Consider the following 72,089-nt stretch of genomic DNA (forward strand, 5'->3'; position numbering starts at 1 on the left):
AATCTTGTTAGAAGTTGGGATCTGGTCGTGGCTAAGGTACGTAAGAAGCTGTCCGCGTGGAAATTAAAGTGCCAGTCCTACGGTGGTCGGATAACTCTCCTGAAATCGGTACTAAGTTCATTGCCCCTATATTACTTTTCACTATTTCGAGCTCCTGTGCAAGTTATAAATGAGCTTGAGAAATTGCGACGGAACTTTTTCTGGGCCGGTACCGACGAAGTGGACAAAATGAGTTGTTGGCTTGGGAAAAGGTTATTGTTCCGGTTGAATACAGGGGCATTGGGTTGGGATCTCTTCGTGATGCGAACTTGAGTTTGTTGTCTAAGTGGTGGTGGCGATTTAAAACGACTAATGAATCGTTATGGCGTAAGGTGGTGTGGTCTATTCATAGTACGGGTCGGGGCTGGTCTAGTATTCCGGTAAAGATCTCTATGGCAGGTGTGTGGAAACAAATAGCAAGTATCCCAAACTTGCTTCCTTTTGAGCCGGGAAAAGTTTTTAAAGCCACTGTTCGTAGCGGGTCGACAATTTTTTTCTGGCTTGATTGGTGGTGCTCGGATGATGTGCTCCACAAAAAATTCCCACTGTTGTTTGCATTGTAAAAGAGTAAATCATGCCTTGTTTCGGATCGTGTGTATAATGACGTGTCGCATTTGGGGTTCAATGCCGAGTGGAGACGCTTGGATTTCTCAAGTGATGAGCAGAGGGAACTTGACTCTTTGATGGCACTGTTAAGTGGGATTTCTATTTCTTTGGGCAGTGATTTATGGAATTGGGCCGTGGGGAATTTACATGACTACTCGGTAAAGTCTGTAAAGAAATGTATTTTTTATGCGACAAATACTCTTCCGATAACATCTTTTGTATGGTGCAATTGGGTTCCTAAGAAGGTGGTCGTGGTTGCGTGGCGTGCTTTCCTTGATCGTCTCCCTACGGTAGATGCTTTAGCTCGAAGGAACATACATGTTGGCTCTCAGGTATGTAGTGTTTGTGGCACAACTATAGAGTCGGTGGATCATTTATTTGCGGGGTGCCCGACTTTTATGGAGGTATGGCAGTTGATTTTCTCTTGGTGTAATGTGCCGCATAGCTTTATATTCCATGCCCCTAATCTGCTCTCTCTGCCTTTGACTGCTAAGAGTGGTGTTCGTGTGAGAAAAGCGTTCTATGGGGTTATTCTGACGGCTTTTTGGAGTATTTGGAGAGCCCGGAATGACTACATTTTTAACCAAAAGGAAGTGTCGGTTAGACGGATCATGGAAGAGGTAAAGGTCATGAGTTTTATGTGGATTACTAAACGGGGGAAATGTCGGATATGTCGTGGGACTCTTGGGTAGATTTGATTCATTAAAGATGGGATAGTGTTCGGGTTTTTTTTTCGGATGTATGTTTGTTTTCTGTTTTTCGGATTGTATTTTTCGGACTGTTCCACGGGTTGTTTGTGGCTAGCTACTTGCTAGCATATTTAATAAAAGTTTGTTTTGTTGTTAAAAAAAAAAAATTATCTCTTAAGCCTGCCAACTATAAAGAGTTATCGTAACATCAAACACGTTCACTTGTAGATTTAAATTTGAAGGAATTGTGTAAAGAATTGAAAGAAAATTGATGTAGAAAGAAAAATGATTGTTTGTAATAAATTAGGAAAATGATATAGAAAAGCATGAGAATGTAAAAAACAATATCATGATACTTCAGATCGACTGCCATGATTGATATGGTAAAGTTGTTATCACGATAAAGTATATGAAAAGGGCAAAATCGCAATAAAGGAAACTATAATCATGATATGGTGTGGAGCAATTACCATATGTCAAGTTTTTTTTTATGAGGTTTAATTTAAACTTTGAGAACATTGATGATATGGTTCGATAGAGACAAGAGTGTCGAGAAGTTGAAACATCATAGGGCTTGTGAGAAATATACTTATACTATATATAATAAATAATAAAGTTCTAATCAAAATACTATATATAATCACTTATTTGTATGAATCAAGTAAATACATATGCTACAAACATACACGCAGGGGCGGATTCAGGCTGGTTCACCGGGTTCCCGGGAACCCAGTCGATTTGGAAAAAAACGTTTTTTTGTAGTGTAAACCTTGTATGATTTGGAAAAAAAAAAAACGTTTTTTTTTTTTTGTAGTGTAAACTTTGTATGATTTTGAAAAAGGAACCCAGTAAAAAAACTGGCTGGATCCGCCACTGCATACACGGCTTGCGAATACAAGCCAATGCTCGTTAATTACTAATTTTTGTAATTGTTTCTTACCTTTTCTTCTATTTGGATTAAGAATCTATAGGGCTAACTACTAATGTTGTTGGTTGAAGCTCTATCCGACAATCTAAACCTAAACTCAAACTTAAGTCATATAGACGTCATTCTTAAATAGACGTCACTCTTAAGGCTATGTGTTATGGTTTCACTTTTTTTAACTGTCGTATAATAAAGTGTCTGACATATACATGTAGGCATGAGCTCTCACTTACTTTTTTTTTTTCATCTTTGGTGTGTAATAGCTTTACAAGTTTTAACTACCCCTACTTCATTAAAATAAATATATAAATTATATAACTAAAAAGGTGTATAAAAATATGATTTGTGGATATCAAAAGGTGGGGCACTTGGGTAGAGTTCATTTCATTTAAGTAATGGAATTGGATTTGGAATTGAAATTGGAATTTGCGCTCGAATTGAAATTTGATTTAGAGTTTAGGTGTGTTTGTTTCATAGAATGAAATCGAGATGGAATTGGAATGTGAATTCACTCCGTTATGTTATTCAATTTCAATTCATTTTTTTTGTTGAAACCAACAAAATAAAATGTAGAATCAATTTTCTAATTCCATTAAGATTACATTCCATTATTATGTGAAACGAACACTATATAATTATTTTTTTGTGATTGGTCCCTCCAAATTAATTCACCTCCTTTTTTCTCCTTCACTTTCTCCTCCACACCGTTACCCGCCACACTAGATCAGTGTTTAAGGCCCTTCTCACGCCTCAGAGCTGCCACATCACCCAGGTGTGACTCCATAACAAGTAGACTAAGATGGGTTATGTGAAACGAACACTATATAATTATTTTATTATTATTATTATTATTATTATTATTATTATTATTATTATTATTATTATTATTATTATTATTTTTGTGATTGGTCCCTCCAAATTAATTCACCTCCTTTTTTCTCCTTCACTTTCTCCTCCACACCGTTACCCACCACACTAGATCAGTGTTTAAGGCCCTTCTCACGCCTTAGAGCTGCCACATCACCCGGTTGTGACTCCATAACAGGTAGACTAAGATGGGTTCGGTCCGAGGAGCTTAGACTCATTCATGGTCATCCCATTATGGTTTAGAGCTGCCACATCACCCGGTTGTGACTCCATAACAGGTAGACTAAGATGGGTTCGGTCCGAGGAGCTTAGACTCATTCATGGTCATCCCATTATGGTTTTGACCCACTTTGCTCAAAAGTAAATCCCCACCTTGAGGTTCTCCTTACCTAGCCACCCTCTCCCTCAAATGAAGATCTCTATAATTCTTGATATGCATACATTTATTACTAACGCATACATTTATTACTATGGTTTTTTATGGATTTGCATATGTTTGCACTTGATACGTCATGTGCCCGTATTGACTTGACCGTCAGACTGTCACCTACTCACCTTCAAACAGGTTTCTTCTGTTGACAGCCTGTAAAGAGGGAAAACAATGCTATACCACCACCGAGACGAATCTAACCGGACGAGTCACCCTCTTGCACAGCTGCTCAAGCGTCGGACCGGATCCAGATATATTTATAGCAACATTGGCCCCAATTTATTGTACATGTTCCTTAGTGAATTAGTGATCTCCGGTACATTACTTATAATTCTAATTTGAATGCACAATAGACATTTCAAATTCAAAGATTGTTTGCTATCAAGCTGGTTTATTCAGAACATTCATCTTCCAAAATAGGAAAGCTAAATTATGTTACAAATTTTCATCCAAAAGTGAACCTTTTGTGCAGCGTGTGATTTTATTGATATCCGCAAATAGATTTTGGTCTATGCATATTGCATGGACTAAATCAGGGTAGTTGAAGAGGTTGAATGTTCCATATGTCTCGAGCATACTCATGAATTGTTCGATCACTGCTGAACTTGTAAGACCCGGCTGAGTTCAAGATCGACATCCTGGTCCATCTCTGCAAGAAACAAAAGAATATAATTACATGACCCGTGATCCTGACACGTATATGTGTTTGTGCAATGGAAAACTAAAACAACTTTTTATCGTAATGTACACCACAACAATGTTTAAACAAGTTTTTATTGTAGAAGATTGTGAACCGACCTTTTGGTCTCTATACGCCTCATCGACCTTTTCTTGGCATTCTATATAACTCGGGAAGTCTTTCCCAACAAGGAAGTAGTCTCCACGACCAAAGCCTTCATTACCTTCTAAAGATCCTAGTAATTCATCATAGTCATAAGGCCCAAACACACCACTTCTAACATATTCCTTTACTTCTTCAAAACGAGCGTCGGGCACAAACTGAATACAAAAAATTAATAAACATTAACTCGATGAAGATGCCATTCGAGAACATTAAGATAAAAAGAAGGGGTAAATAGATAATTTTGGTTTACCTTTCCCTCGGCTCTTTCCTTCCGTAACCCGGTTATCTCATGGGCTTGAGCACCAAAAAGAAAAAAATTGTCTTCTCCAACTTCTTCCCTTATTTCCACATTAGCCCCATCTAATGTCCCAATTAAGATGCAACCGTTCATGGAAAATTTCATGTTGCTAGTTCCACTCGCTTCCATTCCGGCAGTACTGGAGAAAAGAAGTACATGTAGGAGAGTTTAAGAACTGAAACGCGCTACAAGTGGACCGAAATGTATTTAAATTATTACAATCTTAAAACCCTCTTTTCAAAAATATTAATATAGCTATTTAGTACATCAGTAATATATAAAAGTCAAGAAAAAGGGAAGAGTAAAATGCCATTTTCGTCCCTGAGGTTTGGCCAGTTTTGCGACTTTCGTCCAAAGGTTTGTTTTTACGCATCTGGATCCAAAAGGTATGAACTTTTGCCATTTTCATCTGGCTCGTTAACTCCATCCATTTTTCTCCGTTAAGTCAGGGGTATTTCCGTCTTTTTTGTTAACTTAAAGGGCAATTCAGTCTTTTTACAGAAAGTGAAAAAGACTGAATTTCCTTTTAAGTTAGCAAAAGAAGACGGAAATACCTCTGAAAATGGAGAAATATGGATAGAGTTAACAAGCCGGATGAAAAAGGCAAGAATTCAAACCTTTTGGATTCAGATGCGGAAAAACCAATCTTTGACGAAAGTCGCAAAATTGGCCAAACCTCAGGGGACAAAAATGGCATTTTACTCGAAAGGAAAATAAGATGTTGGTGGGTGGTGGGCCAACCTAACCTGACCCATCCAGTTTTAACACGTTATCGTGTCGACTTCTATACTGTTTTCCACAGAACAAGAGACATTTTATGAGGATTGCAATCACCTGATATGCTGTGAGAGCTCACTCGCGGGAATCAACAGTTCAGCAACACTGACATTGTAATCAGGAACAAACACGACCTATATAGTTAGGTAACAACATATCAGCACAAAAGGCAACGTGCATTATAACTAACTATAAGAGAAAAAAAAATTATTATGTTTAAATAGTACCTTCAGTAAGTCACCAATTTCAGAATCATTGTTTATTGTCGCACCAACATCTGTGATGAGTTTCACGATTCTTTTCGCTTGTGCATATGTGGCAAATGCTTTTCCACCAAATATACAAACTCGAGGGGTAAACTTGTCTTTCCTCTCTACAGCATTCATTTCTTTCATCTTCTTGTAGCGGTAAACAATTCCCAAGATATTTAACAGTTGTCTCTTGTATTCATGAATGCGTTTCACCTGGAGTATAATAGACCATTTCCCATAAATGTAATCGTACTCTACATTGAGAAAAGAAACTATGGGATATGTTTTTTTTTTTATAAAATGTAACGTTGGTTGTTATTTCATGCAGTTTGCCCTTGAAGCAAAATCAAGAAGAAATATACTCCAGGCCTTTGGGTCGTACTTGCATGATATTAATATTATATCAGAATATAACTTGTAACATACTGAACAAGAAAGGAGACAAAATGCAAATGGGAAATACCTGGATGTCAAACATCGCATCGGGACTGACAGAATAACCAGTTTTTTCTTTAATCAATGACACAACCTTAAGTTTGTTGATCCTTTTTGCAGCTCTCCACTCACTCTGGAGATCCTCATTATCTGCAAACTGTAAGAAACTCAATTAGATCAAAAGTTTTATCTCAGTGTTACTGTGTTACTACAGTGAAATTGCAATGAACAATGTTTTACATATAATTACCTTACGCAATTCTGCCAATTTTTCAGTGTTTAGTACCCAATCGTCTCCACCTGTCCACTTGGTTATGATTCTACTGAGGTCGGGATTGCAGTAATAAATCCATCTTCTTGGTGTCACCCCATTTGTCTTGTTTTGAAATTTGTCGGGCCAGAGCTGCCACCATGGATAGTTTAATATGTGTGATATTACCTTAAAGAAAAGAGTAAAATGCCATTTTCGTCGCTGAGGTTTGGTCAGTTTTGCAACTTTCGTCTAAAGGTTTGTTTTTCCACATGTGGATCCAAAAGGGTTCGAAATCTTGCCATTTTCATCCGGCTTGTTAACTCCATCCATTTTTCTCCGTTAAGTCAGGGGTATTTCCGTCTTTTTTGTTAACTTAAAAGGGCAATTCAGTCTTTTTCAAGGGTATTCAGTCTTTTTACATAAAGTGAAAAAAAACCGAATTGCCCTTTAAGTTAACAAAAAAGATGGAAATATCCCTGACTTAACGGAGAAAAATGGATGGAGTTAACAAGCCGGATGAAAATGGCAAGATTTCAAACCCTTTTGGATCCAGATGCGAAAAAACAAACCTTTGGACGAAAGTCGCAAAACTAGCCAAACCTCAGGGACGAAAATGGCATTTTACTCTATAGAAAAGAATATACTTGCCTTATAGAAGTCGTTGAAAACATCCTGCTTTACAATCTCACTGTGAATCGCAGCAACTCCATTGACAACATGGCCACCAACGACACATAAATTAGCCATACGGACCAATTTTGGCGTTACGGGAATAGGTGGCAGATCCACCTCTTTCTCCATATTTTCAACAAGTTCATCTTCTTCATCAGCAACGGAGCCGTTATCAGAAGCCTTTGACATTTCACTTGTATCGACGACAGACGTTTCTTTTGGTTTAATAAACAGATCAGCTATGGAGGATGGGAGCTCAACGTTTTCTAGAATTCTCATAGCGTTTAACTTTTTTTCCAACAATTCAGGATCTGATTTACCAAACTCTGCTACTATGCCATTGATCAACTGTAAGAATAGCATACCATTAAAATGAATAAATGTATTAGTATATAATTTCGAAATACTTCATTTTGATTTACCTCCTCATCAATCATTTCTATGATCTCCACGTGCCGCGGGAGAAGTTTTTGCATGAGTTCTAAACTCCATTTCTCTAAGGCTTCCGGTAAGACGGTATGGTTGGTGTAAGCCACCGTTCTGACAAATTTCCAAGAGAAAATCAGCATTAAAAGAACTTAAATATATAAAGTTTTTAGCACAAAAATGAAATAAGGTGGCATCTGGTCTGTAAATGGATTTTGAGAAACTTCCATTTTACTGGTATGTGTCATAACTAAATTTAAAACCTATACCTCTAAAGCGAACACTTTCCATCACTTCCGCTCCCAAACCCTCAACCAAACACTCTCTTAACTGTATATAAAGTGCCTTGTTTTCCATTATATATTTAAGGATGAAAAATGTATGAATCATTTAGTCAGTCAGGTTGAAACGCGTCAATTCTTTTTTAGTAAACAATACAATAGAGGTGGCAAGATAATTTATTGTAGTTATATTGTTTCTGTAATCATATTACACATTGATTATTTATTTTTCTAGAAGATTGTACATCTAACAAAATACCTTTGGGTAATATCCCAGGCTTCGTTCCAACTAACTCCCTTTAAATCAATCAATATCCTCATCAGTTCCGGGATGCAGAGTGTAGGATGGGTATCATTCATCTGCACTGCAACCTTTTCCGGAAACTCTTTCCACCGCACATTCTCCCCAGATCTCCTTTCAAAACATTTGATGATATCTTGGAGAGAAGCAGAGCATAATGTGTATTGTTGTTTTAGCCTCAGGGTCTTCCCTTCCAATGAATCATCCCCCGGATACAGTATATAGCATATCTGGTCACAGATCAAAATCTCATATTATTATATAATATATAGGTATACTTATATCATATCTACTAATCATCAGCAATACCAAAAAAAAGTAAGCATTTGAATAAACTGAGAATGAAGTTTTTGGCTAGCGGTGGTGATTTGAAACTTTTTATATAAAAATGGGTTAATTCAGGCTGTGCTTTATTGATAATGGGCCAAACAGGTAACGTATAAAAATTAGCTAGAAGTGAAACAGGGCAAATGGGTTGCACGTGTTACAAAAGGTCCAAGTTGCATAACATGCACCAAATGCTAGAACTCCCTAAATCAGTTTAACTAGAAGGAATTATAAAAGTTGTATTATTATTTTAGCGATACAGTTTTTGTAATCATATCTTTTTTAGTAAAATGCCATTTCGTCCCCCTTGAGGTTAGGCTAGTTTTGCGACTTTCATCCAAAGGTTTGTTTTTCCGCATCTGGATCCAAAAGGTTTGAAATATTGCCATTTTCATCCGGCTCATTAACTCCATCCATTTTTCTCCGTTAAGTCGGTAGTTTCGTCTTTTTTTTTGCTAACTTAAAGGGCTATTTGGTCTTTTTCACTATATGTACAAGCATTTAGCATAATGTACACGTACTCAAAATACCCTTAATAAAAAAGACGAAAATACCCCTGACTTACGGTAGAAAAATGGATGGAGTTAACGAGCCGGATGAAAATCGCAAGATTTCAAGCCTTTTGGACCAGATGTGGAAAAACAAATAGTTGGACGAAAGTCACAAAACTGGCCAAACCTCAGGGACAAAAATGGCATTTCCTCTATTTCTTAAATGAAAGTATGCAATTTAAGTTTTTAAAGAGGTGTTTGAAGAACTAAACATTTCAAAAAGAGCATATCTTCCTTCACAGAAACGAACATTGCTTAGCTCATCTAATATGAATGGAAAAGGGCGCAGAAAACAGCATAAATAAAATGTGGTAACATATTTTATCACTTAGTGTCTGAACCTTTTCCGCATTTGCTTGGCTTTCACGTGCTTTAGTGTGTTCTCCGGAATTAAAAGCAGACAAATCAAAATCAGCTGATGGAACTTTAGTCGACCATAAACGAAGATTAATCGTAGTTTTTGTTTTATATCCTGGTATTGGGACATCATGTGCAATCGCCACTATATCTTCACCCCCAATCCACCGTTTCTTTCCATCAGAGCCCGTGACAACTTTCCCATAGAATTTTACAGGATACGAGATGTCATTTCTCATAATCTCCCATGGATTTCCCATCTACAATAAAAAACCGAAGTTAATTTAAAGGTATAACAAGTCGTATTTTCAAAAATAATGACGGGCAAAACATTAAACATACCTCGAGCCAGTTTTCAGCAACCTCCTCCTGACCTTCTTTTGTTATTAATTGTTTGAATAATCCGTACTTGTATCTAAGCCCGTAACCCCAAGCTGGATAATTTAACGTTGCTAAAGAGTCCAGAAAACAGGATGCAAGCCTGCCTAGCCCCCCATTTCCTAGAGCAGCATCTGGCTCCTGTGAATGTTTGACCAAAAAGGTTTATAGCCTAGAAGATAACGGTGCTGCTATAAATGCAACTAAAAGGTACATACACTCAGAAATCAGAAAAACAAAAAACTGATGTAACATCTGCACACAAACATATATGTCCATAACGATGAGGTTAAAATACATATATATAACTAATTGCAGAAAGAAGTTCACCTGTGAAACTACATTCTCAAGTTTGTGGCCAAGCTTGCTCAAAGCTTCTCCGTAAGCACCACTTAGCTCTAAGTTACCAATTGCATTCAATAGTGCTCTTCCCTACATCAAATAGTAACACTAGGCTTTGAAAATATATCACAATTAAAAAACATACTGTAAATTGAATTAAATCGGTGTGCTAAGAGTCTATATATCCTTCCAATTTAAATGATAAAAGGAATAGAGCACTAGAGCTTTGAACAGTGATTGTTCCAAGAAAGCATCGAAGATTTAGGTTTGAATGATACTGAAATGTTTTTACACTGAGTCCTTTCTAATAGACGAAAGATTGATGTGAACAAAAATAACCGTTATCGAAATTTTTACGCTAACTAACATAACTATATGACAGTTGAACAATAGGTACTGGTATAGCTTCTTCAGCAACCAATGTAACAAACCTGTAAAAACTCCATAGATAAATAGTAAGCCTGCTTTACATTCATCTTTTCGTACATATTATAAGTTGCATTCCAATTGATAATGAGTGAATCACGAATGCTTTGTGCAGTGGCAAAGTATGCCTTTGGAAGATCAAACCCCTCTGGAGAAAAGGATGATGTAAATTCTGCATGGTAAGTAATTCTTGATGCCACAGCTTCAGCGTCAGACTTTGACTTATCAATACTGCCTGCATCTCCAAAGCAAACAAATAACCAGTTTGATAACGTTTCATACAAGTTCACTTTACTAAATCTATAGGTATATACATCATAAGTCCCAAATATCATATAAACATACTAGTATTACAGCGTGCCCATATATTTGATAAATTGATAAATCCAAATTGTTGAAACATAAGGGCAGCACCACTCACTTTTTGCAACTGCCTCAAGTGGAAGGAAATCAAAATACGCAGTTAAGCATACGAAAAGTAGTTCCTACGTCTAACGACGCACCCTTACATATTCCTAATCTTATGAATCCATTATCTCCATACATGTTGTTTCAAACCTTTAATTCTTACATCATATTCACAATCATTCATTATCCTAACTTCTAATACATCTTTCATGATAGCTCATCCAGCATAACGAGCCTAAAATTATGGCTAACTCCCACAATATTTAATATTATTAGATCAAGAAAACTACTCAAAAACTTGATTACAGTACATAATAACCTAAACTTGTTAGACTAGAACAAGGATTCCTAACTATTTATTATAATTGATTAATTAAATATTACAACCAACATGTCACAATCCAACTATAATACTTAACTAATTTTAACCTACTCGTCAAAATTAGTCCTCCCATATTTACCTACACACAAATAAGGCTCCAATAACTTCCAACAATTCAATAACATCTTCCGGTTCAATTTCACACATCAACAACAATCAAACACTCAACTTACACCAAACTCTTCAACTACTACTGTACCAAACCTAAAAGTAACCTCACATTTCAACAATCAAACACCTTAACATTCACCAAATCAATCACAATCAAATCAAAACACATTCATCATCCACACAAAAGTAGCATTAACAAAACTGTTGATCTCAATTCTCACAGACAATAATTGAGTAAATGTAGCACTAAAAACCGAACCGTACCTTGTTCAACGGTTACCGGATCCTTGAGCTTAGGTTTCGCCTCACGCCGTACATAAAACCGCCGCTTCCTGTAACCGGTTTTAGCAGGTGCGGTGAAGAACAGCTGATTCGACGCGTTGCTGGTGATATCGAGATCGATCAAGCGTGAAATTGAAGAATGATTGGATAATGTCGGTGGTGTTCCACCGCGAGTTGAAGCAGTGGCACTACAGTACGCCATTTTCACTGACGGTTGGTCTGTGTGGAGATCGGAAAGATGTAGTGTTGAGGTTATTGTTCTATATCTCCATTAATGGCTCAGAGATGATTAGTTTTGGTTTACTTTATCGGCGTTTACGTGCGTTGGAGAAGAGTGGAAGTAATCAAATCCCGAGACTCATGTGAGAGGCGCGAGTTTTGATGAGTCGTAGTCACATGTAGCTCGAGTGTTTTACACGCACAAGAACAGACTCCATGTGTCGTTACATTTTTTTTAACAGCAAACGGGATCCCAATTTTAGAGGGCTTGGTCTATTCGCACACGTCGGTTGTCTTTTTACACATTCAAAGCGCCTCGCTATGGCCAAAGCGCCCCGCTTTGGCCATAGCGAGACGCTTTGGATGTACATTTTTAAACAGATTGGTTGGGGTTGATTTGGGGTTGTTGTGGGTTAGTTTGGTAGGGATTTTTGGTTGAATTAGTTTGATAGAGATTTTTGGAGGAAAAAATTTTTATTTTAGTTTTATTACATATAATTCATAGTTGTTTTATAATTACGTCATTATTTTTATAGAATGTGTATAATATAAGTTCTTAACGTTGTTTATTTTGTTAAATTAAACGAACACGTTAAATAAAATGTACAGAAAGCCATAAGAATTAAACGTAAACAATCCAGAACCAACGTGATGTAAATAGAAGATTAACTGCAATATATATATATATATATATATATATATATATATATATATATATATATATATATATATATATACTAGTGGGGAACCCGCGCGTTGCGACGGGGTCGACAGTGGTGGCGACAATTTACAAAAAATAGTCTTTTAAGTCAAACGTTAAATATTCGGCTCACCATTTATTGTAGAGGTGGCAATTTTGACACTTTATAAATGCTTAACTATTTGTAACCCATTTTTTAAAAAAGTAACCAAAAGGGGCTCACGGAGTGTAGAACTCTACCCGACCTATTCAAGCCCATACTATAATATCCATGTTAACCCAACCTGTTTGACCCGCTATCAAACTGCCCCATCTGCCCATTTTCAACGTTTTAACAGTCGGTGAAATGGCATCTTAAGTGTCATAAAAATAATTTTTCTGTATGTGATTGCTTCTGGTAAGGGAAATTACCAATTTCTCCTTCAATTCTCCCTCTAATATTCACAAGCAAACACTTCAATCTCGCCACCTCAGGTTCCAACCCAGCCTGACTTTGAATCCTCTTCATTAACTGCTGATTCAACGCTCTCAATCTAACAACTTCGTCCTCTAACGAAGCCGCGCGCGCTTTCTTTTTCTCATGATACTTTCTAACTGCTTCACGGTTACCTAACGGGCGTTTCTTCCCTTTTTTTATCCGTCGACTCAGCTGTGTCATCCGTCGGCGTCTTGTCATCATCGCCGCTCATGGCGGGCACGATCTTCGTGTGCACGTGGTAACACGTGTGAGTGTGATCTCTGTGAAGGAACAAGGATGTAAAACTGAACTTGGCCACTTAAATGGGATTTACCAATTGCTAACAGAGAGAATCCATGATTCCATGGTGCAAAAACTATGAAGGGAAAAGATCAAAATTATTATGAATTCAATGAACTTAAAGACATGTTTGGTTAAATGTAAAATGGGCCAGGTCGGGCCAGTCACCAACGCTTCTTTGTGCATATTAGGTGATCTCTATCAAACAAAATGGTGCTTCTAATGGTTTAACACAGAAGTTAGTGAATGCAGTCTCCACTGAAAACTCGAAGAATGGGACGTATCGTGGTAGGTTTCGACACGAACATAAAATTTGAGAGTTTTAATATAGTGTAAATTCGTTTAGTTAATAAATATTGGATCATGAGTAAAGCTGTTCAAACCATCAAAATAGATAGGATCAACCCACACAACCTGAACAATTTGGTTCATCTTTTGCAAAACCACAGTAAGCGTTTTGGCTCAAATGTTTAAGCAAACATGGCTGAACCAGATCGTATCTCGGGTCATCAATGCCAGTTATTGATAAACTGTTAAAAGATATCAACACACAAGGTTTTCATGTGCCCTTATCATGAATCAAGAGATTTTCGCCAGCTAACTTTTGGTCAAATTTACCACCGATGAAGTTGCTGCCTTTCCTACTATATTATGTAATCCATCCTTGCTAACCTCTCATAGTGCAGCTTGGGTCCCAGTTATACGAAATGTTGTTGTAGAAAGTTGAACATGGCTGCCACACAAATAGAAAGTATTTAGCAATTTTCCAAATAAACTACAATAATTCCTTTAGTATAAAATTACAAGTAGTGAGATGTATGCAGGCATGGACACGCGCGATACACAAGCTTTGACCCGGGTGTGAATGAGACACCTCCGTAAGTGTATTTACATGGTTTGAACTCTGTAGCATGCTAGTGTAAAACTCTTCCAAATCTAGAGAGTGCTACTTAAGGTGGAGATACATACTTATTGAATTTATTAAAACGTTAAAAAAATCATCTTATGTTAGTGTTAACTTTTATAGAGGACATCACAATCAATTAAAAAAAACCTTAGATATTAGTTGCTGAAGACAATGATGATACATGGTATTCGATGAAGACGTTTTATCACTATCGAATCACCTAATACTTAAGCCCCTTCTAACAAGAAAAGAATAGATCTTTTTCATGAGTGTATTCAAATGACAAAGTAAAAATTCTTGCTTCTGTTCTTTCCGCCCTCTCAACTAAATTCATAACAACTCTCAATTAGACCTATATTTCCACAAAAAATAAGAAAGGGTATGATTTTGGCATCTGGGAAGTTGAAAAGATGTAAAGCACCCCATCGTCTAAATTTGAACTCTAAACCTCAATAAACCCTAAATTAATTGAATACCCACCATTGAACTCTATATAAATAGTCTATTTCAGAAAATAAAGAACAAACCCAGCTTACTTGTTGGCCTCAAATCCTCTTTTCACTAAAAGCGAGCTCCGTTGCCACAAAATTAATCATCTGCCATTTCAAGATCAGCACAATACTCTGCACTTTAATAGCATTACTTGTTCCCAACCCCTAAAACATAATGGAATTTAAGCAACAAACTTACTTCACAATTTACATCCACACTCAAAACGAATACCTGCAGCTTACACAATAAGAACTCTCTTCCCTTAATCTATGGTCAGAAGTGCCATTTCCGTTACCTGCAAAAATGTAGTCAACAGTGAAGCCAGTCTTGTGGTTGCAATTAAGGAGGAAATTCCAACCCAATTATAGGTAAACATGTCAATTTAGGTTTCGGTAAATGATCCAAAAATATACAGATTAAAAAATACAAACAAACAAAAAATAACAAACATAAATCATCAGAAGGAACAAATTGTTGCTTGGAGCGAGAGTATGCATACAAACTAAATGATCGATTAGGTTTAGATTGTCTTACCAGGTTGTAAGCCTCATCGATTTACTTAAGCTTCATGTCTCTGATTTCCATAAGAACATACAGAGGTCTGAGGATGATGGCGCCATTCAAGAAAACGAACCGGATGTGCCTTTTAATAGGGAGATTGAAGGAGAAACCTTCAATTGCATAAATTGATGATGGAATTGAAGAAGAATCGTCTACCACAAGAACCCCATGACTGACTGACTTGCGACAGAGCCCTAAAGCCACCGTTGATGATGGAATTGAAGAATAATCGTCTCAGGAGGTTTTCTTTATATGTGGGGTGGCTGGAAACGGACAGTGCTATTGAAGGGGAACAACTGAATTAAAGAATCTGATGATTGCATTGAAAGAGGAACGGTTGAGTTGAAGAAACTGATAATGATAATGGCATAGAAGGAGAAGGGAACGGGTGTAGAGAGATTGAGATTGAAGAATTGTGCATCTATTTTGTGTGAGAAGGAATAGGGTAAAAAATTTGGCATTTTAAGTTAACCTTTCATATGCCATCTTAAAAAGTTGAATATAAATTACTATTTTGTCCATAGAAGATGCTTTATATATATATATATATATATATATATATATCAGTTTGTACATACAATACACAACAAAAAGGTACAACTGAGTACATAATACATAATAAAACACTAAACAAACAAAGTAATGTACTAATCCTCGTGCGGTGGGGACGGTGGGAGGGGTAGTGGAGGCAACCCAGCGAGCTCTCGTAGATCGACGAGCGTCTGTACGATCCAGTCAATGCGTGCGCCCTGATGTCTGAGGCGCCGGTCGAAGTCCCGAGCCACCTCACGCGCTGCCGGAGGCAGGTCAGCGTAAACGTGCTGCGGGTACTGTGGCGGTTCAGGAGCTGGCTGAACAGGTGGTACCGGGATCTGCTCGACGTGCTCCTCCTGCGCCGGATCCTCGAATATAGGCTGAGGCTGAGCCTGAGCCTGAGCCTGAGGCTGAGCCTGAGCCTGATCCTCAGGCTGCTCGATGCCCAGAGCCTGTAGCTGAGCCTGCCGAGCGGCCTGCTGAACATCAGGAGGGGCTAACAATCCAGGCCTCACCTCAATAACAACCGGGATGACCTCCGGCAACACCTCCGGCTGCCAAATCAGCCCGTCAGCACCCCTGAACCTCAGACCGACATCAAAGGTACGGGTGATCTGCATAGCAGATACTGACGCGCGGCCCAACCTGGATGACGGGACCGGATCGGACAGCAGCGGATCATGCTCGGGCACGATCCCTAGCGAGCGTGCAATGGCGGTGATAAATGAGCCAGTGTGAAGAAACCCGCGGAGCTGCCAGTGGTATGCAGTAGAAAAGTAATCTGCCAGGCTGGCTGCTAGATCGCAGGGCTGGCGGCGTAGTAGGCAGTATAGAAAGAAAAGGTCACTGAGGTTGACCTTCTCCTTGCTAGAACCCCGCGGCACGATAGTCGACGCGATAACATGGTGCAGGTATCGGTACAAGGGGTCTCTAATGGTGGTGGCCTTTTGCCAGGATTTCCCAAAGGGGGCCCTGGAAATGGCTCTCCAGAAACTGATAAGCGTCTGCCTGTCCATCATCGTAACCGCCTGCGTATATAAATCAGTATCAAGCTCAGGCTCAGTGTACAAACCTGTATGGACAGCAAACTCCCGCACACTCATCTCAAACTCCTGACCGGCGAGACAGAATGTAACCTCGTGGACTGGAAAAGCAGGGTCCTCCACGTAATCCGCCGGAATGTACGTACGAATTCTTTCCACTCCTTGTCAGAGAATTTCTTCTTGCTATTCTTATTAATATTTTGTTGAATATGGAACCGACAAAGATACTTATGCGCTTTTGGAAAAACTTGTTCACACACGTTCATTAGCGCAAAATCCCTGTCTGTTAAAATCACGTGCGGTTCCATACATCCTGCCAGCATAGACTTGATCCTCTGCAACACCCATAGGTAGTTCTCTGACTTCTCAGCGGAAATTACCGCACAAGCAGCCGTAAACGATTTGTTTGTCGACGTCATGCCAACGACCTGAACAAATGGCAGGTTGTACATGTTCGTTTTGTATGTGGCGTCAACCAATAGCACATGCGGGAAGGCACACCACATAGTGAATGATTTTTCGTGAACAAAGAAGACGTCTTCAACTTCGTTCGATATCTCATTCGTGCGCATATAATAAGTGTAATTTTTTTCAATAAGAATGTTTTCAAGTTTTTGCATCGGAGACTTACCGACATTTTTTCGGCGTTGATCTTCTGAACAACGTTGTGTATATCTTTCGGAATAAGCTTTCTAGTCGGATTGTTTTTTGTCAGCGTTCGCCAGATACTTTGGTTGGGAATATCTTGCTCTGCCAACTCCTTAACCAGTTTTTTGTCCTCCGAAGAAAGCCTTCTCGCATACGCGTGACCCTCGAAGTTTTCAATAGGAGTGTGGTTATGCTTCGCCTTCGTCACCTCGATCCTCCAAACATTTCCGGATGATTCCGAAAACCCGATCATCTCGAACGGGCAGCCTATTTTCTTGCTACCCGTTTTCCTCTGTGTAGCTATACTCTTATGCTCCCCACCAAAAGTACATTGAAACCAAATCTTGTAATTCTCTCCTCTTTTACTCGACCTCTTAGTCACAATGAGGTAACCATTGTCTTTTGCCGTGTCTTGTACCCAACGCACCAACTCTTTACTTGACGAAAAGGTCTGCGTTGTATCAAACGAAAATGTAACCGGGTAACAACCTTCCTCGTCAACAGACACATCCTCCGGCTCACCATCGTCACCGAGGTTCGAATACACTTGATGTTCAAAGCTCTGTTCACAACCGTAACTCTGCTTTGGATAACACTCCTGCTGTACAAAGCTTTGCTCGCCACCGTAACCGAAATTCGAATAACCTTGTAAGCTCTGTTGACAACCGTAACTGTCGTTTGGATAACACTCCTGCTGTACAAAGCTATAGTCGCCACCGTAACCGAAAAAATAACCTTGTTGTGCGTAAGGGTCCTCCACAGGGGTATTCAAATCCAGCTGCACCGTGTTATCACGATAACGAATGCCAGATACAACCTCTGTCTCCCTCAAGTTGGACGACACCGGTTTCTCAAACGAGTCAGAAATAGCGGTCCCCTCGTAAGAATCAGGAACAACTGACTCGTCAGAATATTGACCGAAAAGATAGTTACTTAACCACGACATCGTTTTTTTCAAAAAATGTAACTAATAGAGCAAAGAAGATCGACAAAAAACAATCCGAATTATGAATGTCGAGTCTGGCAAGGGATTTAAAGGCAGCATTTGGGGTCGAAGCGCCGCGCTATGGCCAAAGAGCGGGGCTTAGGGTTCACGGGCGACTGAAACCTCGTATCACCTTTACGTCTGTCAGTCAGTCAGTCAGTCAGTCATTCGAAACCTCGTATCAACTTTTGTCGCCCTAAGCGCCCCGCTTTGGCCATAGCGCGGCGCTTAGGGTGTGAAAATTATTTTTGCCGTGTGTAATTAGCATGCCCCTTTTAGAGACCACGAAAACAACAGAAAACATGATACAACAAGCATTACATTACAAATATATCATCTCCCAGATAGATTCCTACTCCACTTGACCTATTATTCAACGTTTCTCTGTTTGCTTCTGTTTTGATCGGCACCAAAAGGCTGTTTCTTTTATGTGTGCTTAAATCATCATCATCATACTCACTAATTCCCACCAATAGCAAAGGTAAGATAGCCTTACCTCTACCCTGTAGGAATAGAGGGGCTACTTCTAGTGAGACCGCCGGCTCGATTGTTGTTTTGTATCAAGACTTGGACCTAAGACACATAACACTCAAACAATCAGGACAGAGACTGATTGGTGCATGTACCCCCGTGTCTTTCAACTATCAACGTCACCACATGATGCATGATTAACCATCCGCCGCTTTTAATGTTATTTTCACGAAATTAGTAAAATAACGTTAAAGTTAGTACCATTTCACTTTTGCCCTCCGAGCGCCCACACATATATACATTATATATGCACACCGCAAGCAAGGGCGAACCCAAGCCAGCCCAAGGTGAGTGGGCGCACCCCCGGGGAAAAAAAATTTAGTGCTAAGTTCCGTCGAAAATCTCGTCCGCACCCCTTGGAATTTTTCGTCCGCACCCCTTGGAATTTTTCGACCGCACCCTTGAAATTTTTCGTTCGCACCCCTTAGGTAAAAAGTATTATCAATTTATATTTTAATTTTTTTTAGTAAACTCTTATTTAAAAAAAATAAAAAATACTACCTAAACTGTATAACTTTTAATACTTAACTAACTAAACCCAAATATTCATACCTTTACCCACTTATAATTCCTAACTAGCTAGCCCACTAAGTCTTAGCCCATTAACCAAATCCAACAATATTTCAAACTATAATAAAATAATTAAAGTCCAAAACCTTTAGAAATTCTCTTCCGCTCTCTCTCTCTTTCTCTTGTGTCCCTGCACTGCCAACGAACAACATCACCAAGCGACAACAGTCCAGCAGCCTGCGACCACCGTAATCAGCCACCATACCTCCGTCGTTTGACACCAAATCTAACCGGAATCCGAACACGGGTAAGTTTCTTTGTTATTTTGATGATTTTGGTTGATATTATAGGAGAAAAAAAGGTAATAAAGTTGTTAAATAGGTTTGAAATTTTGTGTGTTTTGACGTTGTTTATGGTTGTTCAGATGATTTTTAGGGTGATTATGTTGTTTATATATTTTTAGGGTGATTATGTTGTTTATATATTTTTAGGGTGATTACAACTTGCGTTATGATTTCTAGGGCTTGAATGGTTGACAATTAAAATTAAAATTGAAACATTATGTTATGGAGCGATGAATTTATGTTATATAAAGAAAGAATTGCTTAAGAAATTAGTTTTAGATGATATTTTGGATAGATTTCAAAAAATGAAAACCCGTAGGGCGTCGACGTTTTAATTATGTTTGTAACAAGGTTTGACATGTTTTTGATTATTATATAAATTTAGTTTGATGTTCGTTTGTTTTACATGACCCGACCCGACCTGACCCGATACGAACCAATTTTTTTACTTATATACCCAGGGGCCTAAAATTTTTAAAAATGTTCCGCACCCCCATGGAAAAATTCTTGGGTCCGCCACTGACCGCAAGCGGGGCATTTTATGTGTGATTAGATGAATGGGCTTATTTCTGGAAAGATTAACGGAAATGCCATTGACCAGTGACTCGTATAAGAAAAAAATTAAAAAGAAAAACTTGTAATCCAGATTATAAAAAAAATAAAAAAAAACCTTGTCAGCAGCTAGATACAAACAGTGAAAAGGGGAGAAGGAAACGGAATTACAAACTAGAGCAATCAGAATTACATCAATTGGAGCACTCCAAGTTATGTAAGTTGAACCTGTTTTTCACCCACGGAAACCCCAAGGCCTTGATCTCATCCATCATCTTGACTACCTTGATTTTCTAGCTAGACGGTATACATGTCCCGAAACCACGAAGTGGTGTTTTCGCATCGAGTTCCTATCCATCTCATTGGTGGTGTTCCTTCGGAAGGTTTTCTCAAATTTGGGTGGTGCTCTCGATGTTGATTCCTTTCTGGATGGTGCTCCTAACCCCATATCAGTTTCCACCTTAACTCCATACCGAAGTTGCTCGTCATGTCAGGGCATTCTTTCCAGTCTAACCTCTATTAGATTGATTGATTTGAGGACTATACGTAAATGTATCAAGGTTATGCAGCTATGTAAAGCGGTAAATGCTTGTATATAGGGGATAAACACACGTATACCATAGGGTATCATATAGTAAAACCCTTTTTTAAGGATGTTCTTTTAAGAACTGTAACACCTCGTAAAATCACGTCTAATGATGTATTGACACGTGTAATAAACCCTAATAAAGTCCAACACTGAAATTAAGGGACTAATTTTTCGAAAAAATCGAAAACTTTGATTATGAAAGGACTGGAAGTGTTAGCATACTTATTATAAGTTTCTAAATAACCTCTTATGATGCTTATATTCACAAATGTGCCACTTGATGATTAAGTGTAGCCGTTTGCGTAATTAATTGAAAGTTTGCGCAATAAAGGGTTAAGAGCGTCAACATGTTAATTCTTACCTCTGAGTGACATTTTAACAAACCGAGAGCTTCATATTATTTAATTATACTCTCGAGAATTCCAAATAATGGCCGTCTAAGGTTTTTATGCCTATAAGTAAAGTTACGCGCAACTTTGCAAGTTAGAGGGACTAAAAGCGTCAATATGTTTAATTATACCTCTGAATGACCTTTTAGCGAACCCGAAGCATCGTGATGTTTAATAATACTTTCAAGAATGCCTAATATGGATTATATGAGGCTTCAATGCTATTAAATGATGAGATGCGCAAGTTTGCGCAATAGAGGGGCCTAAAGCGTCAAATTTTGAATCTACGCCTTTCGGTGACCATCTAAGCGAACGAGAGTGTAGTAATATTTAAGTATATGCTTGGGAAGGATAAATATGGGCCATGGAAGGCTTGGATAACATTAAATGGCATTTCGCGCTACTTTGCGCAATTTAAGGACTATTTGCGTCAAACTGCAAAAGTATGTCGATTCATATGGTAACGGACCTTCCGGAATATGTCCATGAGTTAAACATGCCCTACTTATCCTTTATATAGCTTAGATATAGGCTTGGAGGTGTTTGGTGTGCAAAAAATAAACTTTTACGCCATGCAGGGACTAAAAGTGTCAAAAAGTGCACAAGTTTGCATTTTCGCGCATATCTTGCATTCTGAATATACTCGGACACCCAAAAATTTATGTAAGCACTAAAATATTTTATTTTAGTGTATGGCTTGATAAAATTCCATTCGTCGCATAGTTTGGATCGTTTTTCGCGTCCGTTCGTGTTTCGTCGTAATTAGACGAACAACGTGACCGTACGGCCAAACGAACCCACATCCGGCATATTTTTGAGCATGTTTTATGTCCCCTATGTTTAAGCATCATTGTAGAGCCTTGAAGATGACTTAACGGGCTTTAAATGTGTCAGAAATTACATTTAACATATGCAGGGACTGAAACTGTAATTCAGCAAACTGTTTCTGATCTTAACAGCCTTCAAAAGTTGTTTTACTGTAACCATCTGATTCAGAGGTCAGAGGGACTAAATATGTCTTTTTATAAGATATACGGGTTTATAAAGGGCTGTTATATGCAGTTATATGCTCACAGGGACCAATTCTGTAAATTCTGGAAGTATGTTTGCTGCTGATTTTGTTGAAACCAGCTGCCATACTCACATAATAGACTCTAGGGGCTGCCCACTGAATTAAAACATGGTTTTACACTGTCATGATCTGATTATAACATACCTGAACTTGTCACAATCCTACGGAGACCCAAAAACTATATATAGGAAGTGGGTTTCATGGTTCAAGCACTCCATTTCCCAAATTCTGCTGTGTCTCTGAATTTAGAGGATCTGGAACTCTTTTGAGAACCTCCCTCAGTCGATTGGACCCTTGTAAGTGTCCTTAACCTTCCTTAATTCAGTTTTACTTAGTTTATTAGCCTAAAGTCAAACCGTCGTAATTAAGGTTTGACTTCGTAATTAATTAAAATTTATCCAGTCAAATATCAAATTGAAAGTACCTATGAGTTGGTAATTATGTGGGTAATAAACCCTTAAAAGGGAACTCTCTGATTCTCACTCTAACTAGGTCAATTGTCGGGTCAAACTTGATTAGAAAAAGTCAACAGAAAGCAATTTTTTTTAAATAAGTGCATAATTAACCATGTAGAAGCCAAGCGTACTGTTTTATCACTAATATAACTTGGTAATTAATGTAAGAACATGTTTAAACATGTTCAAACCAACAATTTTCAGTTTAGGCTCGGTTCGGAGCCGAAAGTCGCATAATTAGACTTTTGCTTTGACTTTCAGTTCTGACCCAATATAGCATGATTTAGAAATGTCTTAGAGCCTTATTAGGACCAGGTTACACGTTAGTATAACCCTCCGAGGTTATACAACTTGGTTCCATAGAAATCCTAGTTCATGCATGTTTCCGTTAAATGCCTAAATGTTGACCTTTATGCCCTTTTGACCCTAAAACGAGAATTTTGAAAATGTGAGAGGACAATAATCTTTATTACTGATTTATAAACTTGTCCCTAAAATTTGACATCAGTTTGAGGTCTAGATTAGGAGTTATGCTCAATAGCGTAGTTAGAAAGCTTTTTATTAATTTAAAGGCGTAATTAGCATAAAGCCTATCTAAACCCAATTTTTGAAACCAAACTTTTTACCTACTGATATAAAATAATATTTTGGGATTTTTGAAGATTTTTATTTATTTTTAGGCTGAGCATAACATAGGGTTCTAGCTATAATTCGGTAATTGTTGGTTTTGCCCTTTTGGGCTATAAAATGAGTTTTACAAATCCTTTTGATGCCAAATCTTTTTCCACAGATCTAATATGATAAATAAAATATTTTAAGCCTTCTGGAATAATAAAAATATCAGATTTCTATACAAAACCCGGAAATGGCTCCAAATTGCCTTTTTAAGTGTTTTTAACGCATAGTATGTATCAAAACTAGTTTAAATATATAAGGGTTGATGCCTACTGATATTTTCAGTAAAGTTCTATATTTTAACAGTAAGAAAAAGTTTAAACTCAGATTCTCTGTTTTGCCCTTTTTAAGCCTATGTGAAATTACCAAAATGCCCCTACGGTGCATAGTATGGTTATAATTAATAAAATTCACATATATGTGATACCCTACTGTTATGACTTATTAAATTAAGTATAAATACTTATTTAATCAGACCTGTAACTCAGATTGCCATTTAAACCCCTTATAACCTTTAAAATGACCAAAATACCCCTGCGGGGCATAAACTGGTCTTAAACTTGTTTTGGGCATAATGGAAGGTATCCTACTGATATCACAACATATTTAAGGCATATTAACTTAGGAAACCTGTTCATGACTCTTGTGGTTACCCGTTACGCCCCTTCCGCGTTCGGATCGGCTTGTGTAGCTAGTTTGCATAAATTAGCCGAGACCCTTATCATTTTTATATCAAAATCCAGAATGTGTTTAGTTTACCCATATTAAACAAGTATACAAGCTTGTCGGGTCTAAACCACATTCTAATCCGGTTCTCGCTTAATCACGCGTTTTGAACCGTATCCTTCTTTAAAACTAACCGGTCTAAGTATAGTCTTAATTAAAGACCCGTTAGAATCTAATAGGTTATTAAAAACCTTCGTTCCATATTTAGGAGCCCAGTAAAAGCTATCTGTACTTGCTTGGTGGTATACGGCTGGGATAAATTGTATAAAATTTGCCCAGGTAAATACTTTTAACTTATTTTCCCTTATACGGGCTTGGGGCACGGTATATAAAATACCGCTTGGTCGGGCATTTGACCTTAATCGATTGGTGGTTAAGTATTATCAAGATGACCCGTTTGAAAATTTGTTTTGTTTGTTTAACGCCTTTGGGGGTTTAATGACCATGTCCCGGATATCCTTCGCATCATTCATGAAATGGCCACGACCTTAGCACGCGGGTGTAGGCGTACACCTGTCAGTGTATTTACAATTATTAAGGTATAACCGCTGGTTTCCCACCGTGAGACTATACTATGTGGTGTGTCTATTAATCTTTAACCCGGCACGAATCGGGCGACTGAACGCATAACAAACATGTAAATCTTTTACAAGTTTATATTCAAATAATTATCCCAAGTTATAAAAAGGTTTTGTGCCGTTTGCACTTAAATAAATTTTCTAAAACATCTTCAAAATGAGTCAGTTAAATTGTATTTACCAGTGTAAACTGGCGTATTTTCCAAAAAGGCTAAGTGCAGGTACTAAACGGAATAGGTTGGCTACTCCTAGCATCAATAAAGAGTCTCGCAAGCTTAGATGCCTAAAGTCTGTTGAACAATGTTCCATTTTACTTTCGATCCGCCTGTGGATCTGTTTCAACTGTTGTGATACTTGATATTACAATTTTATTTGGTTGAAATAAATCTATCTTTGCTTCCGCTGTGCATTTAAATATTGTGTTGTTTGACTATGACGATATCAACTACGTCACGATACTCCCCACCGGGCCCACCGGTAATACGTGGAAATATTGGGGTGTGACAGGTTGGTATCAGAGCCAACACTGAGTGAATTAAACACTAGCCTTTTGTGTTTAATCTCAGTTACATGATTGCACATTTTTTATTCTTGAGTCTAGACAAAGAACTTAGGACTATTCCTGATTCGTTTTTGTCCTTTATTTGTTTCCTTTGTTTTTTTCTGATTAGCCCCTGCATGGGCGAGTCATTGCTGTTAGAAGTCCCGTTTAGGGCAACCCGGTACCTATTTAAATTTTAATGGGACGGTTAGATTTAAAATAACGTTCCAATTATAAGATCTACCATTATAATAAGATGGAAAAATCTAAAAAGGGACAAGACCTAGCTCATGTGTCGTTTTAAGACAGGGCCAAGATGGTAGTTCCGCAATTAGATTCAGATCCTTGGTTACATCTCAATTTAGGATTGTTCTGCGTTAAATATTAAAAGAATCTTAAAGGTAAAAACTAGCCTAAATGTCATTGCAGACATGGCCAAGATGGTAAAACCTAGCCTAAATGTCAATGCAGACATGGCCAAGATGGTAAAACCTAGCCTAAATGTCATTGCAGACATGGCCAAGACGGTAAAACCTATCCAAAAGATTCCAATCCCTGTTAACATCTGTAAGTATGTTAACATTTTTGGCAAACTGCGAATCGTTAAAGTCACACAGGCCATCTTTTAAAAAAAAGGGGGTTAATCTAAATTCCCTTATTTGAAATAATCATCCTTAAGGATGAAGTGCCTACGGGCTATAATTAACGTCCTCTGAGACTAAAGACAGTAGTAGCCTATAACTCCCTATCAAGAAAAGGTGATGAACTGTGACTCAAACCTTAATGCCTCGGTTCTATAAAATCTGGGCTTATAAATTAAACTTGTCTATGTGACTAGGCCTTTTGCGCCATTATTAACTTATAATTTAGGATTTATGATAAGGATCCTGAACAATTATATATTTATCAAATTAACTAAAATGGTTATTAAAAAAAACCATGGGTTATAAATTTTGGTGATTTTACATAAGCCTATTCTAAAGCTTCAAACCCTTGTTTACACCTGTAAACATGTTAACATTCCTGGCAGATGTGATTCAATCACATAATTCATCCTTATACTGGATTCTCCTGAAATCCTTTCTTATTTGGTGAATTAAGCATCCATTAAGGATGTAATACTTACGGGCCATATTCATTGTCATACAAGACAAAAGACAGTCGTAGCCTACAACTCCCTATCAAGAAAGGCAATGAACAACGTTCAAAGCCTAAATACCTGATTCTACAAAATCATGGTTTATAATTTAAAGCTGCCCTTGTGACTTGGCCTTTTGTGCCAAAGTTATATTTTTAAATAAATCTAGGATAATTATAAACCCTGAATAAAATAAGTATCATTCCTTTCCTGCCATATATATATTAAAAGAATCTTAAAAGGTATAATCTAGATTGAATGTCATTAAAGACCTGGCTAAGATGGTAAAATCTGTTTAAAAGATATTCAGATCCTTGTTAACATCTGAAAACGTGTTAACACTCCCGACAATAGTGATGCGATAAAATCACACTTTTCATCTTTATATTAAGAACTTCCAAACCCCTTATTTAGCCTAAATGATCAAGAAGAATCATGGCTAATAAAAGCCGAACATGATGAACACATCAAAACGTCCATTGGAATGTGTGCCTATGGGCAAAGATGCGTACATAGAAAAGATAGTATTATTTCATAACTTCTTGTCAAGACAATAAACTATGAAATTTTTCGATCCAAAGGAATCATTGATTATGTTTTAAAATTTCCCTAGTGACAAGGCATCTATGCCAATCAAAAGTCCTTTGGAATAAGCCCTGGTGCTATATAAAATGTCGGTACGACATTGACAATCGTGACTGATGTCCCCTGTCTAATAAATATGAAGGATTATATTCCATTTAAACGCCAAAGATGGTTTATTTAAAAACCTAGGCAAAACATAATCAAATAAATTAAATACTATCTATTGGCCCATATGGTTGGTTTACACCATGGCTATTTAATCATCAAGTTCGACAATTCAGCAAATTATTACTGCATGGTTTGTAACTTTCAAGCTTCACCATGGCTAATTCCTAGGAAGCCCACAATCATCCAGTTGATTAGAATAATGATGCAAGACTGAACTTAACGGGCATCGAGTTACAGGCTATGATAGGTACAGCCGTAAACAACGCCGTGGACCGTGTATTAAAGGATCATAAGCGAAAGTGCGATGATACCCCAAATAAAGGTTACAAAAAGGGTAAGACCGGTTCAAACTATAACCAGTCCAAGCCGAAAGAGGCGAAACCCAAATGTAAAACCTACGGGAAGAAGCACTTCGAAAATTATTTTGAACAGACCACGGGATGTGTCATCTGTAAAGAGATGGATCACAAGACCTATGAATGCAAGAACCTGAAGGACGCCACATGCTATGTCTGTGGCGAGAAGGGGCACATAAAGACCCGCTGCCCAAAGGAGGCAACTAAAGGGAAGGGCACTTTGGAGTCACAAGCTAGGCCTTGTGGGATTTGTAATAAGAAAGGGCACCAGACTTTGGAGTGCCAAGACATAAAGGACGTAACCTGCTATGGTTGCAATGAAATAGGGCACGTTAAAACAAATTGCCAAAATAAAACCAAGAAGCCTGGAGAGGCTAAGAAGACCAAAGCTGGAGGCTCTCAAATGGATGCTCAAGAGGCTATTCAGGATGACAATGTCACAACGGGTCTTTTCTTCATCAATAACGCTCATGCTAGAGTATTAATTGATTCAGGTTCAGATAAGTCTTTCGTAGACAATAGACCTTGTAAATTATTAAATCTGCCTGATAAAACTCTAAGCGTTAAGTATAAAGTAGATTTGGCTAACAGTACCTCGGAGACTGCTTCAGCAATAATAGATGGATGTTTTATATCCATTAGGAACCATTCTTTCCGTTGTCCTTGTTTCCATTGAAATTAAAGGAAACTCGATATAGTGATAAGAATGGAATGGTCGTCTTAAAAACCAAGCCCATATTATGGGTAATAAGAAGCAAGTAGTTATCAAGACTCCTTATGGTAAGCCTTGACAATCCAGGGAGACATAGGGTATGGATTGCCTATGTACCTGCTGAGATTGGTATTTAATACCAAAGCTCCGAGCAAGGAAACTCGAAAAAGATAAACAACAGTCGCAAAGCTAAGTTGCTACAAATGTTAATGGTGCATCAAATCTGAACCTCAATGTTAACGGAGTTAATCTCCAAAACTGTAATTAACACAGCCATTGGAAAGGCTATGAGAAAAGTCATGAAGAGGTTCAAGGAGCCTACTGCTGCTCACTTTAAAACACATGTCGCTTCTCATGAGAAGAGCTTTAGTCATACTTCAAATGCGAAGAATAAACCCAACAAAAGCATATATGGAAAGGAGCCCCATTCCTTTTTAGGATGTACTTAAAAAGTACTTCGTCTCTCGGAAGTCAAGAGACTTCAATGGTAAAAACGGGCCATCAATTGCAGGGAATTGTTGGAGGAAGTAGAATCCATTAGGTGTATCAGCAGTTATGCTGGAAAGGACATGGTATGGTATGCACCACAATCGTTCGATGGCAATACCCTTAATTAGTAAGGACATTAATGAAGTCTACAAGAAAGATCCTCTTAAATAGTATGGGATGGTCCAAGTTCTAAGGACCTTATTAGGAAGACCTATTATCCGCATCACAAGATGGAAAAAGATGGAATAAGAGTTTTCTGACTCTCACCATAAAAGTTCTAGACTGTCGACAGTATGTCAAATTTTAATTCACTGGCGGAAATAGTGCTCTATTCAGTTTACCCATAAATCTAAGCTTAATGCAATAACTATTGGTGGCAAGTAACGGCAATTAGAGGGCACATTAAGGTTTCAAAGCCTGCTTATTATAAACCCATTATGGATCTACCTCAGCTACTCACGTTATATAGATTAAGAAATAACCAGTCAAAGCTGAGACTTGTTGGTGCATTACGTCTATTGACTTCGTCTTGTATCATGTAATAGGATAGGATAGGTTAGAATAACCAGTGCACGAGGTTCGAGAAACGAGAAGTGGTTGAATAGCATGTTGGACCGCTTATATGGACATTGTCCATAAAAGCGATCCACACACAACATACCTGGATCGCTTTTGTGACATGTCGTATTAGCGGTTCCAGATTTCTATAAATAGGTGACTGGTTGATTCATTTGTAACGGCTCGGAACTTGTAACGAAGTGCTGCCAAATTGCTTCCAGGTTGTAAACATTATCAGATTCAATAAAGTGAAGCATTATATTTAGTTTGAGCGTCTAATTCACTGATTCCGCCTTTGAATTGGAAAACGACTCTTCTGATCGACTCATTTAGGGTCAACGACGATCCAACAAGTGGTATCAGAGCTCAGGAGGAAGAGTTCAGCTCAAATTTGATCCGTTTTCTGTCTTCTACACCTTCTTTTTCGATTTAGACGAGTTTTCACGGTTAAAATCGGACGAATTTTTCACAAGACGTGTATTATTGGACGATAACAAACCCTTGAAACTTTAAGACTAAAACTCGAACTAAAAATGGACAAAACAGCCTTCGAATGTAGGTTCGTGTTTTCGGACATAGTTTAGACCGCTTTTAGGTACTTTTGAAGTCTGGACCGCTCCAAAATTGGTTTAGGACCGCTTTTCTGAATATCTAGGATCGCTCATTTGAACATCTGTTAGTCTGGATCGCTCATAACTACTATTTGGACCGCTCCAAGAACACTTGAATCGCTTATATGAACCGCTCATAGGTCTTAATTTTGAACCGCTTATTTGATTTTGAGGTGGTTCGCTTTTGTGAACAAAGTAAGGATCGCTTATACAGACATTGTGACTCGCTTATGTGACAAATTCCGGATCGCTCATTTGTCAAATGTTCTGGATCACTTATTAGTTAAAAAGTTCAGTTCGCTTTTGTGACCATTCCTGGTCCGCTCATCTGACTTGGGCCGCTTATTTGTCCAATCAGTTTCGCTTATTTGTCAAGTTTGGTTTTGCTCGTTCGATCAATCTGTGTTCGTTCAAGTGTCAAGATTATTACACGACATCGAGTGTTTGTGTATTTCAAAAATTACTTGATATTGTTTTAACTGATTTAGTTTGTTTGGTTGCTACAAGTCATTGAATTTCAGGTAATTCACGAATCTAAGAACATGTCAAAAGAAGAGCATGATAGATGGTGGAAAAGAGACAAAGCAAGATGGGAGATTGGCAAGTTGTATGCTCCGTTTCAAGAAGCACAGAGAGCTGAGAGGTGGAGTGAAGAGTTGGAATGTTATTTGGATCCGTATGGTAATCCGGTGGTTGATCCAGCGAAAGTTGATTTTGATGCGGTAACTAATGCGTTTCCAAGTGAAGGCGTTTACAACACAAAAAGGCTCTCTGACAAAAATTATTTGATAGAATTCATGAAAGAATTGAAAGAGATTTTTGAGGCAAGCCTACCGAAGGTGGTAGAGTTGAAGAAGAAAAAAGAAGAAGATTTGAAGAAAATGATTGAAGAAGTCAAGGCTGTGGTAAAGATTGATGCTGAAAAGAAGATTGAAAAGATACAGAAGACAGAGGCAGCCGATGTGTCGTCGATCACTGAGGTAATAAAATTTTCTGACTCATTAAATGATGAAGTGATAAATGCTTTAAAAGAAAAATGTAAAGAAAGAATTGAATCGGAACAAAATTTGAAATCAAGAGTCGAGAAATTAACACAAAAATGTGAAAATCTTGAAATGAAAATAAAGTTTTGAAAGAAAAATGTGATACAAAATGTGTTGATTGCATTGAAAAAGAATCTAGATTTTTAGAATTACAAAAGCAATATGATTCTTTAAAACAATCAAGTCAGAGAGTACAAGAAGCTTATGATACTTTGAAGAGCCAAGTCAAAAGTTTTGATCAAAGATTGTCTGAAACTTTAACAACTAAAGAAATGTATGAAAGACAATTTAAACAAAAACAAATTGAATTAAACAAACGTGTTGATGAAATTGCGAATCTTAAACAAGTCTTGGCTGAAAAAGAAAAGATTGTTACAAAACTTCAAAGTTATCATGATTCTTCGTACATTCTCGAACGTATTTTCAATATCACACCTGATAACAAAGATACTAATGTTTGTAAAAAGGGTATTGGTTCAGAATATCATCAGGTACCACCACCATTGAGAGACAATTATACTTTTTATGATGAGGAAAAGGTGGCAAAGGGTTTGAACATAGCTGACCAATTACCTGAAAGTATCGATGTTACTTACACCAAATCTGATGATGCTGATGATTCAGAGGTGGTGAGTAAGGTGGTTGATAGTGTTTTGAAAGGAAAGTCTGAATCACAGGATGAAGATGAAGGAAATCTTTATGATGGATATCTGAAAGACCCGAAATCTGAGAGGAATTTGAATGATGATTCAAAAGGATTGGTCTATACCATGATTGGATCGGACAAATTATTCTTGGATGTGGTTTTCCCGATTCAGAATGTGATTTCAGAGAAAATCGACAAAGTTTTCAAGATGATCGAAATTGAGAAGTCTGAGATTTCGAAGTTTGCTGGTAAAGGTTTCAAAGGGTCTTATAACAAACCTGGTTCTAAGAAGAAAAACATGAAGTCTGGTTTGGGGTATAAGAAGACACAGAGTCGAAATAGAACTGAAAGGTCGAATGTTCAGACAAAAACGAATTTTGTTCAGGGAAAAAGTTTTACTGAAGAAGAAATCAAAATCGACACACAATCTAATACAGAGTTTGAGGCCATGAAAAAGAAACGACAACAACCAAAAGATGTGTCAAAGAAAGTTTGTTTTAAATGTGATCAAGTTGGACACGTTGCACGGAAATGTCAAATTCCAAAGTCTGTTGATGTTCAAAAACAGAAATCTGGTAATGAGAAACCAAGGTCAACCAGATTTGATTCGAGACAAACTTGGAGGTACACTACAAACAAGTTTGCATCAAATCAAATTTGGAAACCAAAATCGGACAGGTTCGATTCAAGACAGACCTGGAATTCTCACACATCCAGATCGACTACAACACAGATTTGGAGACCGATAGTTGTTGTGACAGAACCTCGAAAAATCTGGAAACCTAAAAATGTTGTTCAAAAGCAACAGGTTCAGAAAGAAACAAATTTTTATAAAAGAGGTGCTCCAGAAGGTCAAAAATGGTCGGTTAAGAAACGTGTCGATGAGATAAAAACTGAGAATGCTGAAAAGAAATCTGAAAAACAAACACAAATTTGGAAACCAAAAGCTGACACGAAAGGTTCAACTTCTGAGGTGAAAACGTCTGAGGAATCAGATGTGGTTGCTTATGATGCAAATTTTCCACCGCTTAAGGCTGAAAATTTTAAAATTCAGGTTGCTAGAATCAAGGTTACACCTAAGGCTCCTGAGGCCTGGGTGGATACCATGTTTGATTAAGCAGTTGGAATTGCCGGAGCTTCCTGGATCGCGAAGCATGAATCGGCATCTATCTTTATTGTTTGAATTTGTATGCCAAATTGTTTGAGTATTTGATAAAATTTGAATGTGCAGGTGCTATATGCTGATGACGATAGTGAGAGTGTTGCACAGGAAGAGATTGAAGATCCCTGGTTTTGGTCAGACAGGGAGTTTGTTTGTTGTTTTGTATGAATTTGTGTTGTGTTTGATGATTGGTTATGTTTGTTGGTTGTGTTGGTTTGGATTGATGTTTGGGATGTTTGATATTAGTTTACTTAGAATAAGTGGTGATGGACTATGCCGAAACCCTCACGGCGGAACAAACATGATTACTCACAAGTTGAAGAATGGTTTTCTAACGGTCAAAATCAATGGGTTGTAAATCATGGGGGTACGTTATATTTTCTGCGAAACAGAGCATGAGATGCAGAAAATGGATGGCGAGACAAAGCTATCAGTATCGGTTTGTCAAATTTCTTTAATGGTTTTGCATTTTAGGGGGAGAAAAATTGTTAGAAAATACAAAAACATTAGAAAATTTGAAAAATACAAAAGCATGATAAAATCAAAAATTTGAGTGTTGTGTAAAAAGAGGAAATGATAGTACATCAGTAGACAGTTACAGTATGCTAAAGATATGTAATGATTAAACAACATTAAACAGTCTCACTGATGATATGCCGATAGGTTTTTATACACTTAGTAAACTTTTTCGGGATATAAATCTAAATTTAAACTTGCTTATTTTGTGGGGAACACTACTTGGATATATAGGTAACCCCTGAAATCTCGTTTGAAAGGTCTCGTATTCTGATATACTAGGTGGTTATACTCTATGATGTCTGGGGTATTATTCCGGGACTTCTGCTGAACGGTGGTTCTGACCTAGTCCCTGGCTAATACTTTCACCAAAATGCTTGAAATATAGCATAAAGCCCTCAGCTGATTAGACGATAAAATTGATAATCAGTTGTTGTAGCTGAAAAGATTTTCTAAAGGGAACACATTGCAAAGTCGAAGCTGATATCTCTCTGCTGAACGGAAGTTCTGACCTGAGATCCCTCAGTTCTCGCATACCCTAATTTATGTACAGACATCATTGTAGTATTTTTACCTGTAAGACTGTATATTGGGATTCTGGATACGGGAGTATATTCAAGAGGTGGGACACATGAATGAGTTTAAGTCTTAAAACATCTAAATCGTATCCTGAATCAGTTGAAATTTGTATGAAAATTTAAATGGATCAGTATATCGACAATCTAAGTGAATTGTTTAATTCTGAGTATGATTTAAAGCTTAACGGTACTTGTGACTTGTCATAAACTGATATGATCCTCTGACGCATACTCAAACAAAAATATTGTTTGTATACATTTCTTTACAGCTTTATATTTTCAGAAAACACAAAAAGATTTTGATTTCTGCGTTATTTTCGATAAACCGATGTCTGAGTTGCTGAGTTTCAAAATCTTAGTATGCTGATTGTGTTTCTGAAAACAAAACAAGTTCATTAATTTGAAACTTGAAATTTCTTGGAAAAACTTTAAAAAAACAGGTTGTGATATCTTCAAGGTCATTAAATTGAACTTGAATGATAATTTGTGAGATATTGGATTCTTTATATTGTCATATCTGTTAAGTTTGTTGACAGGGGGAGTGTATTAGAGAACATGATGAATTTGAAAATATTGTTACTTATGAATGTTTGAGAATTACAGGAAAGATTCAGATTACGATCCCGAAGAGCTGAGTCTAAGGGGGAGTCTGAAGATAAGTTGTAAGTGAAGAAGAGCTTTGTAGCTTGAAAAGCAAGGTGATGATCCCTAAAAGCATGGAAGCTTGACGAGAGGGGGAGCTTGCTGAAGGTGTAAAGATGATCAAAGTGAAAGATTAAAGGATTCTTATATGGTTGCAATCTGAACAAGTTGGCAAAGATGATAAAGACTGAAGAGGTGGCATAACAGAGAATGTTCACTGAAGACTTCGTCAATATCCGAGGGGGAGTCTGTTGGTGCATTACGTCTATTGACTTCGTCTTGTATCATGTAATAGGATAGGATAGGTTAGAATAACCAGTGCACGAGGTTCGAGAAACGAGAAGTGGTTGAATAGCATGTTGGACCGCTTATATGGACATTGTCCATAAAAGCGATCCACACACAACATACCTGGATCGCTTTTGTGACATGTCGTATTAGCGGTTCCAGATTTCTATAAATAGGTGACTGGTTGATTCATTTGTAACGGCTCGGAACTTGTAACGAAGTGCTGCCAAATTGCTTCCAGGTTGTAAACATTATCAGATTCAATAAAGTGAAGCATTATATTTAGTTTGAGCGTCTAATTCACTGATTCCGCCTTTGAATTGGAAAACGACTCTTCTGATCGACTCATTTAGGGTCAACGACGATCCAACAAGACTGCCCTAAAATTTGTCAAGGATTTTGCAGCTAAGTTTAAAAGAATTAAGAATGGAGGCGCTTAACCCTCCTGATGAATGATTAGAGGCAGTTCACAATTAATAATGACACCAGATAAATCCCTTATTGTAATTTTATTGATAAGAATCACGTTTGGTTTCAGATACCGCTAAGTCTCTCATAAGACAGTAAGTGTAGCAAACTTTTAGAAATTTCCCAGTAAGAACCCTAGATATTAAGTGTAAGGTAAAACTTACAGGTGAAATCATAAGAACCATTTCTTCTGTTCCCGTCAGAAACCTTCAGCCGTAAAATTTTTGAAGTATCTTCTCTATAGAGGAAGTGCGCCACCATATATAGTTGATATCTCTTTAATCTCTATCGATTCCGAATACCAAACAGTATGATAAAAGCGCCATATGAGGATTGATGTATCTTAATAAGTTCCATAGATTGCTTCCATGCCTGATCAGTATGGAGGTTTAATGCATGGGACCACAAAGATATCCCGATAGTCATATGGTACTAAAAGTCAACTAATGGTATTCAAAGAAGATATCCATAATGGAAATTGTCCAAGTAAATGTTCCTGATTAAGGAATTCGTGGACTTGTAACATAAATGTGTCATTTATTTGACACAAGCAATAATGGATAAACTGGAGCCTGAGATAGGAAAAATCTCTATACCCTCCTTGTATCTTGATTATCTTCTCCTAGAATTACCCTGTTCACCTCCTGAAAGGCAAGTCGAGTTAAGGTTTATATCCCATTTAGGGCTGTATTATTATGAAATCCCCAAGACGGCTAGTACCATCATTGGAAGAATCGAAACCTTGATCAAGTAAGTTTTGAAATAGAAAATTTATATAGCCTAACTCAATGCTCCGAGGATTCGGTATAGTTAATTAAGAAAGACGGTTCATTTTGCTTATGCATTGATTACTGCAACCCTAATTAGGGAACAATTAAGAATTTCCATTAGCTGCCCATGATCGTCGATTTGTTCGACTGACTGTGAGGATTAACTATCCATTAAGATTAGTTATAAGTAATGGTTGGAATAACCATTTCACCTTGAGATAAGCTTTTCTATAATAGTTGATGTATAAGTATCAAGGCTGCTCCTTTGGAGACACTGCATAGATGGAATGTTGAACATCTATTGTTAAATAGAAGATTGGTACGTCCAATCATCAGGATCTGAAAGTTGCCTTGGAAACAACAAATAGGATCATACAAATCCATGATCATCTGTAAGTTGCCAGTTTTGGTAGAAAATCAAGGATTTATGAAAGTAATAACCCTCCTAAGTTCTTATTAAGGAATAAGGTTCAACAAAAGATATCACCCTGGAAGGGTGTGCCAATTTGTTAATTATCAGGCTAGTTGAAGCTCTGAATATATATAAAATCATTCGAAGGAATCGAATGTATCAAGATCAAATAGCTTATAAAATAAAACCTACTTAAGGAGCTTGGCGGAGCTCGCAATGCATTACACACTAATGATTTAAGGATGTGTTTTGTCAGCAAATCGAGAAGCATTATCATATAATGATATGCAGATTTATGATATGATGAGAAACCTGTATTGAATAAGGATCAACAGGTTAAGAAGCTCCAAAAAGGATACATGAACCTAGGATAGAGGTCAAATTGGGAGCTTGGAGAGGCTCCAGATATGCTATAGAAATTAAGTCCATTATGTGACACAAAGTACTTCCAGCAATTTAGCAAATCTCGAGGTCGAGATTTCTTTTAAGGGGATGAGGATGTAACACCTCGTAAAATCACGTCCAATGATGTATTGACACGTGTAATAAACCCTAATAAAGTCTAACACTGAAATTAAGGGACCAATTTTTCAAAAAAATCAAAAACTTTGATTATGAAAGGACTGGAAGTGTTAGCATACTTATTATAAGTTTCTAAATAACCTCTTATGATGTTTATATTCACAAATGTGCCACTTGATGATTAAGTGTAGCCGTTTGCGTAATTAATTGAAAGTTTGCGCAATAAAGGGTTAAGAGCGTCGACATGTTAATTCTTACCTCTGAGTGACCTTTTAACAAACCGGGAGCTTCATAATATTTAATTATACTCTCAAGAATGCCAAATAATGGCCGTCTAAGGTTTTTATGCCAATAAGTAAAGTTACGCGCAACTTTGCAAGTTAGAGGGACTAAAAGCATCAATATGTTTAATTATACCTCCGAATGACCTTTTAGCGAACCCGAAGCATCGTGATGTTTAATAATACTTTCAAGAATGCCTAATATGGATTATATGAGGCTTCAATGCTATTAAATGATGAGATGCGCAAGTTTGCGCAATAGAGGGGCCTAAAGCGTCAACTTTTGAATCTACGCCTTTCGGTGACCATCTAAGCGAACGAGAGTGTAGTAATATTTAAGTATATGCTTGGGAAGGATAAATATGGGCCATGGAAGGCTTGGATAACATTAAATGGCATTTCGCGCTACTTTGCGCAATTTAAGGACTATTTGCGTCAAACTGCAAAAGTATGTCGATTCATATGGTAACGGACCTTCCAGAATATGTCTATGAGTTAAAAACATGCCCTAGTTATCCTTTATATAGCTTAGATATAGGCTTTGAGGTGTTTGGTGCGCAAAAAAAAATAAACTTTTACGTCATGCAGGGACTAAAAGTGTCAAAAAGTGCACAAGTTTGCATTTTCGCGCATATCTTGCATTCTGAATATACCCGGACACCCAAAAATTTATGTAAGCACTAAAATATTTTATTTTACTGTATGGCTTGATAAAATTCCATTCGTCGCATAGTTTGGATCGTTTTTCGCGTCCGTTCGTGTTTCGTCGTAATTAGACGAACAACGTGACCGTACGGCCAAACGAACCCACATCCGGCATATTTTTGAGCATGTTTCATGTCCCCTATGTTTAAGAATCATTGTAGAGCCTTGAAGATGGCTTAACGGGCTTTAAATGTGTCAGAAATTACATTTAACATATGCAGGGACTGAAATTGTAATTCAGCAAACTGTTTCTGATCTTAACAGCCTTCAAAAGTTGTTTTAAACCTATAACCATCTGATTCAGAGGTCAGAGGGACTAAATATGTCTTTTTATAAGATATAGGGGTTTATAAAGGGCTGTTATGCAGTTATATGCTCACAGGGACCAATTCTGTAAATTCTGGAAGTATGTTTGCTGCTGATTTTGTTGAAACCAGCTGCCATACTCACATAATAGACTCTAGGGGCTGCCCACTGATTTAAAACATGGTTTTACACCTGTCATGATCTGATTATAACATACCTACACTTGTTACAATCCTACGGAGACCCAAAAACTATATATAGGAAGTGGGTTTCATGGTTCAAGCACTCCATTTCCTAAATTCTGTTGTGTCTCTGAATTTAGAGGATCTGGAACTCTTTTGAGAACCTCCCTCGGTCCATTGGACCCTTGTAAGTGTCCTTAGCCTTCCTTAATTCAGTTTCACTTAGTTTATTAGCCTAAAGTCAAACCGTCGTAATTAAGGTTTGACTTCGTGATTAATTAAAATTTGTCCACTCAAATATTGAATTGAAAGTACCTATGAGTTGGTAATTATGTGGGTAATAAACCCTTAAAAAGGCACTCTCTGATTCTCACTCTAACTAGGTCAATTGTCGGGTCAAACTTGATTAGAAAAAGTCAACAGAAAGCAATTTTTTTAAATAAGTGCATAATTAACAATGTAGAAGCCAAGCGGCCTGTTTTATCACTAATATAACTTGGTAATTAATGTAAGAACATGTTTAAACATGTTCAACCCAACAATTTTAAGTTTAGGCTCAGTTCGGAACCGAAAGTCGCATAATTAGACTTTTGCTTTGACTTTCAGTTCTGACCCAATATAGCATGATTTAGAAATGTCTTAGAGCCTTATTAGGACCAGGTTACACGTTAGTATAACCCTCCGAGGTTATACAACTTGGTTCCATAGAAATCCTAGTTCATGCATGTTTCCGTTAAATGCCTAAATGTTGACCGTTATGCCCTTTTGACCCTAAAATGAGAATTTTGAAGATGTGAGAGGACAATAATCTTTATTACTGATTTATAAACTTGTCTCTAAAATTTGACATCAGTTTGAGGTCTAGATTAGGAGTTATGCTCAATAGCGTAATTAGAAAGCTTTTTATTAATTTAAAGGCGTAATTAGCATAAAGCCTATCTAAACCCAATTTTTGAAACCAAACTTTTTACCTACTGATATAAAATAATATTTTGGGATTTTTGAAGATTTTTATTTATTTTTAGGCTGAGCATAACATAGGGTTCTAGCTATAATTCGGTAATTGCTGGTTTTGCCCTTTTGGGCTATAAAATGAGTTTTACAAATCCTTTTGATGCCAAATCTTTTTCCACTGATCTAATATGATAAATAAAATATTTTGAGCCTTCTGGAATAATAAAAATACCAGATTTCTATGCAAAACCCGGAAATGGCTCCAAATCGCCTTTTTAAGCGTTTTTAACGCATAATATGTATCAAAACTAGTTTAAATATATAAGAGTTGATGCCTACTGATATTTTCAGTAAATTTCTATATTTTAACAGTAAGCAAAAGTTTAAACTCAGATTCTCTGTTTTGCCCTTTTTCAGCCTATGTGAAATTACCAAAATGCCCCTACGGTGCATAGTATGGTTATAATTAATAAAATTCACATATATATGATACCCTACTGTTATGACTTATTAAATTAAGTATAATTACTGATTTAATCAGACCTGTAACTCAGATTGCCATTTAAACCCCCTTATAACCTTTAAAATGACCGAAATACCCCTACGGGGCATAAATTGGTCTTAAACTCGTTTTGGGCATAATGGAAGGTATCCTGCTGATATCACAACATATTTAAGGCATATTAACTTAGGAAACCTGTCCATGACTCTTGTTGTTACCCATTACGCCCCTTCCGCGTTCGGATCGGCTTTTGTAGCTAGTTTGCATAAATTAGCCGAAACGGGTCAAAGCTTATCATTTTTATATCAAAGTCCAGAATGTGTTTAGTTTACCCATATTAAACAAGTATACAAGCTTGTCGGGTCTAAACCACATTCTAATTTGGTTCTCGCTTAATCAAGCGTTTCGAATCGTATCCTTCTTTAAAACTAACCGGTCTAAGCATAGTCTTAATTAAAGACCCGTTAGAAATCTAATAGGTTATTTAAAACCTTCGTTCCAGATTTAGGAGCCCAATAAAAGCTATCTGTACTTGCTTGGTGGTATACGGCTGGGATAAATTGTATAAAATTTGCTCAGGTAAATACTTTTAACTTATTTTCCCTTATACGGGCTTGGGGTACGGTATATAAAATACCGCTTGGTCGGGCATTTGACCTTAATCGATTGGTGGTTAAGTATTATCAAGATGACCCGTTTGAAAATTTGTTTTGTTTGTTTAACGCCTTTGGGGGTTTAATGACCATGTCCCGGATATCCTTGGCATCATTCATGAAATGGCCACGACCTTAGCACGCGGGTGTAGGCGTACACCCGTCAGTGTATTTACAATTATTAAGGTATAACCGCTGGTTTCCCACCGCGGGACTATACTATGTGGTGTGTCTATTAATCTTTAACCCGGCACGAACCGGGCAACTGGACGCATAACAAACATGTAAATCTTTTACAAGTTTATATTCAAATAATTATCCCAAGTTATAAAAAGGTTTTGTGCCGTTTGCACTTAAATCAATTTTCTAAAACATTTTCAAAATGAGTCAGTTAAATTGTATTTACCAGTGTAAACTGACGTATTTTCCAAAAAGGCTAAGTGCAGGTACTAAACGGAATAGGCTGGCTACTCCTAGTATCAATAAAGAGTCTCGCAAGCTTAGATGCCTAAAGTCTGTTGAACAATGTTCCATTTTACTTTCGATCCGCCTGTGGATCTGTTTCAATTGTTGTGATACTTGATATTACAATTTTATTTGGTTGAAATAAATCTATCTTTGCTTCTGTTGTGCATTTAAATATTGTGTTGTTTGACTATGACGATATCAACTACGTCACGATACTCCCCACCGAGCCCACTGGTAATACGTCGAAATATCGGGATGTGACAAGAACCTTCCCAGAATAGTAAACACGTAATATCAAAACTAGAATGTTTTAAGAATCTGACTTTTTTCTAACACTTTATAAGTTTCAATACCATCTTTACTTAAAGATAATAGAAGGGGTAATTATTAATTAAATGTTATGTATCATGTACGATGAGCAGCATTTGTAACTATGTTGTTAATATCAGTTATACCATTCAACCCCTCAAACCCTAACTTTTTTTGCTCGTTTGGTTTTCGTATCATACGCATGTGCAAAATATGGTATATAAACTTAACTTAACTTAGCCACTCTAGTTTTAACCTAGACTCTTCTAATGCTAGACTACTAGACATGCAAGTGTACCTATCGAAAGTAGTAAAACCTAATGAAGTCCGGATATCAAACCCACACTAGCAACACTTAACTAGACTATGACTCAACTAAATACTTAACTGGTTTATTTGTTTGCGAGGGGGTGATTAATTATTTAATCTACTGAAAACTAATGAGAACTAATGAAACTAAGACAAAGACTCAGGTGTCACACCCCGATATATCCACGTATTACCGGTAGGCCCGGTGGGGAGTATCGTGACGTAGTTGATATCATCATAGTCAAATAATCACAGTTCAATGCATAGCGGAAGTCTAAAGTAAAAATATTACAAACCGATTCGAAAGTAACATTAAGTATTACAAACGGATTGTAAAAGGATCCACAGGCGGATCATAAACAAAAGAAATATTATTCAACAGATTTAAGCATCAAATGCTTGCAAGACTCTTTATTTGATACTAGGAGTAGCCAGCCCATTACGCATAGTACCTGCACTTAACCTTTTTGGGAAAATACGTCAGTTTACACTGGTAAATACAATTAACCGACTCATTTTGGAAACATTTAAGAAAAATTGATTTAAATGCACAAGGCACAAATAATCTTTTATAACTTGGGACAATTATTTAACAATAATCTTGTATACAGATTTATATATTTGTCGTCCGTCAGGGCCGGTTATAAGAGCCGGACAAGATTAACTGACACACCACAAGTATAATGCCCACAAGGAAATTCCTTATTGTGGGATACCGTTTATACATATGCAACTATCAGGTGTATGCCTACACCCCGTGTTAAGCCGTGACCATTTCAATGAATGAGCCGAGGATATCCAGTACATGGTCATTAACCCCCCAAAGGCATTGCACCAAACAAAACAGATTAAAACGGGTTATGTAAATATATTTTACTGAGCCAAAATATAAATTGTATCCCAGCTGTATAGCAATCAACAAGTGGAAATATCTTTTACTGGGCTCCTAAATCTGGAACGAAGGTTTTAATAACCTACTAGATTCCTAACGGGTCTTACTTAAGTTTAAACTTAGACCGGTTAGTTTTAAAGAAAGGTTTACGGTTCAAAACGCAAGATTAAGCGAAGACCAGATTAGAATGTGATTAGACCCTACAAGTATGAAGACTTGTATAATATGGGTAAACTAAACACATTCTGGATTTTGAAGCAAAAATGATAGGGTTTGACCCGTTTCGGTCAATTTATGCAAACTAGTTACATAAACCGCACCGAACGCGAAAAATGCATAACGAGTAACCAAAAGAGTCATGTACATGTTTCACAAGTTAATATGCCTTAAATATGTTGTGATATCATTAGGATACCTTCCATTATGCCCAAAACGGATTTAAAATCAATTTAAGCCCCGTAGGGGTATTTTGGTCATTTTAAAGATTATAAAAGAGGTTAAATGACAATCTGAGGTTCTAGTCTAAAATGATCAGTAAAAATATTTATTTTTGCAAGTCATATCAGTAAGGTATTACATATATGTGAAATTTATCATTTATAACCAAACTATGCACCGTAGGGGCATTTTGGTCATTCCACATAAGCTTTAAAGGTCAAATTTGGAAATCTGAGTTCAAAACTTTTACTTACTATTAAAGTATAAAAATTTACTCATAATATCAGTAGGTAATAAGTCTTATGTGTCAAAAATAGTTTTAACCCATGTAAATGAGACTGGTATGGAAAGAAAGGAAATCTGAATTGTATTGATTGAATTGTGTATTTACAAATGAAGAGGATCCCTCTATTTATAGGGGAAGGAGGGACCAACAAGAAAATATTAATTACATGTAGGGACACCTATAGTTACATGTAGAGACCTCTAGTTAACAACTAGGTCCTTCAACTATTTACAACTAACACTCCTCCTCAAGTTGGAGCATAGATGTTACTCATGCCCAACTTGTTACATATGAAGTCTATTTGTGGCTTCCGGAGAGGTTTCGTGAAGATATCTGCTAGTTGGAATTCCGTCCTAACATGGATTGGGTGAATCGACGGAGGATCCTTTTGAGTACCGACTATCCGATCTCTGATTAGGTGACAATCAACCTCAATGTGTTTAGATCTCTCATGGAATACTTGATTTTTGGCTATAGGTATAGCTGACTGATTATCACAGTACAATCGCATCAAGTTTTCAGAGATAACCCCAAGTTCTCTAAGAAGACGACGAACCCATATCATCTCCGATGTAACATCTGCCATAGCTCTGTACTCTGATTCAGCACTTGATCTGGATACGGTGTGTTGTTTCTTACTCTTCCAGGACACAAGGTTTCCGCCAACGAAAACACAATACCCAGTGGTGGATCGACGGGAAATAGGACAGCCTGCCCAATCTGCATCTGAGAATCCAGATATACGTCCGTCTCCATCTTCTGTGAAAGCACCCACACGACAATGACCCTGATCAGAATATAAGATCCCCAGGCCTGGTGTGGTCTTGAGATATCTTAAGACACGGAGAGCAGCATCCCAGTGTCCTCTGTACGGAGTGGCCATGAACTGACTTAGGACACTGACGACAAAGGAAATATCTGGTCGTGTAACTGTCAAATAATTAAGCCTTCCAACTAATCGTCTATATCGTTCGGGATCCTTCATTAGATTTCCATCCTCTCTGGAAGAAGCTTCCTTGTAGGAAGCATAGGACTGTCAACCGGTTTGCATCCCAGTAAGCCACACTCAGTTAGCATATCAAGGACATACTTTCGTTGACAGAGAAGAATTCCTTGTGGGGAACGAGATACTTCTACGCCAAGGAAGTATCGTAGCCGACCTAAATCACTAATTTGAAAGTGAGACTGAAGGAACTGTTTGAGCTTGGTAATTCCATCTTCATCATCCCCTGTAACTATGATATCATCCACATAAACAACTAAGATGATCCTTCGACCCTGATGATGTCTGAAGAATACAGAGTGATCATATGTACTACGAACCATTCCAAATTCTTCCATGACACTAGAAAACCGACCAAACCATGCTCTGGGAGATTGTTTAAGACTATATAAAGAGCGACGCAGTTTGCATACTTTGGATGCCTCCTCCTTAACAATGAACCCTGGTGGCTGCTCCATATAAACCTCATCCTCAAGAACACCATTAAGGCGTTCTTGACATCAAGCTGGTGGAGCGGCCAATGATGAATGGTAGCAAGAGCAATACAAATACGCACGGAGGGCATTTTGGCAACCGGAGAGAAAGTCTCGTCATAATCAATTCCATAAGCTTGAGAGTAGCCTTTAGCTACCAAACGAGCTTTCAGACGGTGTAGAGAACCGTCAGGGTTAAGTTTAACCGTGAAGACCCAACGACAACCAACAACACGCTTTCCTGGCGGAAGCGTTACAAGATCCCATGTATGATTAGTCCTTAAAGCCCCAAGCTCTTCTTCCATAGGTTGACGCCATCCTGGGTGAGCGAGAGCTGTCATCACATTTTTGGGAATCGGATAGGAATCAAGTGAAGTGGTGAAGGCATGAGACTCCGTGGATAGGTGAGCATAAGCAACATAATCCTGGATGGGATAACGGGTGGTATGTCTAGGTTCTTTTCGAAAGGCAATAGGTATATCAGGATACGGTGCACCTGGAGGATCATAGGAAACGGTTTCTGGTAATGGTGAAACAGGTTCAGTGTTAGGTGGTGGAACTGTGGACGTACCAGATGTAGAGGCTGGTTGTGAATCAAGAGTCTCTGTTGTTGATTCCTTACCTCGCCTAGCATATGTGAAGAGTAATGGTGGAGGATCTGTCGGTAGCCCCGAATCTGCAGAGGTTGGAACTGTGGTGTCTAAGACCGGAGGGGTAGACGGAACGGAGGACAAAGGAACAACAGGGATGAAAGGAGATTCGGGAAGATCCGATTCTGGAAATGGATCTGACACAGGAGTAGAGGATGTAGGAAAGAAGGGACATTCCTCATGGAAAGTAACGTCGGAACTAGTAAAGTAACGACGAAGAGAAGGACTATAACACCGATAACCTTCTGGACACGTGAGTAACCCACAAAGATACAACGAATGGCTCTGGCATCAAGTTTAGGGGTCCCTGGACGATGATCATGAACATGTGCAACACATCCAAATATTTTGGGTGGAAGTGGAAACATAGTTCCTTTAGGAAAAAGGATAGAAAATGGGGTTTGACCATGAATGACGGGTGAGGGCATACGGTTAATAAGATAAGCGGCAGTAAGGACAGCGTCTCCCCAGAAACGATGGGAGGAACATGAGAATGAATCATGAGAGTGCGAGTGATGTCTAATAAGTGTCAGTTCTTGCGTTCAGCGACACCATTTTGTTGTGGTGTGTAAACGCAAGACGACTCGTGAATAATGCCATTAGATTTTAAGTAAGAAGAAAAGTCGGTCGACAAATATTCTTTTGCATTGTCTGTACGCAAGGTTTTAATTGAGGTTTGAAATTGAGTTTTAACGTAAGCATGGAATTCACGAAATATTGAATATATTTCAGCACGAGATTTCAATAGATAAACCCAAGTAGCACGCGAATAATCATTAATAAAGGTGATAAAATATTGAAAACCCAAAGTCGATTTTGTGGAACATGGGCCCCAGATATCAGAATGCAAAAGTTCAAACAACGTACTGACTCGATTAGACACTCTAGGGGGATAGGGACGCCTGGTATGTTTACCAAGTTGACATGACTCGCCATGAAAATCAAAGGAAGATGGAAAAATCCGGTCTCATTTGCCTCAGAACCGCTGCAGAAGGGTGGCCTAGCCGGTAGTGAGCCTCCCTGATACTGGAATCACATATGTTGGCTTTAGGGTGTGACGGTAAAGACATATGGTAGAGGCCTCCTGATTCAAAACCTATGCCAATCAGCCGGTTCGTCCTAGTTCCTGAAAAATGCAGTGAGTAGGATAAAAGGTTACGGAGCAGTTATTTTGTTTGGTAATTTGAGTTACCGAACAAAGGTTATCAGGGAATTTAGGAACCAACAAGACAAAAGAAAGGTTTAGGTCTTTCGAATTACTAACCGATCCAATGCCACGGACTGGGCATGAGGATCCATCAGCAAGACGAACTGGTGGGTGAGAACCAGTACGTAGGCTAGAAAGAAGATCCTGAATCCCAGTCATGTGATGAGTAGCTCCAGAATCAATAATCCAGGATAATTCAAGATAAGAAAGTATACCTGAATTAACCAAGCTGGCTTGTGGGCTAGGAGCAGGTGACTGTGAGGCCAACAGTTGTTGAAGTCTACTGAGATCCTCCTCGCTCAACGTGTAGGTAGTACCAATAGTTGGGTTAGAACACGCACCAGTAGGAGAAGACTCACCAGTAGAAGCTAGTCGAGCTTTTGGTTGAGATCCAGGAGCACGGTTTGGGCAATTATGCTTTGTATGCCCTGGCAGCTTGCAATAATGGCAGTTGTTCGAGCAGTTGTACCTTGCATGTCCTGGTTCATGACACAAGTGACAGACAAGATTACCACCATGTCCCCCAGTGCCTCGTCCAGTGCCTTTCTTCATATAAGAACTTTGCCCTGTACCCTTACTGACCAAGGCAGACATATCAGTTGGAGATGCGTCCGGACCATACATTTCGCGCAATAGGTGATATGTGGATGCCACAGATGAAATAGCGGTAGAGTTACTTAGCAATAATGGACGTGCACTTGCATACTTAGGTGATAAACCAGCAATAAACATCATGACGTCCATTTTGGTGTTACGCTCATCCTGAACCTTTAAATCAGCAGTAGGTGGGAAAAGAGCTCGTAACTCATCTTGAAGCTTTGAGAAACGAGTAAAGTAATCGGTAAAGGTGGAGTCACCTTGTTCCGCCCGGGTGAAGGCTTGAACAACAGAATAGGCATGGGATAAAGATTCCTTAGCTGAGAAGGATGAAGACAGGTGGTCTCACATTGCCTTTACTATAGGGAAGTTTTGAGCGATAGTGAGGATTTGTGGCTCCATGGAATTCTATAGAGCCATTTGTATCCCACTATAGTCGATACGCCATTCCCGAGGAGTTGGATCAGGGGGTGGTTTTGTTAGATGGTCCTCTTTGTCCACACTAGCAAGGCCTTTTTGGACAAAGAGGCTCCAGGAACTCCAGTTGCTCGAGTCTAGCTTAACAGGAATATGTAAAACGGAGGCATAGTTGATAATGCCTGGAGCAATTTGGTTTTCCACTGTATTCTTCTTATTTTCATTATCTCCCATTTTAAACGATATTCAAACAGAACTCGAAAAATAAAAGGCTGAACTGGAATACGAACACGCGAACCGAGGCAGAAAAACAAGGTTGCTCAGATCGGAAAATTAACCTGACGGGATGGACGGGGAGGGAATTCCGACCAGACTGGCAAAAAACGGTGGCCGGAGAGGCAGCGACAAGCCGTCACGCGCGGCGCGTGTGTTAGGGTGGCGGAAGAGGCGGTGGCGCGTGGAGCGGCGGATGGCGGCGCGGTTTGAGGGGTTTTGTAGATCGGGCGATGACGAGTTCAATGGTGGTGGCGGTGTATGTTAACTCGCCGGAAACAAGAACAGATCTAAAAAGTAGGTGATGGGTGTTTGAACAGATTTGGAACGGGTTTTTAGGACAGAACTGGTGGTGACCGGAAATGGTATGAAGGAGAAACTCCGTTTCTGATGTGGAAGGTCAGACTAAGCTGCAACCACAGAGCATACTACGAACTTTCTAAACTGAGAGCCGGAATTGGTCACCCGAATGAGGATATTCGTGAGCTAAGAAACCTTTAGCTCTGATACCATGTAAATGAGACTGGTATGGAAAGAAAGGAAATCTGAATTGTAGTGATTGAATTGTGTATTTACAAATGAAGAGGATCCCTCTATTTATAGGGGAAGGAGGGACCAACAAGAAAATATTAATTACATGTAGGGACACCTATAATTACATGTAGAGACCTCTAGTTAACAACTAGGCCTTCAACTATTTACAACTAACAACCCATACTATGCGTTTAAAACGCGTAAAAAGTCGGTATTTGACGGTATTCGGGTTGATTAAGTAAAACTGAGATTTTGATCAGCCTCTACTATTATAAATAAATTATTTACTGTATAAAATCAGTAGAAAACGGTTTGATGTGTAAAGGATGTGTAAAACTCATTTTATTAGCAAAAAGGGCATAACCGTCAATTACCGAATCAATGCAAGAACCCTATGTTATGATCAGTTTAAAATTTAATAAAAATGTCCAAAAATCCCTAAATATTATATTACATCAGTGGGTAAAAAGTTTGGTGTCAAATTTGGGTTTAAATAAGTTCTATGCCAAAAATGCCGTTTAATTAATAAAAAGGCTTCAATTTACGATATTGAGCATAACTCCTAATTTAGACCTCAAACTGATGTCAGATTTTTAGGACATGTTTATAAATCAGTAAATAAGGTTTTTGTCCTCTCACATTTTCAAAAATCTCGTTTTTATATCAAAAGGGCATAATGGTCAACAATTAAGCAATTAACGGAAACATGCAATGAACTAGGATTTCTATGGAACCAAGTTGTATAATCTCAGAGGGTTATACTAACCTATAACATGGTTCTAAAGGAACCCTAAGGCATATCTAAACTAAGCTAAATCGGGTCAGAACTGAAAGTCAAAGCAAAAGTCTTCTTTTGCGACTTTCGGTTCCGAACCGAGCCTAAACTCAGAATTGTCGGGCTGAACATGCTTAGACATGTTCTTACATTATTTACCAAGTTATTCTAGTGTTAAAACATGTTCCATAACCTCTGCATTGCTAGTTATGAATTTATTTGCTAAAATAGCTTCTGCTGACTTTTTAATATTAAGTTTGACCCGACAATTCACCAAGTTAGAGTGAGAATCAGTAGGTGACCTTTTAAGGGTTTATTATCTACATAATTACCAACTCATAGCCACTTTCAATTCGAATAATGGTTGGACCATTAGTGATTAATCACTAAGTCAAAGCTTAATCACGATGGCTTTGACTTTTGGTCATTAAACTAATAAAACTTGAACTTAAGAGGCTAAGAATGCTTACAAGGACTCTTAGCACGAATTAGGAGTTGAGGAAAACTTGCTTGCACTCCAGAAAGCTCTAGAGAATGAGTTGTGAATGAATTATGAGAATGTGCAAATGAACTAGCAAACAAAGGGCCCTTATATAGGATTTCTAGAGCTTCAAGATTGATCCACCTGCCCCTACAACTGATTTCTGATGATCCCAGGTGTCCCCTATGCATGAAAATCTGTTGGCTCAGTCCCTGGAATCGAAAACAAGCATGCAAAGGCGGTGTAACTTGGCTGGACATGCAGCTGTCCAGTATTTCTGCATCTGGCACGTCTACGCGGGCCGCGTAGGACTCAGAAAGAGTCTACGCGGGCCGCGACATTCCCATGTCACCGGAAAACATCTTTCAGACCTGGCAGTGTTGGTCCCTGGTCTTTATAAACTTTATTTAACTTTCATTTATTGCATTTAGGACCCCCATAGTTAACTTTTAAGGACCTTGGGTCATAAACTAACTCCGTTAAGCTTCCAGTTATTGCACGATCACCCGAAAAGTCTTGAATTTCAACGTTGACGCATTTGACCCTTATTTCTTGGAGTTAACACTTTGATTATTTATGTGCGCCGAAACTCCCGAATTAATATCCGATATTCTTGAGAGCATAATATATAATTATTACAATGTTTTTGGGATCATTAAAAGGTCACTCAGAGGTTACTTTCAACATATTGGCACTTTTAACCCCTATGCTTCATAAGATCCTTATTTTGAGCACAAACGACTTTATAAGTTCGATAAATTATTCGTTAAAGAATACGAACGTCGTGTGAGGTAAATCAGAGGCACAAGAATGGCATGTTGACACTTTGGATCCCTTTTACTTACATATTTACATTGTTTGACAATTTCAGTCCCTCCGGATCAATCTATTACACGTTTAAAGTCCATGACACATGTCTTCATTATATTGGTCGTGATTTTACGAGGTGTTACTGAAATAAATGAGGGTACTTTTGTTTCATTGTGGACTCAACCTCCCACGTGCATTCGGGACCTCTACGGGCATCCCATTTAACCTTCACAATCGGTACGTGCTTCCTTCAAAGCTTCTTAACCTGTCGATCCTCGATCGACAAAGGTTTTTCAACAAACTTTAAGCTCTCATCTGTATGCACATCCTTATGTGACATGGCTAGCGATTCATCGGCTAGACATTTCTTTAAGTTGCAAATGTGGAACACATTGTGAATTCCACTGAGTTCTCCAGGCAGGTTTAACTTGTAAGCCACTGTTCTGACACAATCAATGATCTCCAGGGTGATACCTTAAGTAGCACTTTGTCACCTACCTCGAATTTCAGAGGTTTACGCCTTTTAGCTGCGTAGCTTTTCTGCTTATCCCTGGAAGCTTTGAGACGATCACGTATCTGCACAATCTTATCTGTCGTATCTAGGACTATATCAGGTCCTATTAGTTGGACATCTCCAACTTCCGCCCAACAAACTGGCGTCCTGCACTTTCTTCCATACAAAGCTTCGAAAGGTGCAGCTTGAATACTCGAATGATAGCTATTATTGTATGAAAATTCGATCAACGGAAGATGATCATCCCAACTTCCTCCTAAATCAATAACACAAGCTCGTAGCATATCCTCGAGTGTTTGTATTGTACGTTCGTTTTGACCATCCGTCTGAGGATGATATGCAGTGCTGAAATTTAATTGAGTACCTAATGATTGCTGAAAGCTTTTCCAAAAGTGCGATGTGTATCTTGTATCCCTATCAGAGATAATAGACACTGGTACTCCGTGAAGAGATACAATCTCATCCACGTACAGCTGAGCTAACTTGTCAGAGCTGTGAGTTTCTTTTATAGGTAAGAAGTGGGCTGACTTAGTCAACCTGTCAACTATAACCCAAATAGTGTCATTCCCATGCTTTGTTCTTGGTAACTTTGTGATAAAATCCATAGTTACCATTTCCCACTTCCAGGTGGGAAGTTCAGTCTGTTGCAGCAAACCTGACGGCTTCTGGTGTTCGGCTTTAACTTGCGCGCACGTCAAACATTTGGCCACATAAGTGGCTATAGATTTCTTCAAACCTATCCACCAATAATTTGACTTTAAATCCTGATACATCTTATCACTACCAGGATGAACAGAATATTTGGAGCTATGGGCTTCTTGAAGAATAATATCCCTAAGTCCTCCATAGATTGGAACCCATATTCGTCCATTCAATTTTAGGATTCCATCCTTGCCATATGATAAATGTTCAGCAGTTACTCCCAACTTTTCATTTGGGTAGTTAGCTTCTAATACAGCTTCCTTCTGAGCGGCTAACAACCTTTCATTCAAGTTGTTCTTCAATTTAATACTCTTGGCATTGATTCTGATGGGCTTAACCCTTTCCTTTCTGCTCAAGGCATCAGCGACTACGTTTAACCTTGCCTGGATGATATCGGATTTCACAGTCATAATCATTCAGCGTCTCCATCCATCGGCGTTGCCTCATATTAAGATCTTTCTGGTTAAATAGATGCTGAAGGCTCTTATGATCAGAATATATCACACACTTGGTACCATATAAATAATGCCTCCAAAGTTTTAGTGCAAACACAACGGCACCCAATTCTAAATCGTGTGTGGTGTAATTCTTTTCGTGCACCTTTAATTGTTGGGAAGCATAGACAATAACTTTGCCCTGCTGCATAAGCACACATCCCATACCTGTGTGCGATGCGTCACAATAAACCACAAATTCTTCAATTCCCTCCGGTAATGTCAACACAGGTGCATTGCTTAATTTCTGTTTAAGAATATCAAAGGATTCTTGTTGCTTAGGACCCCAATCAAACTTGATATTCTTGCGAGTCAATGAAGTTAGGGGTGCAGCATTCCTTGAAAAATTTTTAATAAAACGCCTGTAATATCCTGCCAGACCCAAAAAGCTGCGAATCTCTGTGGGCGTCTTCAGCTCTTGCCAATTCATGATGGCTTCAATCTTAGCGGGATCCACCTGGATACCACGCTCGCTAACCACATGTCCAAGAAATTGGACCTCACGAAGCCAAAACTCACATTTTGAAAACTTGGCGTAGAGCTTTTCTTGCTGAAGAAGTTTAAGAATACATCGAAGGTGCTTTTCATGATCAGCCTGGTTCTTCGAGTAAATAAGTATGTCTTCAATGAAAACAATGACAAACTTGTCCAAATAGGATTTGCAAACGCGATTCATGAGGTCCATGAATGCTGCTGGTGCATTAGTGAGCCCGAAATGCATCACCAAGAACTCATAGTGACCATATCGAGTCCTGAATGCAGTCTTGTACACATTTTCATCTCTGACCTTCAGTTGATGGTAACCTGACCTTACATCAATCTTGGAGAAATAACTTGCTCCTTGAAGCTGATCAACAAATCATCGATCCTGGGTAACGGATACCTATTCTTGATTGTAACCTTGTTTAACTCACGATAATCAATGCATAGACGCATTGACCCATCCTTTTTCTTCACAAACAGATGGTGCTCCCCAAGGAGATGAGCTAGGTCGAATAAAACCCTTGGCCAATAAATCATCCAGTTGAGTTCTTAACTCTTTCATCTCAGTCGGTGCTAACCTGTAAGGTGCTCTTGCAACTAGTGCCGCTCCGGGAATAATATCAATTCTAAACTCCACTTGTCTATCTGGAGGTAAGCCATGTAGTTCTTCAGGGAATACGTCTGGATATTCAGAAATAATAGGGATGTATTCGATCTTGGGCTTTGGTTCATCAATAGTCACTTGTGCCATATAGATGACACAACCTTTCTTCAAACATCTTGATGTCTTAAGCATGGACACTTGCTTAAGCTGTGACAACTCGAGTGTTTGACTTTCACTTTCGCATTTATTGCGCGTTGACTTTGACTTTGACTGTTTAGCTGTTGGATTGTGGACTTGAATTATACGAGTTGTGTGTTAATAGAATATATTGTCGTTTTGCCTATATGTTACTATTTGTGGTGATAGAAAATAATATTAGAATTGTTATTATTATAATATTAACTTTAACCTAGCCCTCGAAGGATGACATGTAGTTCGAAGGATTCGAAGGACCACGAAGGATAACCTTCGACCCCGAAACATATCCTTCGAGCACGAAACATATCCTTCGATATGTTTCGGCCCAGTCCTTCCAATGGGCTTGGCCCATTTCTGTAATACGTATAAATACGTATCAACATGTACCGGCTGTCATTTTCTATCATATTCCCAACCCTAGAGCTCTCCAAACTGTGACGGCAAGCTAGTAACCACAGGAGACCCTTGCGACCAAACCCTCATTTCGGACGTGATTAATTACTTGTGAGTGCATAACCTAGCATACCGAGCAAACCAAGGTGAGTTCACACTCCTACTAAGGCATGGGATTCCCGGGTTGTGGGAATGGGTTAAAGGTTATTATTGAAAGGAACGTACATATGCTTTACTAGACTGTCACCTATCATGTCCTCGGATGTCAGGACGGTTACGTAGGTTGGGATAACACCTACGGGTTCACATGCCATTCTATCCTCGGTTACGAAGGATACGCACGTAAAACCTACGTGTACGCATTACTTACTTCTATCCTCAGGTTACGAAGGATACGTGCGTAAAACCTACGCACACTTTATACACACTTCTGTTCTCGGACGAAGAACAGGGATAATAATACGAACAGTCTAGTGGTCACTTAACATGGGAAGCCCCCACCAGCACAACTTACTATCGGCCCTGTAGAGCCACCTGTTATTTACTGTTACACATTTACTTACTGTGAACTCGCTCAACTAGTTTGTTGACCATTCTGTTACCTGCCTTGCAGATCGTTAGGTACTTGGAGCTTGCACTGGAGAAGCGGGTCGTTGTGGACAAGGATTCGTGGTTTCTATGCTGAACTATTATAACATTTGAATTATTTACTATTGTTGGATTATTACTATGCTTCCGCTACACTTTAAAACAATAACATGTTTTGAACACCTTTGGTATTGAACGGATGGTTTTCTTTTATCTTACTTAATACTATATGCATGTTCAATATGATTGGTGGCTTGGTCCTGGTCAGTCACGCTCCCAAGCGGTGATTACTCCGCAGGTGGATTTTGGGGGTGTGACAGATTGGTATCAGAGCCATTGGTTATAGAGAACTTGGTTTTAATATGGGAAAACGTTTTTATTAAAACCAGACTATAACCAGAACAGTGCTCTCAACGATCCACAACGACGCTTCGCTCCACGTGCAAGACTCAACTCCCTAGGTAATAAGGTTTATGTTTATTGCCTACATGCTAGAATTTGCATAGAACTTTGCTCGTAGTATGCTTACATTACTTGCTCACAACTTGACATTGCATGAGAATACTTATGTGCTTACACTCTTCTGTCATCGCACTATTCGCGAACCTTTCTCACTTATGTTGCCTTTGATGTGAAGATCAATGGCCGCACGAATTACCATGACTCAAGCCCAGCTAGAGGCTCTCGTTGCTGCGGCAGTTGCAGCCGCCCAAGCAGGTAGTACACCCTGCAATATAGACACTAGGATCTTTAGATCCTACATTAATTCTTGTACTTAACTTTGCCCTGTTCGTACACAATAGGTCAACCCGCTCAGCAACAACCTGGGTGCACATTCAAGAATTTTATGGACTGTCGTCCTAGCTCGTTCAGTGGCACGGAGGGGGCAGTTGGACTCCTCCACTGGTTTGAAAAGCTCGAGTCGGTTTTCGAAATGTGTGAATGCCCTGAGGCTCGCAGGGTGAAGTTCGCCACTGGCACACTTGAAGGGATTGCGCTCACTTGGTGGAACGCACAAGTGCAGATCTTAGGGTTGGCAGCTGCTAACGCCACACCCTGGAATGAATTCAAAGAACTGATCAAGAGGGAATACTGCACTAGAGAAGACATTCACAAGTTGGAGGACGAGTTGTATAACTTGAAAATGGTTGGTTCGGAAATCGAAGCTTACACCAAAAGATCGAATGAGTTGGCTGTGTTATGTCCAACTATGGTGGACCCTCCATACAAGCGAATTGAGTTGTATCTCAAGGGGCTCGCGTCAGAGATTCAGAGCCACGTTACCTCGGCTAACCTCAACAACATCCAGGAAATCCAGCGTCTCGCTCATCGCATCACAGATCAGGCAGTAGACCAGGGCAAACTGCCAAAGCGTATCAGTGCTACCGCTACTGCTACTACTACACTTGCTACTCCCAGCGAAAGTAAGAGAAAATGGGAGGGGGATTCTAGCAAGGGATCAGCATCGGTACAGTCACAGTCTCAGCAGCGAAAGACGGATAGTTACCAAAGTCCCAGTCAGCACTCATCGAGCAGCCACAGACAGGGAGGGTATCGAGGAAACCTTCCAAAGTGTAACAACTGCAACAGGCATCACAGCGGCCAGTGCAATAAGGGCCGTTGTCAAAGGTGTTTAAAGATGGGTCACGAGGCCAAAGATTGTAGAAGCGCTCGCCCTGCAAATCAGAATCAGCAGCCTCAGCAACCAGCTCCACAGAATCAGCAGAATCAGCAACAGGGCAACAGGGGGTGTTATAAGTGTGGGGCTGAAGGTCACTTCAAACGCGATTGCCCACAGTTGAACCAGAACCGCAACAACAACCATCAGGGCAACGGGAACCATAACAACAATAATGGGGGCAACAACAACAACAACAACGGCAATGAAGCTCGTGGTCGAGCATTTGTGTTGGGTCGAGGAGATGCAGTGAATGATCCCAATGTGGTTATGGGTAAGTTTCTTCTCGACGATATTTATGTTACTGTCTTATTTGATTCGGGTGCTGATACAAGTTATATGTCACTGAAAATGGGTAAATTATTAAAACGTACACCAACACCCCTAGACACCAAACACGTCGTAGAACTAGCCAATGGTAAAAGTGTAGAAGCCACACAGGTAGTCAAGGGTTGTAGCATTGTTCTAGCGGGTCAGACTTTCACGATTGATCTTATACCCATAGTCTTGGGTAGCTTCGACGTCGTCATCGGCATGGATTGGTTATCTCAACATCACGCAGAGATCTTATGCAAGGAAAAAGTTATTCGTATTCCTCGCTCCAGTCAAGAACCTCTCGAAGTTCAGGGCGACAAGAGTGGTGCTGTGGTTGGCATCATCTCTTACTTGAAGGCGCAGAAATGTTTACGAAAGGGGCATACTGCCATTCTGGCTCTCGTTACTGATGCATCAGCAAAGGAAAAGAAGCTGGAGGATATCCCAGTTGTACGTGACTTCCCTCAGGTGTTTCCTGAAGATTTACCAGGCTTACCGCCTCATCGTCAAGTCGAGTTTCAGATCGAATTGGCACCTGGAGCAGCGCCAATAGCCCGCGCACCATATCGTTTAGCTCCAACCGAACTGGAAGAACTGTCGAAGCAGCTGCAAGAGCTCTTGGAAAAGGGCTTTATTCGTCCAAGCTCTTCGCCTTGGGGAGCTCCAGTGTTATTTGTGAAGAAGAAAGACGGTACGTTCAGGATGTGCATCGACTACCGTGAACTCAACAAGGTGACGGTGAAGAACCGTTATCCTCTTCCACGCATAGATGACTTATTCGACCAGTTGCAAGGGTCGTGTTACTATTCCAAGATCGATTTAAGGTCAGGGTATCATCAACTGAGAGTCCGGGATGAGGACGTCTCCAAAACTGCTTTCAGAACTCGTTATGGTCACTACGAGTTTCTGGTCATGCCATTCGGGCTTACAAACGCACCTGCAGTCTTCATGGATCTTATGAACAGGGTGTGCAAACCGTATCTCGACAAGTTCGTCATCGTTTTCATCGACGACATTTTGATTTACTCCAAGAGTCAGGAGGAGCACGAGCAGCACTTACGCGTTATCTTGGAACTTCTTCGAAACGAGCAACTGTACGCAAAGTTTTCAAAATGCGACTTCTGGCTTCGTGAAGTCCACTTCTTAGGCCATGTGGTAAACAAGGATGGGATTCATGTCGATCCATCCAAGGTTGATTCGATCAGAAACTGGCCAGCACCGCGTACACCGACAGAAATACGCCAATTCTTGGGTTTGGCGGGTTACTACAGGCGATTTATTAAAGACTTCTCCAAGATCGCGCAACCACTCACTATGCTTACACAGAAAGGTGTCGTTTACAGATGGGGTAATATACAGGAGACCGCTTTTCAGTACTTAAAGGATAGGCTTTGCAGCGCGCCTATTCTCTCACTGCCCGAGGGCACGGATGACTTCGTGGTTTATTGTGACGCATCGATACAAGGGCTTGGTTGTGTATTGATGCAACGGGATAAAGTGATCGCATACGCCTCTCGGCAACTCAAGGTTCATGAACGGAACTACACGACGCACGATTTAGAGCTGGGAGCTGTTGTTTTCGCACTTAAGATATGGCGACACTACCTGTACGGTACCAGGTGCACGATTTACACCGATCACAGGAGTCTCGAGCATATTCTTAAGCAAAAGGATTTGAATATGCGTCAACGAAGATGGGTTGAACTTCTGAACGACTACGAATGCGCCATCAAGTATCATCCAGGCAAGGCCAATGTTGTGGCTGATGCCCTCAGTCGGAAAGACTCTCTACCTAAGCGCGTGCGAGCGCTACAGCTTACCATTCAGTCCAGTCTTCCTGCACAGATACGAGCAGCTCAGATAGAAGCACTAAAACCCGAAAACGTCAAGGCTGAAGCCTTGCGCGGTACAAGGCAACAAATGGAACAAAAGGAAGACGGCGCCTACTATGTAACGGGGCGTATTTGGGTCCCACTGTATGGCGGTTTACGCGAACTTGTGATGGATGAAGCGCACAAGTCTCGCTACTCGGTACATCCAGGGTCGGATAAGATGTACCACGATATCAGAACAACTTATTGGTGGCCAAACATGAAAGCTCTTATCGCAACTTACGTCGGCAAGTGTTTAACTTGTGCAAGGGTTAAAATCGAGTACCAGAAACCATCAGGCCTACTTCAGCAACCAGAAATACCACAATGGAAATGGGAGCAAATTTCCATGGATTTTGTTACTGGCCTACCTAGATCCCAGCGTGGGAATGACACTATCTGGGTGGTCGTTGATCGACTCACAAAGTCTGCTCACTTCTTGGCTATCAAAGAAAAGGATAAGTTTTCTACCCTAGCAGACATCTACATGAAAGAAGTTGTTTCGAGGCACGGAGTGCCCACCTCTATTATTTCGGATCGCGATGCACGATTCACGTCAGAGCTTTGGCAAGCGATGCACAAATCTTTCGGCTCACGATTAGACATGAGCACAGCATATCATCCTCAGACAGATGGGCAGTCTGAGCGAACTATCCAAACCCTTGAAGACATGCTTCGAGCGTGTGTTATCGATTTCGGCAACGGCTGGGAAAAGCACCTCCCTTTAGTGGAGTTTTCATACAATAACAGTTACCATACCAGCATTCAAGCCGCTCCATTCGAGGCATTGTACGGACGTAAATGCCGGTCACCTCTCTGTTGGGCAGAGGTGGGGGATAGCCAGATTACGGGTCCAGATATTGTAGTGGACGCCACAGAAAAGATTGCACAGATACGGCAACGCATGGCGGCAGCACGCGATCGTCAGAAAGCCTACGCGGACAAGCGTAGAAAGCCATTGGAATTTGAGGTCGGGGACCGGGTTTTATTGAAAGTTTCACCCTGGAAGGGTGTGGTTCGTTTTGGTAAAAGAGGCAAGCTGAATCCGCGGTACGTCGGACCATTCGAAATCTTAGAAAAGATTGGCAAGGTAGCCTACAGATTAAACCTACCTCCTGAACTCGGTGCAGTTCACAATGTATTTCACGTGTCAAATCTGAAGAAGTGCCTGTCAGATGAGACCCTTATAGTTCCTTTTAAGGAACTCACTATCGACGAGCGGTTGCAGTTCGTCGAGGAACCAGTTGAAATCACGGACCGGGATGTTAAGGTCCTCAAACACAAGAGAATCCCTCTTGTTCGAGTTCGTTGGAACTCCCAGCGTGGCCCGGAGTATACATGGGAACGCGAAGACCAGATGAAAGAAAAGTACCCCCAGCTATTCGAAACCAATGTATCCACTTCTGAGACTGAAGCTACTACTACTGAATTTCGGGACGAAATTCCAAATCAACGGGGGGATGATGTGACACCCCAGGAAAACCAGTGAACGATACCTAGCTTCCTCAGTAAGTGCGTACCAAATTTCGGGACGAAATTTCTTTTAAGTTGGGGATAATGTGACAACTCGAGTGTTTGACTTTCACTTTCGCATTTATTGCGCGTTGACTTTGACTTTGACTGTTTAGCTGTTGGATTGTGGACTTGAATTATACGAGTTGTGTGTTAATAGAATATATTGTCGTTTTGCCTATATGTTACTATTTGTGGTGATAGAAAATAATATTAGAATTGTTATTATTATAATATTAACTTTAACCTAGCCCTCGAAGGATGACATGTAGTTCGAAGGATTCGAAGGACCACGAAGGATAACCTTCGACCCCGAAACATATCCTTCGAGCACGAAACATATCCTTCGATATGTTTCGGCCCAGTCCTTCCAATGGGCTTGGCCCATTTCTGTAATACGTATAAATACGTATCAACATGTACCGGCTGTCATTTTCTATCATATTCCCAACCCTAGAGCTCTCCAAACTGTGACGGCAAGCTAGTAACCACAGGAGACCCTTGCGACCAAACCCTCATTTCGGACGTGATTAATTACTTGTGAGTGCATAACCTAGCATACCGAGCAAACCAAGGTGAGTTCACACTCCTACTAAGGCATGGGATTCCCGGGTTGTGGGAATGGGTTAAAGGTTATTATTGAAAGGAACGTACATATGCTTTACTAGACTGTCACCTATCATGTCCTCGGATGTCAGGACGGTTACGTAGGTTGGGATAACACCTACGGGTTCACATGCCATTCTATCCTCGGTTACGAAGGATACGCACGTAAAACCTACGTGTACGCATTACTTACTTCTATCCTCAGGTTACGAAGGATACGTGCGTAAAACCTACGCACACTTTATACACACTTCTGTTCTCGGACGAAGAACAGGGATAATAATACGAACAGTCTAGTGGTCACTTAACATGGGAAGCCCCCACCAGCACAACTTACTATCGGCCCTGTAGAGCCACCTGTTATTTACTGTTACACATTTACTTACTGTGAACTCGCTCAACTAGTTTGTTGACCATTCTGTTACCTGCCTTGCAGATCGTTAGGTACTTGGAGCTTGCACTGGAGAAGCGGGTCGTTGTGGACAAGGATTCGTGGTTTCTATGCTGAACTATTATAACATTTGAATTATTTACTATTGTTGGATTATTACTATGCTTCCGCTACACTTTAAAACAATAACATGTTTTGAACACCTTTGGTATTGAACGGATGGTTTTCTTTTATCTTACTTAATACTATATGCATGTTCAATATGATTGGTGGCTTGGTCCTGGTCAGTCACGCTCCCAAGCGGTGATTACTCCGCAGGTGGATTTTGGGGGTGTGACATAAGCAATCCGTACTGAGTATCTCCTTGTATTGTAAGTGGCTCACCATACGGAGTCTTAATAACCACTTGCTTCTTATCATATACGATCTGAGCTTGATTAGAAGACAACCAATCCATGCCTATCACTATGTCGAAACCCGCTAATTTCAAAGGAAGCAAAGACAGTGGGAAAGAATGGTTTCTAATGGATATAAAACATCCATCTAACACAGTCGAAGCAGTTTCTATGGTGCTATCAGCCAATTCTACTTCATATTTTATGCTTAGGGTTCTAACAAGCAGATTTAATAACTTACAAAATTTATTATCCACAAATGACTTATCTGCACCCGAATCAAACAATACCCTTGCATAAACATCATTGATAAGAAAGGTACCTGTTATCACGTTGTCATTCTGAACCGCTTCTTGTGCATTCATTTGAAAGACCCTAGCATTGGTCTTTTTACCTTCTTCAGGTTTCTTTGCATATTTTGAACAGTTAGTCTTGATATGCCCCTTCTCGTTGCAACCATAACAGGTCGCGTCCTTCAACTTCTTGCAATCCAAAGTCTTATGTTCTTTGGACTTACAGATCCCACACCCAATAGGCTTCGATTGCGGCTGTGACTTTGATTCAAACCTGCATTTTTCAAAATGACGCTTCTGGCAGGTTTGCATTTAGGCTTCTCATCTGTTTGCTGGCTACCCTTGTTAGACCCAGAATTCTTCTTGTGGTCTGAGTTCCCCCTATGTTTCTTATCAGAACGACGTGAGTTCTCATCCTCACGTTTCCTTTTTCCCTCATCGGAACTCTTAAGCAATCTCTGCCTAACCGCATCGAGAGTAATGGATAACGACAAATCAGCCACTGACCTGAAAGTAATAGGTCTTGATGCTTTTACACTTGCCTTGATTTCTGGGGCTAGTCCCCCAATAAAATGAGCTATGCGTTTTGGTTCCGGTGTAACCAAGTATGGAACCAATCGTGACATGGTATTGAAATTGGTAAGGTATGCCTGACAGTCTAAGTTCTTCATGACCAAGGTCAAGAAGTCAGTCTCAATTTTCTCAACTTCATGTTGAGGACAAAAATTTTCTTTGATAAGAGCAACAAACTGATCCCACGTCAGATTATACAATGGGATCTTCCTTGTAGCTTGGATTAGGGACCTCCACCAAGCTAGAGCTTCTCCTTTAAACGATTGTAACACAAACTTCACAATATCTTGCTCTGCACCACCACTAATATCAACCACAGTGTCCATCTCATCGAGCCAGGTCATACAATCGATGGCTCCTTTCTCCCCTGTGAAGTCTCTAGGCTTGCAGGAGACAAAATATTTATAAGAACAGGTCTTAACACGGGGCTCTTGATTGAGCACAACTTTTTTTGACGGGACACTCCTCTGATTCGAAGAATGATGAGATTCGCTCTTGCGAGCTGTATGAGTCTTGGAGGGTGGTTTTGAGTGTGGTACAGACTGAGTTCTGACACGGGTACCACTTGATTCATTAAATTGTCTGTCGAGGGCTCGAGTAACGACATTATCTATTAATGCCTGCAGTTCCACACCAGGTACGTTAACTCTGGTAGTATCTTGATTATCCCTTGGGTGACTGTTGACTTCATCTGACCCAGTTGATTTTAGTTGACCTACCAATTCCAAACCATCTTTCGAATCATCAAGATTGGATGCACACTTTAATCCAGTTGATTTTAGTTGATTAATTAACTTATATTATTTCTAATGATAAGCTCTACACCGAAAACCTACTGATTTACGACCTAAAAACGACTTTAACTTATCTATGGTGAATCTCTTCTTTCCAAACACATAAAATCAATAATCACAGATTCACAACCAAACATAGGTGCACATGATCATAATCAGCAACAAATAGAACTATTTTACTTCAAAACACAAACTTGGTAAAAAGTCAAACTGAAAAGTCAAAACATAGTCATTAGTTCATCAAAACCTAGGTGGCTTTAAAAGTTTAGCCTCTAAACATGTTCAAAGTAGTAAAACAATGAATATAAGTAAAAAACATGGTATTCATCACAGATTAAACAAAGAGGAATAAAAAAACAACTAACGGATTGCAAAAGCGTTAAAGTTTCAAACTTTATGCTCTGTCTTCGATCCAATCACTTTCTTCAGCTGGACATTACCCTAAATTTGCACAATAGTCGCCTGGATGTAACACCCCGAAATATAAAACTTTATATTAGAATTATAAAGTGAAAAATAAACAAGAATAAACTAACTTGGATAAATAACCCAATTAGTTTATTAGTTTTGTAGTAACACAAGAGTGAATTAAAAAGCCTAAATTATAAACCAAATGAAAATTGAGGGGCCCATATGAAACTTAATTACATAAAACAACATTAAAACCCACCAAACACACACTTTGGGTGTGTCTGGTCGATCAAGAAGCAGGGGGCGACAAGGGGTTCTCCACCAAACCCTAATTCACACAAAAACCACAAATTGAGGGCTTAAATCAAGTTGAAATCAAAATCTGAGCATAGACTCGTGATCACCTAGTCAAAGGGATCATAAGGTATGCAAATTTAGGTTGTTTTGATTCAACTCAAATTCTTAGCATATGATGTTTAGCTTGATTTTGTGTTGTAATGATGAAATTAGAAGAGATATGATGTCTAGGGATAAACCCTAGGTGAATTTTGTTAAAAGATTGCATGATGCTTGTAGGGTTCATAATCACCATTTGTAGGTGATGAATGAGCTTAAAGAAAACTAGATAAACATTAGAATTATGATTTATCTTCTAGCATAATCTGAATTCAAGAGGTAACTTCGGAAATATTGATGTTAAGACATTTGTCAAAATTGTCTAATTGAAGTTAATTTGGGTGATAATTTCAAGTCATGAACTTGGTTTTGATCATGTAGAAATCTGAACCGCTAGGTGTTTGATAAAATGCCTAAATGAGGGTTAAAATGTTAAAAGTTGGGTGAAAACGCAGATTTGACTATGTTAGAAAATAATGCGTTAAAGCTTATGAAAGAGTTCTAAACTTGTTATGAATTGAACTCTTTAGGCAAGGAATCCGGAACGTCAAGCGGACACGCCGGAGAGGATACGCGTGGAAAAGGTGTGCTTTAAAGGTACATGACTCTAGTCTCGTTAAATTATGCATATATGTTGGGTTGAATGTATAAATGGAGTCATAGTGTAATAGACGTGTTTGATGTGTCTTTAAAGTGGCGAAGTTCACTCGACCATTAAACGGGTCAAAATAAAGATTCAAAATTTGGTTTGGCTTGTAAATAAAGTGATGGTTTTCACTAGATAGTCAAACAGGTCGAATTGATGCCATAGAAAGAATCATGAAAGTAGAAACTTGAAAATCTCGTACTTGTTAAGTGTTGGATTGCACTACGTCAATGAAATTGGCGATGATTACTTTGAGTTTGTAAACCCGTGATGTCGGATCAAACAATAGAAATAAGATGCAAATGTCGTTTGAAACGGAATGCTCGAATTCCGAGGAAACAAGTTTATAGCTCCAAGGGAATACAAAGCCATGAATGGCGCAATTATGCCCAAGTCATAAGCCCCGGGAGATGGGTAACTATGTCTAAAAGTATTAAGAAACTAAAAAAGGGTAATATGCAATTATAGTTATTGGGTCAGATAATCGAAATAAGGAATTCGTAAACAAATCGCTGGTAATTTGATTTTCGTGATATGAAATTTACATGGTTAGATCCATAATTTTATTACGGACTCATAGGAAAAAGAATCGACTAAAACGGACAATCGAGTAAAAAGTTATGATAGTTTAAAGTTGGAAAATTGTGAATTTTCGGAGCTGGGCAGATCTGCAGGTCCAGAAACTGGACCTGGTGGAAAACGTGTTCCCCCGCGCCACGCGAGGGGAGTATGAAAATCTGGCGCGACACACGGGGCCTCCCGTGCCACGCGAAGGCCTGTCGCGACACGCGACAGGACCAAAAATGAAATTTTATTTTTATTTCCACAATTCGATACCAGAACTTGTTTATATGCATAATAATCATGTCAATGCTAACTTTCTTAGTGGTTTGACTTTAGGTAAAACATGGATTCATACCGGGTGATGATCAAGCATGTTATCAAGAACCGAACACACATTTTGAAGCTTCCGCGTTAACTTAATTCTGTCTAGACAATGTTTTGATGTACAGAGCTGTTACTCTTGTTATGAATGTTTTAAACTAGTCGGTAGTTGACTAGTAGGTGTTACTTCAAAACTTGTTTTGTAGTTATCATGAATATGTATGGTCTACAAACATGAAAACTTTTTGTAAACTCAGATTTTGTATGAAATTCATTTAAATTATTATTAAATCTCGTCCTTTTAACATGGGTCTTACAAGTTGGTAATCAGAGCTTAAGGTTGTTAGCAAAGTGTGTTCGGTTCAAGCTTGATCAAGTATCCGGTAAGAGTTAATTGTTTTAAGTAGAGTTACTAAGTATGAAAAAGGGAATAATGAATAGACATGCATGGGAAGAGGGTGTTAACACACTCAAACCCGGAAAGTGCATTAAATAAGAGCGGTGAAAACAAGTTACGAACTTGAATAAACCGAAGTAAATAAACCATATGCTATAGATGAAATGTTTAACGTTCGATGTAAACATTTCAAATAAAGATGACAGATAAAGGTAATGATGATGCGGTGCCAAGAGTCACCGAGCAAATGAGAGAAGTGATTGCTGAGGAGGTAGGAAAGGCAATTGAAAATAGTCTGTCGGGTTTCATCGACAAAATCCAAAACACAATATTATCAGTGGTGGAGGAAAGAATCAAGAAATTGGAGGATAATACCAATTTAGCAAAGAAAAAGTCGGGAGGACGAAAGCCTTGTTCATATAAAGAGTTCATTGCGTGCAAACCGCCAATTTACAATGGGGAGGTTGACCCGATAATATGCCAACGGTGGCTAAGTGATATGGAGGGAGTATTCGAAAGGACCCATTGTGATACAGACGACTACGTAGCCTATGGCACGGGTCAGTTAAGGGGCCAGGCGAAAGATTGGTGGGATAACAAGAAGAAAGAGATCGGAAGTGAAGCGGCTAAGGCTATGACATGGGACGAGTTTAAGACGCCATTTCTTAAACATCATAGTCCAAAGGAAGTCATTAACAAAATCAAGGAGCAATTCATGCAGCTTCGACACAAGGGTGAATCTATCGATAAAATCAGGGGAACATTCATGGATAAAATGAAGTTTTGTGATGAACAGATAACGAACGAAGAGCAGAAAATATATTATTACTATAATATGTTGAGCACCGAGTATAGGGAGTTTATGACTCCTTCAAAGTATGAGACCCTCACCGAGATAATAAACGTTGCTCGGGAACGGGAGATAGAGTTGAAGAAACAGATTGAAAGAGGCGAAAGAAGGGCACAAGTAGTTAATCCAAGCCCGACGAAAAAGGCGCGCACGACCGAATCATCAAAGAAACAAGAAGGAAAAGGCGGGTCACCAAACTGCAAGGTATGCGGGAAAGGGCACAAGGGTGAGTGCCGGTTTAAGGACAAGTCGTGTCCTATTTGTGGGAAGACAGGGCACACGGCTGCGTTGTGCCCAGGAAGGTGTCGGTGTGTTACAAATGTTATCAACCGGGTCACAAGAAGTCTGAGTGCCCGGAGTTGACTAGAAAGAAAGAAAGCAATGATACACCTACAGAGACACCAAGAGCAAAAGCTAGATCTTTCCAATTAACAGCAGCAGAGGCAAAAAGGGAACCTGATGTTGTTTCAGGTATATTTGCTATAAACTCAATTCCCGTACATATGTTATTTGATACGGGTGCGAATAAATCCTTTGTTTCACATGGATTTATTCGACATCCTTCTTTTGTACTAACAAAATTGCCTATGCCATTAGAGGTAGAAATAGGTGATAACAAAAGTTTCCTTGTATGTGATGTATGTCGAGATTGTAAGATAAGCATTGACGATGAGGAATATTTAATAGACTTGATTCCTATGTCGATGGGAGAATTTCAAGTAGTGGTCGGGATGGATTGGCTATCCCGACATCATGCGAAAGTCGTATGTTTCCGCAAGGAGATAAAATTAACATCTCCAAGTGGAAAATCGGTTACCATATACGGCGAAAAAGGGGGTAATCCCGTTATATGCTCAATGCTAAAAGCTCATAAGCTCTTGAGGCACGGTTGTAGGGCATTCATGATATACGCAAACGAACCAGACAAGGGATTGCTAAAGATTGAAGACGTACCGGTGGTACGCGAATACGCCGACGTATTTCCGGAAAATCTACCGGGAATACCGCCAGAACGGGAGGTAGAGTTCGGAATCGAATTGATTCTGGGCGCAAAACCTGTGGCCAAGCGCCGTATCGGCTCGCGCCATCAGAATTACAAGAATTGATGTCTCAAATCCAAGATCTGCTAGACAAAGGGTTTATCCGGCCGAGTGTGTCTCTGTGGGGCGCACCGGTACTATTTGTGAAAAAGAAGGATGGGAGCATGCGGATGTGTATCGATTACCGGGAGTTAAATAAACTCACGGTGAAGAATCGATATCCACTCCCAAGAATCGACGACTTATTTGACCAATTGCAAGGCGCAAGTTGGTTCTCCAAGATCGACCTTAGATCGGGATACCATCAGTTGAAAGTCCAAGAGGAAGATATACCGAAGACGGCTTTCCGTACACGGTATGGACATTACGAGTTCCTTGTGATGTCCTTCGGGTTAACTAATGCACCCACGGCTTTCATGGACCTCATGAACCGGGTTTACAAGCCTATGCTAGACAAGTCGGTGATAGTGTTCATTGACGACATCTTGATATATTCGTAGAGTGAAGCGGAACACACAAGTCATTTGCGTGAAGTATTAGAGACGCTCAAAAAAAAGAAATTGTATGCAAAGTTTTCAAAATGTGCCTTCTGGTTACGAGAGGTGCAATTTCTCGGGCACATCGTTAGTGCAAACGGGGTGTTAGTAGACCCGTCAAAAATAGAAGTCGTGGCAAGATGGAATCCACCGAAGAATCCTTCGGAAATCAGAAGCTTTTTGGGGCTTGCGGGTTATTATCGGAGATTCATACAGGATTTCTCCTAAATTGCTATGCCATTAACCAAACTAACCCGTAAGGACGAAAAGTTTATTTGGGGCGAGGATCAAGAAAGGGCATTCCAAACGCTTAAGGAAAAACTGACCCATGCACCGGTATTGTCATTACCAGATGGAACAGATGATATGGTAGTTTACTGGATGCATCGCATTCGGGGCTTGGCTGCGTTTTGATGCAACGAGGCAAGGTTATAGCCTATGCCTCGAGGCAGCTAAAGACTCATGAAAAGAAATATCCTACAAACGACCTCGAGTTGGCGGCAGTGGTGTTTGCCTTGAAAATATGGAGGCATTATTTATATGGGGTAAAATGCACTATCTTACCGACCATAAAAGCTTGAAGTATTTCTTCGATCAGAAGGAATTAAATATGAGGCAAAGGCGGTGGTTAGAAACTGTCAAAGACTTTGATTGTGATATACATTACCACACCGGGAAAGCTAATGTAGTGGCGGACGCGTTGAGCCGAAAGACAGATTATACGCCTATTCGAGTGCGATCGATGCAACTAATTGGTGTGTCGCGATAGGGCTTTTTGATTGCCTAGCGACGAGTCAAGGGGTTGGACAAGGACAAAATAGTCGGGTGGCATTTTCGTAATTTCGGTGAACTTCTAAAGGCTTGGCGCGTTGCGATGGAACATGCCTTGCTAGCTCGCGACGCGCCAACATGTGATTTCCTCGTAATTTTGTTTTTAGCCCCAGGACTTCCTTTCTTACTCTCTGGTGCTCGTTTCTTCATTGTTTTTCCTAGGTTTTGCTCATTTTACACACAAGCTAAAAAAATACTAAAAGCGAAACTAAACTTATACAAAATACATAGGATAAGTGGATGGGTTTTGCAACACATCACATGCTACCTTACCTTTGTGAATCAACTTTTAAAAGGAGACTTTTACATTAGCCGATCTTATATGACAACTCATCATACAATTCTATCAAAAAGCCCTCTCCTTCTATTTGGACTTCCTCAAGCCATGTTCAAACATCTCCCTCTGATATCATCATCACCTTCACCATCTTTTGTGGTGGTCACAACAAACCCAAAACATCATTGTCACCATTGATGGTGTGCCCACATGTTGTCAGCACAAACCATATATGACCTCTTCATTAATTAGCTTTTCCACTCCCACCGTTCTTAGTTATAATTTTAATTTGTGGAAAGATGGTTAGGATTCAAAATCATAGGCTAAGGTTCGATTTTCACATTAAGGTTTGTATTAAGTCATGTTTCAAATTAGGCTTAGAGTTCGCTATGTTTATGATGTAGTTAGAGTTTGAATATGGGGTGTTCAATTTCTTTTCTTTGATATGATGTAGTGAATGAGCATAACTAAAATGGTGGTGCTTATGTTAAATATGAGTTTCAGTATGATACAAGTTTGTATGTGTAATTATTATTAGCAAATAGCTTTGACTTATTTTGAAAATTTACGATCTTTTGGTGGTTGTGGTTGGTGGTTTAGGTGTTTATTTGTTACACGATGGAGTTAGAGATGGTAACGAGCCTCGTGTCATGTTTACAAGTTGAAAAAAATCTTTAGGATTTTCAAATATATGTTTTCTTTCATTAATTTTATGTAACTTCATGCTTTTAAAATCTATAATAAACTAGAATACGATATATTGCATACATATCATAATCATTATAAATATTTGAAACATCTGAAATATGAAACTATTTTGATGATATAAATCTCAAAAGATAATTTTGTATTTAGTAGCATACAAATATAAATAAGACAAAATTGCAGAAAACAACCTTTATGTTTGCCCCAAACTGCACTTTATACCTTTCAATATGAAATCGGTAAAAACTAACCTTTATGTTGATGTTTTGCTACAGTTTCAACCTTTAACACAGGGACGTTTATTTTTCTGGTTAAATTACCTCACATGCTTTGCATATGAGGGCTTTTTAGTCATTTTAGTTATATTTTTAATATTTTTTTGTTTTTTTAAATATTCCATTAATTACTCACTACTACTTAGGAGACACTTGTCGCACTCACAAACTGACAACACCCCTAGTCACATCTCTCACACACACCACACCTGTTACTATACCCATGTATCTATTTTCTTCTTCTCAAAAACAACCCACACACTACACACTTAGAGAGAGAAATGGCTAGTTAGAGAGATGCAGAAAGAGTCGGAAGAATGAGAGAGAGAGAGAGAGAGAGAGAGAGAGAGAGAGAGATGACCGGAGATGGTTACCGGTGACGGATAAAACGGTGATGATCGGTGGTGTTTTGATTGCTTGAAAAACAGAGTCATCAACAGTGAATCAACAAGAACAATTCTACAATGATAAAAACATCATTACACCAATATTGAAATTCACCAAAAAGTAGCCCATTTCATATTTATTTTTTCGATCTCAATTTGGGTTTTAATTATTTTGCATAAAGTTTAGTAATTTTCAACCTTTGAATCCTTATTTTTGTATCTAGTGAAGGGTTTTAGAAAATGTGTATGTCTGCAAGTTTCTTGAATATTATTTGGCCCCGGTTGAAGGATTGAAACGATTAAGGAGTGAAGGATTTAAACGATTAAGGAAGGTTGATTGATGTGGGTTTGATTTATATAGGTCAATATAGTCAACTCCTCTTCCTTCTCTTTCACTACAGACTTCCTAAAACTCCCCATCATCTGAGGCGACCGGTGTTGTCGGAGTGAATAAAGAGAGAGAACGACGGCGATGAGAGGCGGAGGTGACTGGTGATGATAGTGGTAGTATCACCGGTGACGAAAACGGGAACAGTGATGGGTTTGGAGGTGACAAAGATGGCGACTGTGTTGTGATAGAGAGAAGGAGATCAGAGATGAAGAGAGAGAGAGAGAAAGATAGAGATTGGTAGTAAGAAGAGATTCGATCGGAGATAAGGGCCGGCCATGGTCTTTTGTTTTTTAAATTGATTTTATTTGAAGGTTTTCGGGTATTTTAGTGTCAAGTGTTTTGATTAGGGCAATTGGGTTTTGGGATGTATGGATGCAGAGAAGAAGATGATGAAATATTGATGTTGTAGGCAAGATGATGGAGATGGTGGGGCTACATTAATTATAATTTAATTTAGTAATAAAAAGACAAAAATAAATGACAATAATACCCTCACATGCATTGCATGTGAGGGGGGTTTAACAAGAAAAACAAACGTCGTTTGTGTTAAAGGTTGAACTGTAGCAAAACATTAACATAAAGGTTGGTTTTTACCGATTTCATAGTAAAAGGTATAAAGTGCAGTTTGGGATAAACATAAAGGTTGTTTTCTACAATTTTATCAATAAATAACAACAATCAAAAAATATATAAAAAAATTTACAGGTAATGAAGTTACTAGAATGAAGTAAATAATAACATCAAAAAAATATATTTTAAATTTTATACAAGTAACGAAATTACTAGAATGAAGTGTTACTAAACACTAGTCAAAGAAAATAAAAAAAAAATAATTTTTTTTGTATATAATTTGATTATATGGTTCAGGAATGGTTGGTTTAGTCTTTGTTCCTATAACTCGAATCCTAGCCCGGTATAACCCATTTTAGTTTTATACCATTGTGAACCTTACGCTTTTTTTACTCTCTGATCGAGGTTCTCGGCATTGAAAAATCTTCGTAAACTAAATCACACGTGTATATGT

At 39.0% G+C, this 72,089-nt stretch overlaps 1 protein-coding gene and 1 long non-coding RNA gene across 2 annotated transcripts; both read right to left on the bottom strand.

Annotated features, from left to right (window-relative positions):
- Positions 1–3,887: 3,887 nt before the first annotated feature.
- LOC110924852 (alpha-1,4 glucan phosphorylase L isozyme, chloroplastic/amyloplastic) lies at positions 3,888–12,082 on the bottom strand. The gene is made up of 15 exons (XM_022168837.2): positions 11,641–12,082; positions 10,481–10,710; positions 10,038–10,139; positions 9,672–9,848; positions 9,314–9,589; positions 8,053–8,324; positions 7,509–7,626; positions 7,063–7,434; positions 6,412–6,564; positions 6,190–6,318; positions 5,703–5,939; positions 5,533–5,609; positions 4,651–4,837; positions 4,355–4,555; positions 3,888–4,205 (listed from the first exon to the last, which is right to left on the bottom strand). The coding sequence occupies exons 1-15, from the start codon at positions 11,858–11,860 to the stop codon at positions 4,089–4,091; spliced, it is 2,868 nt and encodes a 955-aa protein (XP_022024529.1). The 5' UTR covers positions 11,861–12,082; the 3' UTR covers positions 3,888–4,088.
- A 1,633-nt stretch (positions 12,083–13,715) lies between these two features.
- Positions 13,716–15,706, bottom strand: LOC110925696. Its single transcript, XR_002584669.2, has 3 exons — positions 15,268–15,706; positions 14,778–15,028; positions 13,716–14,067 (listed from the first exon to the last, which is right to left on the bottom strand). It is a non-coding gene; the product is annotated as an uncharacterized LOC110925696 (long non-coding RNA).
- Between the last annotated feature and the right edge of the window lie 56,383 nt (positions 15,707–72,089).

This window comes from Helianthus annuus, chromosome 17 (genome assembly GCF_002127325.2).
Source record: "Helianthus annuus cultivar XRQ/B chromosome 17, HanXRQr2.0-SUNRISE, whole genome shotgun sequence".
NCBI lineage: Eukaryota > Viridiplantae > Streptophyta > Magnoliopsida > Asterales > Asteraceae > Helianthus > Helianthus annuus.

What these genes read in the sequence shown, in the direction of transcription:
- LOC110924852 (XM_022168837.2), bottom strand. Translation starts at nt 11,860, where the DNA reads ATGGCGTACTGTAGTGCCACTGCTTCAACTCGCGGTGGAACACCACCG. An exon ending in AATTGGCAGAATTGCGTAAG is followed by an intron (nt 6,319 to 6,411) that starts GTAATTATATGT and finishes AGTTTCTTACAG; the next exon opens with TTTGCAGATAATGAGGATCT. An exon ending in AGGCGTATAGAGACCAAAAG is followed by an intron (nt 4,206 to 4,354) that starts GTCGGTTCACAA and finishes TGTTTCTTGCAG; the next exon opens with AGATGGACCAGGATGTCGAT.